General features: G+C 32.1%; 3 protein-coding genes across 8 annotated transcripts in view; 2 read left to right on the top strand and 1 right to left on the bottom strand.

The window, feature by feature from the left end:
- The window catches only part of LOC127739459 (kinesin-like protein KIF15), a 13,412-nt gene extending 7,324 nt beyond the window's left edge, over window positions 1–6,088 (top strand). For all 3 annotated transcript variants that reach the window (XM_052251254.1, XM_052251255.1, XM_052251253.1), the window contains exons 3-4: window positions 2,764–2,807; window positions 4,992–6,088. In XM_052251254.1, coding sequence (XP_052107214.1) covers window positions 2,764–2,807; window positions 4,992–5,903 — 956 coding nt within the window. In that variant the 3' untranslated portion in view covers window positions 5,904–6,088. The remainder of the gene's footprint in view (window positions 1–2,763; window positions 2,808–4,991) is intronic.
- A 14,207-nt stretch (window positions 6,089–20,295) lies between these two features.
- LOC127739436 (nuclear valosin-containing protein-like) lies at window positions 20,296–54,544 on the bottom strand. 4 transcript variants are annotated; one of them, XM_052251202.1, is made up of 24 exons: window positions 54,434–54,544; window positions 51,197–51,270; window positions 50,238–50,287; window positions 49,475–49,577; window positions 47,699–47,768; window positions 46,073–46,471; window positions 41,033–41,096; window positions 39,748–39,812; window positions 38,767–38,901; window positions 38,012–38,113; window positions 36,875–36,992; window positions 34,661–34,802; window positions 34,019–34,156; window positions 33,120–33,373; window positions 32,065–32,148; window positions 30,159–30,277; window positions 29,691–29,795; window positions 28,745–28,807; window positions 27,745–27,867; window positions 26,433–26,532; window positions 24,990–25,096; window positions 24,566–24,642; window positions 22,894–23,041; window positions 20,296–20,541 (listed from the first exon to the last, which is right to left on the bottom strand). In XM_052251202.1, exons 1-24 carry the CDS (start codon window positions 54,479–54,481, stop codon window positions 20,494–20,496), a joined length of 2,736 nt encoding a protein of 911 aa, XP_052107162.1. In that variant the 5' UTR covers window positions 54,482–54,544; the 3' UTR covers window positions 20,296–20,493. The 4 variants fall into 4 exon arrangements, with proteins under 4 accessions (XP_052107162.1, XP_052107164.1, XP_052107163.1 ...); XM_052251204.1 differs by lacking the exons at window positions 47,699–47,768; window positions 49,475–49,577; window positions 50,238–50,287; window positions 51,197–51,270; window positions 54,434–54,544 and adding an exon at window positions 47,570–47,593; XM_052251203.1 differs by lacking the exons at window positions 47,699–47,768; window positions 49,475–49,577; window positions 50,238–50,287; window positions 51,197–51,270; window positions 54,434–54,544 and adding an exon at window positions 47,528–47,555.
- Window positions 54,545–54,779: 235 nt separating this feature from the next.
- On the top strand, window positions 54,780–67,996 carry LOC127698175 (lysocardiolipin acyltransferase 1-like). The gene is made up of 5 exons (XM_052201527.1): window positions 54,780–55,055; window positions 59,630–59,828; window positions 61,821–61,933; window positions 63,934–64,084; window positions 66,860–67,996. The coding sequence occupies exons 1-5, from the start codon at window positions 54,894–54,896 to the stop codon at window positions 67,324–67,326; spliced, it is 1,092 nt and encodes a 363-aa protein (XP_052057487.1). The 5' UTR covers window positions 54,780–54,893; the 3' UTR covers window positions 67,327–67,996.
- The last annotated feature ends 4,093 nt before the right edge of the window (window positions 67,997–72,089 follow it).

Genomic DNA, 72,089 nt, shown 5'->3' with positions numbered 1-72,089 from the left:
GTTGGAATATTCCTTTAAAAGATCAATGTCAATAAATACTGACCAATATCGAAAAAAACCCACTAAAACGATTATATTTGAACTAATGGTACGATTAACTGTCACATTCCTGACCTGTTTAGGAAATTCATATACGAGAGCAGTAGGTTGGTCTGGGTTTTACAACATGTCAAACTTCCCTAATTCATGTAATTAAATCTTGTTGAAATAACAATTGTCTCGTGAACTAAGTAAACTAATATAAGGAAAGAACAAGAAGATTTAACAAAATATAGAAAAAAAACAGTAAGATTGTAATGATAACCATTGTTCATATTTGGCATACCTTCTATAGCCTGGTTAGATCAAATATTACGTTGTATATATTTTTTTCCCAAATACCCGATTCTTCCATTAAAGTGCTGAGAATCCTAATCTGATTAATAAACCTTTAGTCGTATGACCAATTCCTATAGTACAGTATTTTACATGTAATTTGGCATCATTATTCCACCATTAAAGGTTTTATTTTAAAACTATTAATATGATGTTTTACTTTTACAGCTGATAAAGGTAGGATTATTATAAATCAAATGTTATTACATTATGCTAATATGTTATCAACCTAAGTAGAGGTTCTAAGTCTACGACATGCTATGTCCAAAGGCGGTTACAACAACCTCAGAAAAAGGGCAAGATCAAGAGTTAAATATGGATAGAGGTCAAGCACTGAAATTTAAAATATGCCCGTCAGATTAGTAAAAGGACCTAAAGTTGTTTGGATATCCGTTCATCATGTGATTTATAAAATAAAAATAAAGACTTGCATGAAATTTGAGCAATTTGGTCAAAGAAAAATTAGGAAACCAATGGTCTAATCAAAAACATTTGAGAAACTTACTTTGACCATGGTTACAAGATATTGTGGACACATAAGCCGTAGACTTAGATCCTAGACTTTATAGTATGATCCTCATTGTCAATTTTCCTTTCATAATTTCATCTATAATAATGTAGAGATTCATACGTTTAACATTATAATATTCGATAATAAGGGGATCATAAACAAGTATAAACATTAATCTACATAAAGATATTTGATAATTGAATTAAGTAATATAGTTCATATAAGTATATGATAATACAACACATACCACTTTAACACACATTAGAATGAGGCGTCCTAAGAGTATGCATATCTTCATTATTCATTGGATAGAACATAATCTAGTATACATAACTCGTGAGAAAAAAATGAAAACTTTGCAAAAGCGTTGAATGATTATCATTACATCTATGTCTTGCTAACGATTGGCTGAACAAGATAAATCGAGAAAGGTATATCGAAGGCAGCAAACAAAACGGTACATTTACTGCCACTAGGTTTGTACCATTGCTGGTGAACTTACATGTTGATCATCCGTCCTGCGGTCCGTGCTTCGGTTTTGCCGTGAGTTAATTAGTATACTTTTATGTAAATCCTGAGCAAATTTTGAAGATTGCAACTACCGCAGCCAATATCTATATATTTATCTAAAGGTCTAGTCCCTTTTTAATAGCTACTGGTTAAAAAGTTTAAAAAAACACGACACCTCTAATTTACTGTTTTTATTTACATAAGATACATTGAAAATGGTAAAGTCAGTGGATCTTTTTAATAGCATCACTACGGTATGGGCTGGAAACTCGCTCCAATCGTTTTAAGAGACCTAGGGCTGTCAAGCAGATTTGGGCCTATCCCCGAAAATTCTGCTTCCTTCACCAATTACATGATTATTATGAATGTGTACAAATATTTAAATAATGATGTTAAACTCAATCAAACAAAGGGTCATTGAAAACTCCACTGCATAATAACATCAGGTGTTTCTTTTTACACTGTACCCATTATGTATACAAATGTGCATGAACAAATTTGTATAATATAGTTTGTGATTATTATTAACTACTGTCCTCAAAGAGTTATATGGAGTATTACTGAAATTCGCTTCACTAATTGCATGCAAACTATATCTTAGCCGAACTAACTAACTATTTTGTGAGAGAAGTAGAGACATTTCTCCTAAACTTATTTCAAACCGGGCTATTTTCAATATATCTTAAATCTTGGATAAAATTTTAAATACCAAAGATTCATGTGTGTAAACTTAGGGATTCTCAAAGTATTATGTCATATCTTTCAACTCGAAATTATCTATAATGATAAAAGATAACTAACAACTAAAATTTTGATAGATTTCGTCAAATTGTGAGCATTTTTAAACGACAAAAGTTTGACCCTGCAAAGCCATCGGGCACTGTTTTTTAATGAGTGAACAGTATTTATTTGTTAATCCTGCAACAATCCTCATAATTCTGTCACATGTGAAACCCCCACAAGTTTTATGAAAATGCATGATTATAGAAGAAAGGGTAGATTCAGGACACATCAGTATGTGCATTCTGCAGACTGGGAAGAGCAAAATAAACAAATTATATATGTTTGTATCTCTTCTGCCTTTTGAGGTCAGTAACGAGATCCATAAGTTAAAAATAAGTCAAAAGATGCATACGAACATAGACATCATCATTCAACTTTACACTCTCAAATCTAAGCGAAAACTTATCTCTAATAGTTTTCTTATTTTTCATTGCAAAAAGTTACAGCATTATTAGACGTTATGAATTTCCATTTGCTATCTATTTCATCCATTTAATGTTTGAAAACGGAAAAGTTTGTTCTAAAGATGATTTGCTATTCCTTTAGAATCATTATTATATTAACTTTTCTAATCTATATTTCAGATTTACAGTTAGTTCAACCAAAGCGATATATGCTATCTTCAAAAGTTAGTATCTTTCAAAACATGTATGAACATATAAACCCTCTGGGAAGTCTTCAACGATGAATGATAATTAAAAATGCATTGTTGATTAACTCTCTTTTTTCGTTCAATGATTTTCTAACAAATATAATTGACTTTGAATTGAGTAACAATTGTATTTCAGGTAGAATACACAATGTTGTGTTAATGGTAAATATTTGGTTTTCTCTGTTAAATATAAATACAACTAGCATAGACTCTTAGCGATTACTATTGGGATTTTAACTAAAGTAAAGTAAAATATTGAAGTTCTTTAACTTTCAGATAGTGTTGAGTTGCTGTTTCATGGATGCACACCAGCATCTCTTTTTATTTAGATTTACATAATCAAAGTCAATCATACTGACTTTTCTAAGTACAAAATGTTTGTATTAAAAAGTATAGAAAGCCATAGTATAAAATATGTAGATTTCTATTAAAGTCACCAAATAGGATTTCAAAAGATCAACTGATTAATTGTTGATTGTTTATTTTCCTGTAAAATATGCTTCCTGCATAGTCAGGACTAAGCTTTAGAAGAATAGCCAAAACCTTAAATGAGTGCGTTGGGACATTAGTTTTATAAGAATTAAAATATCTTGGACCTGTACAATTTATACTCATTTGGTTCTGGTCAGACAAAAAACATTATCGTCAGAGGCAATCGTTGATTCTGAATGGCCAATTAAAAAAAAATCTTTTATGAAGAAGGCGAAATGTTTTTACATTTTACAAGTTTGATGATTGGGAGACCCTCTAGAAAATTTCCTCATTTGTTGTTAATCGGATGGCAATTATGATGGCATTGGGGACACATAATTCCCATTGAAACTTTATGAAAAATCCCATTTTCATCGTCTACTTTGAAACCGATAAGACAGTGTGAAATAAACTTGGTAGGAATTACGTATGGAAGGTCCTCTACAAACAATCATTGTTTGGTTCAGATCTGACGGAAAACATTGCCGCAAGGTATATAATCTTTGATTCTGATTGACCAATTTTCAAAGTCTTCTTCTCTGAAACTACAAGGCGAAATATACTGACACCTTACAGAATAAACTATTGGGACACTTTCTACAAAAAATCCTCTTATAATGTAGACCAGATAGCAAACAATGTGGCATCGATGGCACAAACTTTCTATTCAAGCTCTGTTTTAAATCACATTTTCATCTTCTCTAAAACCCACTATTTTATGTGAAATAAAGTTATAGGAATATTTTGACAGTCCCCGTTTGGTCCTGATCATGCGAAAAACATGGCTATCAGAGGCAATATTTGAATTCCAATTGTCAAATTTTAAAAATTCGTCCTCTTTAAAACTACAAGGCGAATTGTTTTTTTTTTTAACTTTACAGGATTGATGATTTTGGGACAATCTAAAAATCGTCTTCGTTTAATGTTGGTCGAATGTTAAACATGGCGGCATTAGTAGCACATATTTTCCATTTAAGCTCTATCGAAAGTCGCATTTTCAACTTCTCTGAAACCTGGGACTAATACATTGATTATCTATTAGTCCCAGCTGAAACTAATAAGTAAAATTTAAGCAAAGTTATCAAGGATTATGTACGGAAAGAACTCTACAATGGATTTTCATGTGATTCCGATGAGATGAGAAATGTGACGGCCATTTCCTCTAAAGCCGCAAGTCCAAATTGTTTGAAATTTTACATGATTGATGATATTAAGAAGATCAATTACAAAGGATACAGATTTATCATCTATCTTTTGAACAAACGTTGCGACAGTGGTATTACATATCTACCAGTGTTATCTTGTCTGAAATGGCATTTTCATCTTATAATCTTGAAATTGAAAATTTGTAGTTTTTTGTTCCAATGTGACCATTACCATTTAAGTACCCATTATTGTTCTACTTTTAACATCTCATTCACCAAATAACCCACTTGTTACTATACATGTTGTTAATTTATTTTCAACCAGAGTAATTCATGGTCGTTGGATCCTCTATTTCACTTTTGCCATTGATATAAAAGTGAAATGAGAACACATCGAGTATGCCTCAATTTATGTTTGGGAAGAATATGGTTAAATCTACAAATTGTTTCTTTATTGAATTTCATGAATCAAAATTTCAAATTAACCTATACATCACACGAGTATATGGCTGTTCAAATCAAGACATTTTTATTTTTGTTCTAGGACCGCAGTACAGTTCATAGTAGTCAAGCATCAAAAACAGATCCATTATCCATTCAAGGTGTCAGGATGGCAATCAACACACTATCAAAGGACGCTAAAGCATCTCACCGGGAGTTCAGTGCCATAATCACCAGACAGGAAGAGTTAGAAATACAACTACAGGAAGTAATGGCCTCTCTCGACAATGCTAGAGAGGCTCTGATTAAAGAAAGGCACGAAAAGGTTAGCCTTCAAGAAAAACTACGTCTACGAGATGAAGACTTAGTGGAAATGACTAAGAGATATAGAGAATTACAAAAAGCGATGGTTAAATTAAAAGAAACGAACAATAAATACCATGAAAGGATTCAAAAGCTTCAAATTGAAAACGAAGAGATGCGTAAAATGAACACTGACAAACGTGAACTACAGGAGGAACTAGAAAAACGGAACGAAGAAATCAAATATTTGAAGGATACAATAGAAGCACAAAGTAAAAAAATCTGTGAACAAGAATCTTTAATTAACGATAGACTAGCAGTAATTGACCAGTTAGCCAATGACCACGCTAGATTAGCTGACGGTCAAGTTAAACTTGAAAAAATAATGTCTGGCCAATCAGATAATATAGCAAGACTTGCATCAAATAAAGAACACACTGAAAAGATAATAGATACACAACAGCAACAGATTAATCTACAACAAGCCACGCTAGTCATGATGAAAGAACAACTAGAGAAACTAGAGAATAGGATGAACCAACAGGACAATCAACATAATGTTCTAGCTTTACAACCATCTGAACCAAATAATCGCTCTAGACGTCAGACATCAAATTCTCCTGCTAAACAAGTACATCAAAAGCCATTCATGGCTGCAGGCAAACAAGACACTTCAAAAAGCGCTTACTGGAGAGGTGGCGAAAAAAAGTAGAGAGAATTTTAAATTTTATCGTCTGTCACTGGTAATAGAGAGAGCTTTAGTAATAAGTTATCTCTCTCAATACATACATATATACATAATTACTTATCATCACTGTATAACAAAGCAGTATAATATGTCTTTCATAAAACTATTTTCGTACCTGCCTGTTTGTTTCAATAAACAAAGATATAGCATGCCATGATTTTCATATTCTTGATATTATCTTAAATGTTATATAATACACCATTCTTTTCTCGTATCTCAAGGTATTGATGATTCTTGTTTGCTTAGCGTCTTCAAGCAAAGAAGAAGCCACGTCTATTCAGGACGAAGACAATATATTTTTAATTGATATTGATCTATTTATAGATAAAACCGACGAAAACAATGTTCATTGCTCTTACAACGATGCTACACACAGAAAACTCTTTGCACCAAATATTTTTTTTAACTCAATATGAATTGTATGTTAACTATCATCAAACAATATAACTCGATGAGAAGTAGACTTAAATTAATGTTTCCCTCAAGGGCCATATTCAATGAAATTAAAGTATCACAGCCTCATTTCTGTACTTTGAAGTTGTAACAACATTAACTTGTATTTTTGAACTTGTTACCAAATTAAAAAGTAAAATAACAAAAATACCGAACTCTAAGGAAAATTCAAAACGGAAAGTCCCTTATCAAATGGCAAAATCAAAAGCTTATACACATCAAACGAACGGAAAACAACTGTCGTATTCCTGACTTGGTACAGGCATTTCCTTATGTAGAAAATGGTGGATTAAACCTGGTTTTATAGCTAGCTAAACTTCTCACATGTATGACAGTCGCATAAAATTCCATTATATTGACAACAATGTGTGAACAAAACAAACAGACATAATAGGTAAAAATGTCAAAAATAGGGGTACAGCAGTCAACATTAAGAATGTGTTAAAATTTCCAACACATCAATTTTGAAAGATTTTGGCAAATCCTGAGTATTTATACAAAAACCTGTTGACACAGATATAAGACTCGCCTCCGGCAGAAAATTCAGAAAAAGACCATCTGATGGACAGCAACATTGCTAATTAATTCAAAGTTGCTGGATCATGATATAGAGAGCAGCGCGTCAAAATGATCTTCAAACTGAGATGTACTGATAGTAATGCAACTTGATAGACAATATCATTGTCATTGTCTATCATAAGTAGTTCCTATCAAACTTATTTAAGCAGAAAACTTAACATTGGAAATTGATAATCCATTGAAAGTCATTGGGCCATGGCCTACGGGGGCAGGACCTCGAAATAGTACTGATAGTATTGCAACTTTATATAGAAATATCATTAATCTATCATAAGTAGTTCCTATCAAACTAACATTGAAAATTGGTAATAAATTGAAAGTCGCTGGACCTTAACCTACTTTCGTCGCAGGCGAGATAAAAAGGAACAAGAATGTCATAAGCTTTTCGACATATATTGTATCGGAATTAAAGCTATGCACTAAAATGTACTTTCAGAAGGAAAATTAATTCAAATGCAAAATTGAACAGAGGAAACTATATAAGGTGCATTTTCAGAAGGAGTACATGATAATGTGATATGATTTTATACTAAGCCGACATGCTAAACCGGATTTTTAACATGCTTGTTCAGTTTAAAATCCATATGAATTTCTTACTCTGAACTGATCAGCCTTTACCCTTACTCCTAAATGCCACTTGCTCACACAGGAACTCGGTTAGCGGATATGATTTATTTTTAAATCATTGTCATTTTATTTGTTTTTCGTATTTACTGTCTATTTGACTAAAAGTATTAACGTTGGCGTAAAGTTTTGTTTGTTTACTAGCAATAATGTGCAATATACTATCCATGTCCGTATACAGAAAGATCTTAGGTTTTTAATGTCTTTAATCTAACCATGTCTTGAATCGAACCCACAAACTTCCGCACTAAGGGCGAGCACGCTACCATAAGACCACCAAGCCCAGTTATATTGGTTCTGGATTTTTTTTTCTAAAAAACCCATAACATTTGATATAAAAGCAAAATAGTTATATAACACAATACTTAAGAGTCCTGAATAACCATAAAATTTGTTGATATATTTTTGTTATTGGACACCACTAAGCACATTGCATTTAAGATTACGAGCAAAGACTGGTCGGCTCGTAGTCTGAATAACGTGTCCTGGTAGAGCGACATGTTTTTCTGTTGACTGTTATACGCGAACTAGCGCGTTAACATTCAGAGAGTATATAGTACAAAGTAGGTCTAGTACAAAGCCCTGGTTCATATTCATATCACAGCATCATGTTCTTGTCCTGATATTCAAGCAATATTTGTAATTGGATGTTTAACACTAATCCATCCATCCATCCACCCATCAACGGATATGGAGAAAATAAGAATAACTTAATGAAAAAACTTTCATGAAGATATGTACATTGCCTCGCTTTTTCTTTAAACACTCTAAAAGCGACTTGGATATAGAAATATGGTCACATTGGTCTTCTTCCGACCAGCAGTAAAATCCTTGTCAAATTTAGGCGTTAGTTTGGCTGGTTGGATGTATAAATACGAAGCCACGTCCGGTCAGAATAGGGACGCTAAATACGATGCCTCGTGTAGATATAGTGCCATGCTCTCTGTGCGTCAAAGGGCATTTGCAATAACTCTGAGGGCCGGAAGTGGTCTTTTGCAAGGCAAATTTCTGTCCCTAACCAATAAAGTTGTTTGCATTGGCAGTCACAATTTCCCGCCCTTCACCCCTGATGTCCATCATTGGTCGGGTAGAACTTTGTAAGATGTAACACCAGCAACTCGAGCCTGGTCAAAAAGAACATACTGGAAAGTTATACATATTAAAAAACAAAATAGTTCCTACGCATAGGTGTAAATATAAAATTATGTAGAATAAATTTGGTAATTTAGGTATCAAATAAAAGGTGAAGGACAGGTGATCCTGGTGCGTCTTATTTAAATTTTAGTACACAAACTGGCCTACAATTGAGAGAATGATGTAGCACACATAAGAGAAGTTATCTCAAGAATAAATACGCCAGTAAAATAAAACATTAGAGGATACACCTCAAGCATGGGAAACTTTCTACGGCCTTCACACAGCACTAGAGAGACAAACTCCGTTATTATAATAAAAAAGAAAAGATATGGGGTAATCACGTGCATTGCTGTAGGGATATCCAGAAATTATACTGATTCAAAAATAAAATAGGACATGCACAATCAATATATACCACGACCATTTTGAATCTGCTGTTCAAAACAGATATCTGATTTACAAGTTGGGGATAAGTGGTTCCTACATTCTATGTTAAGATATTGGAAAGACAATCTTCGGTATGGTGGATCTATTAATGACTAAACCAAAGTAATATTCAGTAATGCCTCAAACAAGTCTGGATCTATTAATCACTAAACCAAAGTATTCAGTCGGGGCCTCAAACAAGCATGGATCTATTAAAGACTAAACCAAAGTAATATTCAGTAAGGCCTCAAACAAGCCTGGATCTTTTCATGACTAAACCAAAGTAATCAGTAGGGGCTCAAACAAGCCTGGATGTATTCATGACTAAACAAAAGTAATCAGTAGGGGAGCTCAAACAAGCCTGGATCTTTTCATGGCTAAACCAAAGTAATTAGTAGGGGCTCAAACAAGCCTGGATCTTTTCATGACTAAACCATGGTAATCAGTAGGGGGCTCAAACAAGCCTGGATCTATTAATGACTAAACCAAAGTAATCAGTGGGGAGCTCAAACAAGCCTGGATCTTTTCATGATTAAACCAAAGTGATCAGAAGGGGCTCAAACAAGCCTGGATCTATTCACGATTAAACCAAGGTAATCGGTAGGGGGCTCAATCAAGCCTGGGTCTATTTATGACTAAACCAAAGTAATTAGTAGGGGCAAAAACAAGCCTGGATCTTGTCATGGCTAAACCAAAGTAATCAGGAGTGGGTTAAACAAGCCTGGATATTGTCATTATCAAGCCAAATTAATCAGAAGGGGCCTCAAACAAGCCTGAATCTATTCACGACTAAACTAAAGTAATCAGTAGGGGCTCAAACAAGCCTGGATGTTTTCATGACTAAACAAAAGTAATCAGTAGGGGAGCTCAAACAAGCCTGGATCTTTTCATGGCTATAAACCAAAGTAATTAGTAGGGGGCTCAAACAAGCCTGGATCTTTTCCTGACTAAACCAAAATAAGCAGTAGGGGGCTCAAACAAGCCTGGATCTATTCATGACTAAACCATGGTAATCAGTAGGGGGCTCAAACAAGCCTGGATCTATTAATGACCAAACCAAAGTAATCAGTGGGGAGCTCAAACAAGCATGGATCTATTCACGACTAAACCAAGGTAATCGGTAGGGGGCTCAATCAAGCCTGGGTTTCAATTATTACTAAACTTAAGTTATTAGTAGGGGCAAAAACAAGCCTGGATCTTGTCATGGCTAAACCAAAGTAATCAGGAGTGGGGTAAGCAAGCCTGGATCTTGTCATTATCAAGCCAAATTAATCAGTAGGGAGCTCAAACAAGCCTGGATCTTTTCATGGCTAAACCAAAGTAATTAGAAGGGGGCTCAAACAAGCCTGGATCTTTTCCTGACTAAACCAAAAAAATCAGTAGGGGCTCAAACAAGTCTGGATCTATTCACGACTAAACCATGGTAATCAGTAGGGGGCTCAAACAAGCCTGGATCTATTTATGACTAAACCAAAGTAATCAGTGGGGAGCTCAAACAAGCCTGGATCTTTTCATGATTAAACCAAAGTAATCAGAAGGGGCTCAAACAAGCCTGGATCTATTCACGATTAAACCAAGGTAATCGGTAGGGGGCTCAATCAAGCCTGGGTCTATTTATGACTAAATCAAAGTAATTAGTAGGGGCAAAAACAAGCCTGGATATTGTCATGGCTAAACCAAAGTAATCAGGAGTGTGGTAAACAAGCCTGGATATGGTCATTATCAAGCCAAATTGATCAGAAGGGGGCTCAAACAAGCCTGAATCTATTCACGACTAAACCAAAGTAATCAGTAAGGGGCTTAAACAAGCCTGGGTCTATTCATGACTAAACCAGCAATGAACTATCTCCGAAATTGATAGACCAGAATCAAGATCTGCCTCAAGTGACCATAAAATTCTCAAATGTGTAAATTATACCTTCATAAATTATTCTTGTCATACTTGTTTCACATTAGCCATGTAAAATCAAAGAACAGTTTTATGTTATTTCCTATAGGGTTTTATAGGAACCCAAGTGACATTGTTGCCATCTTGTTTGCAATCAGATGAGTATGAATGTTTTTTTTTTGTTAATCATTTTTCCAAGTTAACATTCATATAACCTTGAAAAGATTTATCATTGCAGTTTCAGATAGATCAATTAGAACCATCATTTTCTCTGATAATCATGTTCTTTAGTCAATGGGCATGAAATAACTTTTTTTGGAGGACCTGGCAAAAAATTTCTGTTGAAAAACCTTATGAAAATTTGCTCTGTTATAAAAGAAATTAAATTAAAAGAGTAAAGTTTTACATAAGACAAAACTCTTCCATATCAAAAACAATACTATAAAAATATCATAGATTTGGTCAAAGCTAAATGTCTACCTCTGTTTTCTTGCACATATATAGATACCGTAAATTCAGAAATTTTTGCAATGTTTTTATTATTGTGAAATTCCAAATCTCCAGAAAAGTACTGCTATTGAATTATTTTCTCCCTATACTCTAATTTACCAACAGCTTTTCTCTATTCAGTGACCTTAACCATGACACCTATCATTTAAAAAATGTCAAAAATAGGGGTACAGCAGTCAACATTAAGAATGTGTTAAAATTTCCAACACATCAATTTTGAAAGATTTTGGCAAATCCTGAGTATTTATACAAAAACCTGTTGACACAGATATAAGACTCGCCTCCGGCAGAAAATTCAGAACAAGACCATCTGATGGACAGCAACATGGCTAATTAATTCAAAGTTGCTGGATCATGATATAGAGAGCAGCGCGTCAAAATGATCTTCAAACTGAGATGTACTGATAGTAATGCAACTTGATAGACAATATCATTGTCATTGTCTATCATAAGTAGTTCCTATCAAACTTATTTAAGCAGAAAACTTAACATTGGAAATTGATAATCCATTGAAAGTCATTGGACCATGGCCTACGGGGGCAGGACCTCGAAATAGTACTGATAGTATTGCAACTTTATATAGAAATATCATTAATCTATCATAAGTAGTTCCTATCAAACTAACATTGAAAATTGGTAATAAATTGAAAGTCGCTGGACCTTAACCTACTTTCGTCGCAGGCGAGATAAAAAGGAACAAGAATGTCATAAGCTTTTCGACATATATTGTATCGGAATTAAAGCTATGCACTAAAATGTACTTTCAGAAGGAAAATTAATTCAAATGCAAAATTGAACAGAGGAAACTATATAACATGCATTTTCAGAAGGAGTACATGATAATGTGATATGATTTTATACTAAGCCGACATGCTAAACCGGATTTTTAACATGCTTGTTCAGTTTAAAATCCATATGAATTTCTTACTCTGAACTGATCAGCCTTTACCCTTACTCCTAAATGCCACTTGCTCACACAGGAACTCGGTTAGCGGATATGATTTATTTTTAAATCATTGTCATTTTATTTGTTTTTCGTATTTACTGTCTATTTGACTAAAAGTATTAACGTTGGCGTAAAGTTTTGTTTGTTTACTAGCAATAATGTGCAATATACTATCCATGTCCGTATACAGAAAGATCTTAGGTTTTTAATGTCTTTAATCTAACCATGTCTTGAATCGAACCCACAAACTTCCGCACTAAGGGCGAGCACGCTACCATAAGACCACCAAGCCCAGTTATATTGGTTCTGGATTTTTTTTTCTAAAAAACCCATAACATTTGATATAAAAGCAAAATAGTTATATAGCACAATACTTAAGAGTCCTGAATAACCATAAAATTTGTTGATATATTTTTGTTATTGGACACCACTAAGCACATTGCATTTAAGATTACGAGCAAAGACTGGTCGGCTCGTAGTCTGAATAACGTGTCCTGGTAGAGCGACATGTTTTTCTGTTGACTGTTATATGCGAACTAGCGCGTTAACATTCAGAGAGTATATAGTACAAAGTAGGTCTAGTACAAAGCCCTGGTTCATATTCATATCACAGCATCATGTTCTTGTCCTGATATTCAAGCAATATTTGTAATTGGATGCTTAACACTAATCCACCCATCCATCCACCCATCAACGGATATGGAGAAAATAAGAATAACTTAATGAAAAAACTTTCATGAAGATATGTACATTGCCTCGCTTTTTCTTTAAACACTCTAAAAGCGACTTGGATATAGAAATATGGTCACATTGGTCTTCTTCCGACCAGCAGTAAAATCCTTGTCAAATTTAGGCGTTAGTTTGGCTGGTTGGATGTATAAATACGAAGCCACGTCCGGTCAGAATAGGGACGCTAAATACGATGCCTCGTGTAGATATAGTGCCATGCTCTCTGTGCGTCAAAGGACATTTGCAATAACTCTGAGGGCCGGAAGTGGTCTTTTGCAAGGCAAATTTCTGTCCCTAACCAATAAAGTTGTTTGCATTGGCAGTCACAATTTCCCGCCCTTCACCCCTGATGTCCATCATTGGTCGGGTAGAACTTTGTAAGATGTAACACCAGCAACTCGAGCCTGGTCAAAAAGAACATACTGGAAAGTAATAAATATTAAAAAACAAAATAGTTCCTACGCATAGGTGTAAATATAAAATTATGTAGAATAAATTTGGTAATTTAGGTATCAAATAAAAGGTGAAGGACAGGTGATCCTGGTGCGTCTTATTTAAATTTTAGTACACAAACTGGCCTACAATTGAGAGAATGATGTAGCACACATAAGAGAAGTTATCTCAAGAATAAATACGCCAGTAAAATAAAACATTAGAGGATACACCTCAAGCATGGGAAACTTTCTACGGCCTTCACACAGCACTAGAGAGACAAACTCCATTATTATAATAAAAAAGAAAAGATATGGGGTAATCACGTGCATTGCTGTAGGGATATCCAGAAATTATACTGATTCAAAAATAAAATAGGACATGCACAATCAATATATACCACGACCATTTTGAATCTGCTGTTCAAAACAGATATCTGATTTACAAGTTGGGGATAAGTGGTTCCTACATTCTATGTTAAGATACTGGAAAGACAATCTTCGGTATGGTGGATCTATTAATGACTAAACCAAAGTAATATTCAGTAATGCCTCAAACAAGTCTGGATCTATTAATGACTAAACCAAAGTAATATTCAGTAAGGCCTCAAACAAGTCTGGATCTATTAATCACTAAACCAAAGTATTCAGTCGGGGCCTCAAACAAGCATGGATCTATTAAAGACTAAACCAAGGTAATATTCAGTAAGGCCTCAAACAAGCCTGGATCTTTTCATGACTAAACCAAAGTAATCAGTAGGGGCTCAAACAAGCCTGGATGTTTTCATGACTAAACAAAAGTAATCAGTAGGGGAGCTCAAACAAGCCTGGATCTTTTCATGGCTAAACCAAAGTAATTAGTAGGGGCTCAAACAAGCCTGGATCTTTTCATGACTAAACCATGGTAATCAGTAGGGGGCTCAAACAAGCCTGGATCTATTAATGACTAAACCAAAGTAATCAGTGGGGAGCTCAAACAAGCCTGGATCTTTTCATGATTAAACCAAAGTAATCAGAAGGGGCTCAAACAAGCCTGGATCTATTCACGATTAAACCAAGGTAATCGGTAGGGGGCTCAATCAAGCCTGGGTCTATTTATGACTAAACCAAAGTAATTAGTAGGGGCAAAAACAAGCCTGGATCTTGTCATGGCTAAACCAAAGTAATCAGGAGTGGGTTAAACAAGCCTGGATATTGTCATTATCAAGCCAAATTAATCAGAAGGGGCCTCAAACAAGCCTGAATCTATTCACGACTAAACTAAAGTAATCAGTAGGGGCTCAAACAAGCCTGGATGTTTTCATGACTAAACAAAAGTAATCAGTAGGGGAGCTCAAACAAGCCTGGATCTTTTCATGGCTATAAACCAAAGTAATTAGTAGGGGGCTCAAACAAGCCTGGATCTTTTCCTGACTAAACCAAAATAAGCAGTAGGGGGCTCAAACAAGCCTGGATCTATTCATGACTAAACCATGGTAATCAGTAGGGGGCTCAAACAAGCCTGGATCTATTAATGACCAAACCAAAGTAATCAGTGGGGAGCTCAAACAAGCATGGATCTATTCACGACTAAACCAAGGTAATCGGTAGGGGCTCAATCAAGCCTGGGTCTATTTATGACTAAACCAAAGTAATTAGTAGGGGCAAAAACAAGCCTGGATCTTGTCATGGCTATACCAAAGTAATCAGGAGTGGGGTAAGCAAGCCTGGATCTTGTCATTATCAAGCCAAATTAATCAGTAGGGAGCTCAAACAAGCCTGGATCTTTTCATGGCTAAACCAAAAAAATCAGTAGGGGCTCAAACAAGTCTGGATCTATTCACGACTAAACCATGGTAATCAGTAGGGGGCTCAAACAAGCCTGGATCTATTAATGACTAAACCAAAGTAATCAGTGGGGAGCTCAAACAAGCCTGGATCTTTTCATGATTAAACCAAAGTAATCAGAAGGGGCTCAAACAAGCCTGGATCTATTCACGACTAAACCAAGGTAATCGGTAGGGGGCTCAATCAAGCCTGGGTCTATTTATGACTAAATCAAAGTAATTAGTAGGGGCAAAAACAAGCCTGGATCTTGTCATGGCTAAACCAAAGTAATCAGGAGTGTGGTAAACAAGCCTGGATCTTGTCATTATCAAGCCAAATTGATCAGAAGGGGGCTCAAACAAGCCTGAATCTATTCACGACTAAACCAAAGTAATCAGTAAGGGGCTTAAACAAGCCTGGGTCTTTTCATGACTAAACCAGCAATGAACTATCTCCGAAATTGATAGACCAGAATCAAGATCTGCCTCAAGTGACCATAAAATTCTCAAATGTGTAAATTATACCTTCATAAATTATTCTTGTCATACTTGTTTCACATTAGCCATGTAAAATCAAAGAACAGTTTTATGTTATTTCCTATAGGGTTTTATAGGAACCCAAGTGACATTGTTGCCATCTTGTTTGCAATCAGATGAGTATGAATGTTTTTTTTTTGTTAATCATTTTTCCAAGTTAACATTCATATAACCTTGAAAAGATTTATCATTGCAGTTTCAGATAGATCAATTAGAACCATCATTTTCTCTGATAATCATGTTCTTTAGACAATGGGCATGAAATAACTTTTTTTGGAGGACCTGGCAAAAAATTTCTGTTGAAAAACCTTATGAAAATTTGCTCTGTTATAAAAGAAATTAAATTAAAAGAGTAAAGTTTTACATATGACAAAACTCTTCCATATCAAAAACAATACTATAAAAATATCATAGATTTGGTCAAAGCTAAATGTCTATCTCTGTTTTCTTGCACATATATAGATACCGTAAATTCAGAAATTTGTGCAATGTTTTTATTATTGTGAAATTCCAAATCTCCAGAAAAGTACTGCTATTGAATTATTTTCTCCCTATACTCTAATTTACCAACAGCTTTTCTCTATTCAGTGACCTTAACCATGACACCTATCATTTAAATTTGGCAATCTTTATCAAAAAATCGTTGTCGAAGAAAAATTATTTATCAACTGTTATGAACAATTTTTTATAAATAAATTGCAATGTATAGAAATTGAAGAAAAAAAACCCAAACAAATAAACATTGCTTTATAACCTTGCTTAGTATACACATGCTCCTTTGTTCTGTGTTGATCATTTATTATAATAGGTAAACTTCTGCACCAAAACCTGAAAGTGAACTAGCAGCCAAAGTTTTTAATCAACAATCATAGAATGAAATAGTTTGGTTTTTTTGTCAAATAATATTCTATGTATTCCTAATAAATGTAAAATCATGCAACATGCACAGAGGACTTAGTTAATTATATATAAATAAAAATAAGAAGATGTGGTATAATTGCAAATGAGACAACTCTCCACCAGAGACCAAATGACAAAACAACTATAGGTCACCTAACAACCTTCAACAATGAGCAAAACACATATTGTATAGAAAGCTATAAATAAATTGCTTCGCCGAGCGCAGCTGGATACGACTGCAGTGGTCCAACACTGAACAGTTGGGGTAAAAATGGACACAATATATGCGCTTGATACAGGTCTGAATTTGGATTGTAATTAAATATTTTACTCATAATAGGTTTCTGAATCTATATTTAATTTTTTGCTTTTGTGCAATACACTATGCTTTTGCGAATTGACCCCCCCCCCCAAAAAAAAAAATTGTTTACCCCCCCCCCCCCCCTCTTTTTTGCAAAAAAAAATATTTGAAGAAATTTTCTTTTTAATTTCTGAAATCTGAAATGAGAAAAAATTGCCCCCCCCCCCCCCAATTTTTGTTTCACCTCCCCTCCCCCCTTTTTCCAAAAAAAAAAATCTTTTTAAATTATCCATTAACCAGGAAACCCTTGTTTTTCTCCCTTTTTTGCCCCTAATTCCTAAACGGTTTGAGCCATAACCCCCAAAGCCAATCCTAACCATCCCTTTGTGGTATGGAAACTTGTGGTATAATTTCAGAGAGATCCATACACCGTTCCACAAGTAATTGTCTGGAAACTAGAAAAATGCTTATTTGGGCCCTTTTTGGCCCCTAATTCCTAAACTGTTAGGACTATAACCCCCAAAATCAATCCCAACCTTCCTTTTGTGGTTATAAACCTTGTGTTTAAATGTCATAGATTTCTATTTACATTTACTAAAGTTATTTTCCTGAAACCAAATGTCTTTGGACGACGCTGACGACGACAACGTGATACCAATATATGACCGCAAAATTTTTTGCAGTCATGTAAAAACCGAAATAATAAATGTTAAACAATTCAAACAAAAAACTAAAGGCCTGATTTATATACAAAACAATTAACAGAAAACAAAAATGATACACAGTGACAAACGACAACCACTGAACCACAGGCTCCTGACTTACGTGGTTAGCGGACACCAAACCTTCCTCCTAACCTGGGACAGTGGTGTTGCAGTACATCATAAGAACAAACTGACAAAAAATAAAAAACACAAAAGACACAAAGTACAGATCTAAGAGTACTTGCAGTTACTGAAAGCTACTTCAAAGATAATTACAACTTTAAAAAAAAATCATGTATCTACAACTAAAATATCAATCAGTACACATCCAACATCCAATGGATTTAGTGTTAAGATCAGGGTTTCCAAAATTATTTTTAGCCAGCCGGACATTTTATATATTATCCCGATTTTAATCCCTTAAGACTAAATAAACAAAAGGCAATTATGGTAATCAGTTGCCAAGTTGGCCATCCCAATGATTGATATTTAAAAAAAACGATATTAAACTTTCTTTGATTCAAATTCGAAGTTCTGACGTAAACTGTTAAATTGGCAGTGCATCATCCGAAGTGTGCAACATCAGCGTACTTATATCTGCCTTAGACTCTTTATTTGTGCAAAATAATGTTGTCAAAAACTTTACTTTCGTTTTTAAATCTGAAACCGATTGTTATCTTGACAATGGTAAAACATGGACCAGAGACGGATACGTAAATTCCATATACGTTTGCAAAGCATGAATGAGTGAAAGTAGCTCATTCTACGTTATTTCTTCAAGAAAATATTCGAAATAAACGTGGATAAAGGTATCAATGACAATTTAAGCATTTTTTTTAAGAAATTAGGATGCATAATTAAATTTCACATCTGCGCACATGCACATGCGCACACGTGTACTAGTTCAAACAGAGACATGTCTCTGGTTCAAACAACGTGGTTATGACGATTTTTCATTTTCACCTCTTTAATTTTTTCATCAAATCTTATTTGTAAATGTATTTCTGATAATTTAAATCTTTTTGACTGAATTAATTAGATGCAAACAGGTGAAATGTAAGAAAATAACTTTGAATAGACCGATCAATGTCCGGTTCAAAATAGTTTACCTGTCACCTGAACAGGTAAATTTCAGCTGTTCGACAACTAATTAGCCTTGATTAAAATGAGAAGGTATTAAAGTAGGGGTTGTTTTGATAGTACTTAATGATCATGTCACTTTTATGACCGGAAATGTGTGGCTGTTAAAGGAAAAGGTTGGGTCAAAAAGATCGCGAATTATGTTAAAATGACCGTCTCTTAAGAAAGCCTTGAAATCTAAAAAGTAGATGACCGTTTCGTGCTTTGCCCAGCGGGACTTTTACCAGACATTATACAAATGTCCGGAATATATGACCGTTTTGGAAGCCTTGGTTAAGATGTCAATAACAGTCGTAGAAAAACATGACCTTGTGCAATGCTAAAATATAGGTATAGGTATCAAAAGATTGTAGGATTGTGAATGCACATATGTATATAACATTAATATTTAGTTGGGTTTTTAATTCATTGATAACAAAATCGATATTTTTACTGATAAAAACTATATTCAAAGATCTAAATACAGTGTTGAAATTTCAACCGTTTAGAATAAGTTTATTTAAAGGAACGATAAGTTAACCAGAATGCACCTAAATATATGGGTTTGGTGAAAATCATCACCGTAAATATTAGGATATGCTATCCCGTCTATAATAAGTTTTCTACAGATACAGTCAAATTCCAAACCAAGTCTTTGCATTTATGAAAGAATTCAGTTTTAAACAATTTGTTGTTACAAAATCCTTGATTTAATAGTTTACCAGTAATACATAGATTACATAAATTGAAATCCAAAACATCACTACAGACACTGGCATAGTTAACGTGTTGGGATATATAAATATATATACATCAATGTCCAAAAAGGGAAAATTAACAATAGGGAACAAATAATCATCCCTTTTGTCAAAATGTTTGTGTAGAGTAGGATAGTAAGGATAGTTATTGCTGTTTATATTTGATATTTAGAGAATTCTTGATTATTTAACGAAAAAATATCATCCAGATAACAGTAAATGTTGTTGAATTTATCAATTAAATGGAATTTAGACAGGTCTTCATTGAGTTTTGCCATAAACTGTTATGACACAAGTCTGATATCAAAGGGGTGCAATTGGTACCCATAGGAATACCTACAACCTGTCCATAAAATTAATTGCCGAAATGTACATAAATGTTGTCAAGCAGAAAATTTACAGCTTTAATCATTTCATCACAGTACCAGTAAATATATCTAGCATATTTATCTTTACCAATGCATGCATTGGTCAATAATTTCCTTTACATTAAAATCACAAGAAATTCATTATGGCTTTAAACATTTATTTTTCTAGTAGCATCATCCTGTTATTTTATGCATCAAGATTAAAATTGGTCCTGGGATTGTTAACCTTGTTAAAGACCATATTGCACAATTTTCTTTTCACTGGCCAATATGAAGGGCTCTGTAAACTTCTTAGGGCTTTTAATTTACACAGTATTTAAGATTTAATTTTATTTGATATCATCCATTCTGTAACTGTTCCTTTAACTTTGCATACTTTAGTTGTTCCTGAAAATACAAAACATTTAATTAATGAAAAACAATGTTCTGTTTCACAATAATTATATTGTTTTACTCTATCTAACATGAGTTCACACAATATGTCGCCTGTTGCAATACTCAAATTATTTAGATGTAATTGAACTCTGAAACTGGGGTCAAGGTCATAAAAAATCCATCAGATGCAAACATAATCCTAAAGTCTAAAACCTGACAACTGGCCTTGCGGTCATAAAACTTTCGAGCACGATAATTGTACTCAGACTGAGAAATCAACCAATCAAAATACAGGATTTGCTGTTTCGAGCACAAATTTTGTACTCACAGTACTTAGTAAAGTTTTATAACTGAGGGCCCTGGGGTGTAAAAATGAGGCTGAGACCATGTTATATACTGTATGCTAGATTAATAAAAACTGGTAAGAACAAAGCCATACACCAAATATTGACGACATTCCATATATAGCCACATGTGCTTGTACAAAGTTTTATAAGTGGTGGTCTGTAGTTATATCTAAATGTTTTTGTTTTTAGGGGAACTTAGTATTGATGGCTAATATTTGACAGTCTCAGTTAAATACATTAACACCTTCTCTTTGTCTTTGTATGTATTTGGTTGTAATAGCTTTATAAATCTCATGTTAATTGTTATATACAATATATGTACATTCTCGGAAAAAATAAAATGTATTTGTACAAACTTTAGAAACAGGGTGAAAAGCGAGGCTTGCAGAGCTTTTCTTCTATTTTGTAGCGAGTACAAATACATTTTACATTTCCGACTATGTACATATATTGTTTTTATCCTGCAGTTTACACCAGCACTTGAAGCTAAATCATTTTCTCTTAACACAGACCGTGAAGAAGACCTCAAAATAAACTGTTACAAAAAGAAATATCCACATTACCACTTGCTCAACATGGAAGCGGGGTAACAGGAAACTTTATTTGTACAAGTACAAATAAAGCAAAAATTTATTTATGTACCTGTTATTTGTACAATAAGTTGGCTGATTGCAAGATAAAACTATTTATAAGTTTTTCACTCTATATATAAAGTGCACTTGCTTACTTACTATTGAATATACTCTAATAAGTCAATATTAAGTTATGTAATTATATCAACATTTCTGATCAAAGTTAAATTAATTTGAAACTAAATTAAGATCCAACGTTTTGTTTAAATAATGCATTATACAAAGATATATATCTCAATTTTTTTAAAGCATTGAAAATACCAAGACTATAGTTTTAAGATGAATTATTATTGTTAGAAATCATTTGGCTTAGGTATGATTATTAAAAATAGCTTTTAAAAATTTTTGATGACATGTACCCTTAAATATCTACAAATTTTAGGTAAACAAAATTATCCAGTACCCTTGAACTATGAAATCCTACTTCACTCATTTAAGGCATAAAAAATCAGGTCATTTGAGGTCGTAAAAATCAACCTTACTCGAAAGTAAATAGAACCAACCAAAAAAGATCAGGTTACAGTTATTGAGTGCTGGGTATTGGGTTTCATCAAAGATTTTCACAATCTGTGTTTGCTGCTTCTATGCCAAGCGTGCAGCATTTAGAAGGTTGAGCAGACTTGTTAAACGGGAGTCAAGAGTAAGGTGTACAGAAAGGGTGACATGTCTTCCTACAGACAGTTACCTTGTGAACTAGCATGTTATGAATCTGATTCAACATGTCAGTTTAGTACAAAGCAGACTATTACTTACTTCTATGTCATTTGGCCTCTGGTGGAGAGGCAATCCTACCACATCTTCTTATTTTAGAATATTCATATTTCAGTTTAAAATGTTTTCATCCTGAATATGCATGTAGTATTTGCTGCTGGACTCAGCAGCCATCAATCAATCCACCTATACGTACAACTTTTGGCAGATGAAATGCCAAGTACCCATTATGATAGCATTTATCTCAAGGGTTTCAACCACACAAGCTGTTTTCAGTTTTGTCTTATCTTTGAATTCATTCCAAAAAAATAATTTTGTTGTGATTCTACTCAAACCAGTGCTAGGGGCCATCTTGATCTTACAGTTTTTGCTCCATATTGAAGGCCTCATGTGTTTTAATATTGTATCCTGAATTGATACACTTTAGCAATTCATTTCGATCAAATGACACAACATTATTTTCATTTTGGGGGATAAATATCGAAATACCATATGGTCCTTTAGATTGTGAATTGATAAATTGCTGGAGGTTATAGTTGGTTTTTTTCTTGTTTTTTTTAAGCAAAATAAAAACTTGGTGGCTCTGAAAATTTTACCTTCTCTAGACTGGTATTCTTTGTAAATATCTGATCATTAAAATTTTATGTTCTTTTTGTATTGTTAAAGAAACTTACTTTTTGTGACACAGAGGGTCTGACTCTTGTGAATGCTGTATTGAAATGCTCCTTGTTTACTTCTATTATACTTGTATCCTGACTAGATATCATAACTTTTAAAGCAGACATTGAAGCTTCTCTAACTAAGGCTGCAAGATCTGCTCCACTGAAAAAGATAGTGTTAATTAAGTAAATTCATAACAGAATTCAGCATCATTCACAATATTTTCTAAACAGATTTATACCATTGCCTTAAACCAATTTACTTTTAGTACTCTGACATACATTTTTTTTTATCATAAAAATACTATGCTATTACACATTATAGTCAAATAAAGTACTACTTGTGCTATAAGTCATCAACTTTACAAAATGCAAATAAGATTTGTAACCCATAGTTATAAAACCATTATAACTGCATACCAAAAATTACGACAAAAATCTGCAAGCACAGCAATTTCTTTGAAATCATATGGACAAATACTACTGTCAAGAAATATTCAAGATCCAAGACCAGTAGACCAGAGGAAGTAAAACGCCACAAAACAAAACTCTATCTGAGGTTCCTTATCATTAAACTACATTCAATGTCTCCAAGCTAAGCAATTCTATTAAGCACAGTTTTTACAAAATTTTACAGGTTCAAGGGCAGTAATTTTGACCAAAAAAATCAGAGCAAAATTAAGGAAGTGAATTATGGATATGTTACCTATCAGTATCCAGTTATATGCATGAACAAAAAATAAGTTCAAAATTTACATACATGACAGACAAAGTCTGGTCAATTGTTATATATTTCAAAAAGATGGGAGGACAGAGTGTTTAATTATATTGCTTGGCCATTAATTGGAAGGAGAATAACAATGAGGAATTTAGAATATCTAGGCACATGAGTAATTGGGCTAATAAAGGTTTGAATACATAACTCAAGAACGAAGTCTGTAATGGACAGGAACGTTACATGTGGAAAATTTTCTTCATTGAAGTTGCATGCAGTAAACATTGGAGATAGGAACTGTACCCTTTGTTATGATATTGTAACTATCATATTTATTTAGTTGGCCTAATTTGTTTTGTGTGGCCTGAGAATGTTTACATTATATATTTTTTACATTGTGTTACAACTATGCAGTTTAGAAATCACTGGAACAATCATAGATACTCGTGGAATGATTAGAACTTTCCATTTCACTTAAACAATGTTTCCAGAATTATCATAACAAAAGATGCGTAATTTAAACATCTACAGTTATCTAGAAGTTTCCGTTACAAGTATATATATGCAGACCCTAAAGTTAGATGTAGACATAGACATCGATAGACATTAATATTCTTAGCAGTTGGATTGACATTTTTATTTACAAACTACATCATACTAGATCGTGACCTATTGGACGTAATATTCTGCGTGGATTCCCGAGAAGATTTCCGGATAAAAAAAAGATAAAAGATTGGACTCATATTTTGACAGTTAAGTTGACATTTCTATTTGTGTAATACTTCTTGTAAACTAGTGTATAATATATCTTTGTTAAATTTTATTATTGATTTGTGTCTTTTGTTGGCTACAATTAAAAGTCGATTTTTCTGGTCGTAACACCTTGAAGATTAAAATCCTTGTTTCAAAGTCCCTTTCACCACATATTTCTGCTCTTTACAGGGTTAAAATTGCAGACATGTTAATACTTACGTAAAACAATTACATCTTTCATCTTTAGCTAAGGATTCTAAATCTACATCCGTTGAAAGTTTGGGTCTTGTTCCATTCTGAATACAAAAAATATAAAATTCAATTAAAGCTTATTTGATACTTTTTTTAAAGGAATTAGTTTCCTAAGATTTGTAAAATCCCAGTACTAGCAAATACAAGTACAATGGAAACTATTCCATATCAATTTGTACTTAATCTGTTAATATTTCTTGAGGTATTTGATCATTTCATTATAAACAGAAAATTTTAAACTTTTGATCAAAGCTTGTGTTACTACACACATTATTTTATAAGTATGGACATGATTTATCTTTTTGCCACTGATATAATAAATAAGCTAAGCCATAGGGTGTGTAGATTTTTGTATTATCCTTAGGATGAGTTGAAGAAAGGAAAAAAATACCTTTGTAATGGTTCTGAGTATATCTAATCTGTCATCAGGACAAGGCAATCCTACATACAATGTCTTATCTAACCTGCCTGGCCTTAAAATGGCTGGGTCTATTATATCTGCAATCAGACAAAATTACATTTCATGTTATTAAAATATTTAGAAACTAAATAAAAGAGCATTACACAATACATAAAACTGTTGATACAGAGATATTTCTGTCCTGTTTTGCACCAAATTGCCATGTAACTGCATTCCTTTGTTAGTGATTATAAAACTCATCCCATGAGAAAACTTTACACTGAACATTACAATGACTTCAAATTTGGTGGAATATGACTAAAGAGTTAAAATGAGATGCATGTATTCAGATGGTCATTCAAAAGTGTTATAAATATCAATAGTCTATCATGTATTCAAATGCTCATACAAAAGCATTACAAATATCAATTGTCTGTCATAAGTTTCCATCAAAAGGCTGTATAATTAGAAAAAAAATGAATAAAGTAAAAATTCAACACAAGACTAAGAGGAATACATCCTAATATGCTGCTTCTAGCTAAGATGCATGATATGCCTTGTTTGGATCTAGAATTTTGATAACATCGACAATTTTGTTTAGATTTATAAATATATCATTAACAAGAGTTCACACATTGAAATGTCGCCTGCTTTACTGACCATTGATTTCATGTTGATAGTCCTGAAAGAAGATGAGGTCAAGGTCAGATAAACCAAGCCAGAAATACATCATTCCATACACCAAATAAAGTTGACCTATTGCTTATAGTATACAAGAAACAGACCAAACCATGAAAACTTTATATTGACCAATGAACAATGAAAATGAGGTCAAGGTCAGATGAAACCTGCCAGACAGACATGTACACCTTACAATCATTCCATGCTTTAAATTGAGTTGACCCATTACATATAGTATCTAAGAAACAAACTTAACCAGGAAAACTTAATATTGACCAATGAACCATGAAAATGAGGTCAAGGTCAGATGATAACTGCCAGACAGATAATACACCTTACAATCATTCCATACACCATATATAGTTGACCTATTGCATACAGTATAAGAACAGACCAAAACACAAAAACTTATCTTTAACCACTGAACCATGAAAATGAGGTCAAGGTCAGATGACACCTGCCAATTGGACATGTACACCTTACAATCATTCCATGCACCAAATAAAGTAGACCTATTACTTATAGTATCTGAGATGTGGACTTGACCACAAAAACTTAACCTTGATCACTGATCCATGAAGAAATTAGGCTAACATATTTAGCCACACTTTCTGTTAGAAAAGCGTAGGACATTCAAGCACATGCATTCCATAAAAAGGAATTTAAAATTTAACAAAAATCTTAAATAAGTATTCTGCCTCATACTGGGGTTTTAATATGACACTTATTAGGGAAATTAAAACTATATCATACCAGGTCTATTAGTAGCACCCATTATAAATACACTCTTCCTCTCCTCTAATCCATCCATTTCTGTTAACAGCTGGTTTACAACTCTAACACTTGATCCACCCTGTAACACACCAGAATAAACAAAGTGATTACCTGACAAACAGAAAGTACAGGCAACAATATTGGGGGAATGAACTCTTAAACTGAGTCCACTCACTGGTCAAATATAATCTGTAAGGCTTGAATGATGATGTAAATATATTTAATTCACATACAAACATTTTCAACCTATTATGTATAGTTTTTAAGCTACCAGTATGCCAGTATCTCTATCTACACTCAGATGACTAAAAGCTTTTTGTTTTATCATCATAGAATTTTAATGAGGTCAAAACTTTTTTTAAACACTATAAATACTTATAAAGTTTCATACAAATATTCATAATAGATATAGGAAGATGTGGTATGAGTGCCAATGAGACAACTCTCCATCCAAGTTAATATTTATAAAAGTAAACCTTTATAGGTCAAGGTACAGCCTTCAACACGGAGCATTGGCTCACACCGAGCAGCAAGCTATAAAGGGCCCCAAAAAATTACTAGTGTAAAACCATTCAAACGGAAAAACCAACGGTCTAATCTATATAAAAACGAGAAACGAGAAACATGTATGAACTACATAAACAGACGACAACTACTGTAATCAGATTCCTGACTTAGGACAGGTGCAAACATTTGCAGCGGGATTAAACGTTTTAATGGTACCAAGCCTTCTCCCTTTTCTGAAACAATAGTATAACATCACAACATAGGAAAATACACTATAAAATATCAATTGGAAGGCTGAACTCAATCAAAAAACATAAATTAACACACAATGAACCCTTTTTAAAACATTACAAATACTTATTAAGTTTCATACAAATACTCATAATCTTTTTTGAACATTATAAATACTTATAAGTTTCATATCTATACTTCATAAGTCCTATTCATACTGATATTAGTACTGCTTATATTTACCATACATCCTATGAAATATGTGGTTATCTCTATTCTTATTATGATTTTCACATCTTAAACAAATAACAGTCAATTTAAAATGTTAAAGATAAAAGCATATGGTAGTAAAAAAAATATTTTCACATTTGTTAAAACATGCCCCTCCTATGATGTGCTCCTCCCATGGTGGTTCAGGAACTTTATCAGAATTAAAAAAACGTTTTCTCATATCATTTGTTTTTGTAAATCAAATTTATTTAACGATATAATTATTCTATTAAAACTTTAACAATTTAGTAAAAGTCAGATGATTACAGCATAACTAGTATACCTCTCCAGAGTCAGACCTTCTTGGACATAAAGCATCTAATTCATCAAAGAATATGACACATGGTGATGAATTCCTGGCCCTCTGGAATACCTGTCTGACTGCTCTCTCACTTTCTCCTACATACTATGTTCATATACAAATATTGTTACAAATTCATATTTTGGTATAATAAAATATATGGTGAAATTACAAACTTCATAAAAAAAAATATTTGAAGTAATATTATTTTATGAATTTAAAATTTTTAGAAATATTATACATTTAGTTCCCTTTTCTGAAGGAGATATGAAGATTTGTTCACCCAAGAAAATTCATAGGGTGGACAAATCTTAAAATCTCCCTAAGCAAAGGGAAATGAATGTTTAATTCCACTGCCTACACTTTTTTTTAACTTTTTGAACATAAATTATTAATTAACATAAAATGTTTCTTATCCGGTTACTTTTATAACTTAACACGACATAAACATTGATAAGCAATAACGATCAAAATTATTATATACGCCTGAAACAATTTTAAACACAATGACTATACTATCACTATTTAAAAAAAAAAAACGTTCAAAGCGTTATGTACATTAACAGTGCGTAAAGTCACATGAGGTAGTCCCTATCTTCAGAGGGGAATATGAAGTTTTGTTGAATGTCAGGTGGGATCGTCTCAACCAATCACATGTTGATTTTACTATCAATATTTACATACAGTGGAATAATATTGATTCATGTAAACCACACTATAACTAGGTACTTGAATTGTGTAATGAAATCAGCAAACAACACTTTGAAGTTATTTTTGTGCATTCCTTGTTTAAATATACTGCTTAAAATTATGTCATTTACAGTTACGATAGATAATTTACAACAGGTCACTCATCTTGCTATAATATAAATCCTTTCATTTTTAATTGCATTTTCTAATGCAATCCTTAACAAGATTGTTATTTTTATACTTTTAAATATATTAAAAGCTAGAGTAGAGTATAAATGAAGCCTTTACTTACCATGTTTAATAACTCAGGTCCCTTCACTGATATAAAGTTGATTCCAGATTCATTTGCTACTGCCTGAAATCAAACAAACATGTTGTATTTTATAGAAACATTTGTACTGTTACATGTATAAAAGTTACAGCTACAACAGTACATAAACTAAATACAGTAAAAACTTGTCTATAAACAAATCCTGCATAAAACAGAAACTAGTGTAAACTGAAAACTTGTGTAAGGATATGCAGTGAATATTCTTTTGTAATGTATCCTGTGTAAACCCAACAAAATCTTCAGTCCAAAAAAAGTCATGTGATTACTTCCCTTGAAAGATAATAAATCTTTAAATTCTACCTAAACGATATCTTTTTTGAAAGAAAAAAATTTCAATAAGAAAAATTAATACGACAATTTTTTTTCTTTAAAATAATACAAAGAAATGGTTTCCTTTTGAACCCTTTCACCTTATCTGAGTTTTTACACTTCAAGACAACAAACTAATGCACATTTCATTAAAAAAAGATATATTTTGTGTCAAAATCGGAAGTGATTGTTTTTGTCATTTTAAAGGAATGTGTAGAATTTTGCATCTGGAAGTGCAGGATTGCAGATAACATGAAATTTTAAAAGGGTTAGTGAAATTCTATTATTACCCAGCATTTCAGTAGTTCACGATGCCCAGGTTTAAAAAAAAATAAAATGATAAATTTAGCATAAACATTCAAATTTTCCTTATTTGTAGGCTACACCAATTGTATACTTGATTTTTAGCATTCCACTTGACCTTTCTTGAGCAAAAGTCAGAGATCTGTATCAAAAGTTTTTTCATTTGTCTGTCAGTGACTCAGATACAAATAGGTATCTTTTTTTGTGAGGTCAAAGGACATCCCCTCACCCCTGAATTTAGGCTTAACCTCAAGCAGGATAAACTTTTAACTTAAACAGTGAAATAAAGATTTACCTTTGCCAGTAAAGTTTTTCCACATCCAGGTGGTCCTGCCAACAGTATTCCCTGAGCTTTAGATAAACCTAGATCTTTAAATGCTTCTGGATGTCTAACTGGTGCCTTGTCAAGTATAATTTACAATATAATAGCTATCAGGCATGGACAATCATTTTCAAAAATGTATCAATCTTTCAAAATTTAAAATAATTCTTTTTTATCAATGTCACTCAAGAAGTCAATTGACACTGGCCAAACACAACTTTGTAGCCATGTAATGACAAGTCTTTATTTAAAGCATCTATATAGTTGAATATACTATCTAAAGAATCTATGTAATAATATTTTATAGTTGCCATAAACCTATGATGAGATACAAATAACTGATGAATCTGATATTGAAAATAAAATTCTATATGTCACATTAATTTCTTCATTGACCCTGAAAATGATTTTACAATCAAAACTGACAACAATGATTCATACCAAAATAGCTAATTGTAGATCTTCTCTAACAGCATGAAGAGCACCTATATCATCCCATGTAACATCTGGTATTGTAGCAAATCCTTCTCTTTTGGCAGAAGGCTGCACATGTTTTAAAGCTTCCTAAAACAATTAAAAATTTACATAATTAAGGTCATTGTGACCTACATTTGAATCTATGCAACTTTTGATTATTTCTCACATTTAATATAAAAATATGGAGATGTGGTAATATTTCCATTTAGACAGTGTTATTTATAAAGCCTATATTATACATCTTTAAAGTGGTATATCCATATTTGACACATGCTCATCATATTGCAAACCTCATTTCTAGAAGGTCTACCATTACAGTAAACATGTACACAAGACTGATGATCTGCTCCTATTCATTATTCTCATACATAATCATATTTTTACACAATAATGATTCCTCATTCATCTTCATCTTTTTATATAATACTTATTACTGTAAATTCAGAAATTATTGCAATTTTTGTCGAATGGAAGAAAGTACGAAATTAATAATTGTGATTTAAGGAAAATCTGCATACAGATATATGCATCAGATATCAGAATTTGAGTTCTTATTATGGTGCGACTTAACAAGTCACATTATTCGCATTAATAAAAACCTTGCAATAATTTCTGAATTTACAGTGATTCACATCAAGGGTTCCAAAACGGTCATATATGCCGGACATTTGTACAATGTCTGGTAAAAGTCCGCCTGGGCAAAGCGTGAAACGGTCAACTACTTTTTAGTTTTCAAGGCTTTAAGAGACGGTCATTTAACATAATTCGCGATCTTTTTGACCCAACGTTTTGCCTTTAACAGCCACACATTTCCGGTCATAAAAGTGACATGATCATTAAGTACTATCAAAACAACCCCTACTTTAATACCTTCTCATTTTAATCAAGGCTAATTAGTTGTCAAACAGCTGAAATTTACCTGTTCAGGTGACAGGTAAACTATTTTGAACCGGACATTTATCGGTCTATTCAAAGTTATGTTCTTACATTTCAGCGGTTTGCATCTAATTAATATAGTCAAAAAGATTTAAATTATCAGAAATACGTTTACAAATATGATTTGATGAAAAAATTAAAAAGGTGAAAATGAAAAATCGTCATAACCACGTTGTTTGAACCTAGAGACATGTCTCTGTTTGAACTAGTACACGTGTGCGCATGTGTGCATGTGCGCAGGTGTGAAATTTAATTATGCATCCTAATTTCTTCAAAAAATGCTTAAATTGTCATTGATACCTTTATCTCACGTTTATTTCGAATATTTTCTAGAAGAAATAACGTAGAAAGAGCTACTTCCACTCATTCACGCTTTGCAAACGTACACGGAATTTACGTATCCGTCTCTGGTCCATATTTGACCATTGTCAAGATAACATCCAGTATAAAAACAAAAGTAAATGTTATTTTGCACAAATAAAGAGTCTAAGGCAGATATACATACGCTGATGTTGCACACTTCGAATGATGCACTGCCAATTTAACAGTTTACGTCAGAACTTCGAATTTGAATCAAAGAAAATTTAATATCGTTTTTTTTAATGTCAATCATTGGGATGGCCAACTCGGCAACTGATTACCATAATTGCCTTTTGTTTATTTAGTCTTAAGGGAATAAAATTGGGATAATAAATAAAATGTCCGGCTGGCTAAAAATAATTTTGGAAGCCCTGATTCACATATTCATATTTTAATTTTTTTTTTATATAATACTGATTATTTTACTTGGCTCCTCATACATATTCATATTTTTACAGAATACTGTATATTTTCCTTGCCTACTCATATATATTCATATTTGTTATGTAAGACTAATTATTTCACTTTCCTCATCATACATATTCATATTTTTACAGAATACTGATTATTTCACTTGCCTCAAAATCTTGCAGATTTATATTCAAAGTCTGTAACTGTTCATTGGTTAATGGTGGGAATTCTTTAAGCCATGATAATGCTTAAAAATGATAATAAAAAATGTTATGTTTATGTATGATTGCTTAATCATGTTAATGTCAAGCAGCAAATATGAAATGCATTTTCCGGATGATATCATGATTATTTTCAATGAAAATACCCTGCTTTGTATTAGTCTCACTAGGGTAAGATTTTTAACCTCTTTCTCACAAGGTATTAGTCTGCAGGAAGACATGTCGTCCTATCCCATCACATTATTCTGACTTCAAGTCAACCAACCAGTCTTGCTCCTACTCCTTAATGGTGTGTGCTAAATAGCCAATAATTTCTTAGTCAAATTGGTCCTTTTTTTTTAAGAATTTTCTCATAACTCTTGGAATTTATAATTTAAATGCTTCTCTGTATTAATTCTGCTGACCTGAAAATGTTAGCACACAATTATGATTTTATATAATCATTAATTTAATATCAGTGAACAAGAGGCTACAATTGCCTATCATCCTGAACATGCAAGAAATATTTGCCACTGGATGTTAAGCAAAAACAATCAATCAATCAAATGGCCTGTATTGCTCACCTGGCATCTGCAAAATTTGACTAATGTTTCTCACAGAAAAACCTCCCTAGTCTTAGTAGTACATTTACCAAAATAAAACTGTTGAAACATACATGTGGCAAGTACATTATACATGTATATCATTGTAACCATTTCAGCCATAAAAATAAAGGATATTTGTAAAATTGTTTAGAACCCTAATTGTAAGAATGTTTTTTTTTCAGACCAGAACCTATGTGATATGCCAAACACAAGCTCATTTTGTGGAAAAAAGACTGCCAACAGAAAACTTTTATTTTAAAGATTTTATTATGTCTTATGACTGTAATTATGTAATAAGTTATATAATGTAAAGAAATCAAATAGGATTGTAACTATTCCCTGCACGATAACACCTGTACAGAGGGATGATATTAGAGTAGAACATATTGGTGTACTAAAAACTATCATCTTACCATCTATAAGTGTTAATGACTTGAAATTTACATCTTTAGCTTTATCTTCTATACAAATGCTGCTTGTTTCTGTTTCCATATCTTCAGGAGTATCAGATACCCTATGGTCACTTGCTGATTTACCATTAACTGTACTATTGACTGTATCACCACCAGTTTGGTCAGTTGAGATAACAGGAACTACTGATATAGCTGAATCTGTTTTAAGTTCGACAGGATTTGTTAATAGGCTTTTCTGCAAGTCACTGAACACCCTATATTAAAACAAAGGTCATTTACATTTATAAATTTTACCTTTCCACCAAATTGGTTTGACAACCTTATGTAATAATTAAAACAGTAATAGTATAGGATAGCATGTGATTTCACAGATCATGAGTTTAATAACATTGAGCTTGTTTTATTTCAGTAACTGCAGATTTAAGGGCGATTACAATGCAATATTTCATATAATCTACAATTCCAAGGGACATAACTCCTTCAAGAATAGTTAATCAGCACTGATTTTCTATCATGTCTGAGACATTGCTGATAAAAACCTTTGATATGAATTTCATAAAAATCTGGCAAGAACTGTTCACAGTAGAGTGTTTACAAGACTAGGTGGACACATAGATGGATGTCCAGTATTTCTGCACTCACTCCACCTTTCCACTGGATAAAAAGTTATAAGTTATGTGTGGGCCTAAACAGTACTCTTATTTTCACCCTCAACTTGTTAAAGCAAATTAAAAAGCTGTTTAATAAAAAATAACTTCCAATTTTTGAAAGCTTCTTCATGTATAATACTTAAATAATTGAACATCAAAGAAAAAAAAATCATCCATTAAAGCTAAAAATTATTTCAAGGCACCATATGTATAAGAAATTAAAGTCTAAACAGATCCTCCTTTACTTACCTATTAACAGCAACCATGGCAGCTTCCCTTGTCAGAGATGTCAAGTCAGCTCCAACATAACCTGGAGTATTTCTAGCTAGAAATTTATAATCAAAATTTTCTACCAGTTTTAAATTTCTGCACAATACTCTTAAAATCCTGTTAAAACAGAAATATACTGTTAAAATTTGTTCAGACATAAATTATACAGGAAATCTTTAATTTCCTTATCAAATTACAACTGAGAGTACCACTACTGGCAAAGATTTTCAACTACTGATTAGTCAATGATTAAATGTGTACTAGTATTTTTTCTTGATTTACATGTTTTTTTTCATTGAAGGATACCAAGTAGAAATTAAACAATGTCAATGTAGTTCTAGATTTCCTTTTACTTTCAATATAAAAATAAGAAGATGTGGTATGATTGCCAATGAGACAACTCACCACATGTATGAGTCTGCTGCATTGCCCATTCACCAGTCATACAGGTAACTGTAAATATCTTCCTTTCATTGTTTAATTGTCAACGACAGTGATTCAAATTTAGATTTACATGATTTAAATATCTTTCAGCAGATTACTAATGTATGTAAAGCCATCAGATTAAGCTGCTTAGAGAATGCCTGTTGAGACTCTAGCAAACTGTAAACAATCTGTTACCTTTCTCTAGATGATTCATCAGGAATACCGAGACAGATTTCTTTATCAAATCTCCCAGCTCTTCGTAAAGCAGGATCTAATGAATCAGGTCTGTTAGTAGCTCCTATCACTAATACATGCAAGTCTGTCTTAGAACTCAAATCTGAAAACAGAAAAATCTGTATTAGAACTCAAATCTGAAAACAGAAAAATCTGTATTAGAACTCAAATATGATAACATGAAAATCTCCTTAAAATCAATTATCAAAATAATTATGTGTGTTAAGTTATATTGTGAATGGTGTATTTCCTATAAAAGTAAAAGGAATGTTTAAAATATTAATGTTGTTCTAACAATTGCTGTGTAAATGTGTTAAGTGATGTCAGCCAAAATATTTTTAAATAGAAAGAGTCAAGGTGAGGAAATTAACAGATGCATTCCTGTCAACTGACGCATATTTTGCTGGTGTAAACCGTGAATTTACCAGCTCACCCAAGATTTTTTAATACGAGTCCGGGTCATCAAATAACCCGTGAATTCATCAAATCACGAACTTTCCATGGTTCCTACAAGGGAACGATTTCGGACAATTATATTTTCCATTATGGCAATCAAAATCTGCCATTTGTTACCGACGTGCCAGGAAGTAGTAACAACCAACAATGGCCAGGTTGGAAGAGAAGCCTTGCAAAGTGGTAGGAACCATGGGAAGTTCGTCCATATAGACACCAAGCCTTTATAACAATGTCATGTATCATATAACAGTAAAACGAACTCAAGTTACATTGTAAACAAACTTTATTTTTCTATATTTATCTTATCTATTTATAACTCTTTATTGCTACTTTCACTTTTCATTGTTTCTCTCACCTTGACAACACACATTGTGACGTCAAATTCAAGATACCAGTTTTGGTACTTCAATAAATAATTTCTGTATGTAAATTGTCCTGATGACGCCTGCCTTGCAGGCGAAACATGTAGACCATAGTAAATAAAGTTGCAGACCATTTGAAGTGTTGTTGTCAATTTTTATTATTATTTAAGTGTTGCATTCATTTGCATTATTTGACAACCCTGCATACCAAGGTATCCACTTCATGGACTCTACTGAAAGGATTCACACAGGCGTTGGTTCACCAGACGGAGTTTAATTTAACCTAATGGTATAACCCAAATTTGGGCTTCTACCTTGTGGTATATGGTGTCCATTGAAATAAAAGTACATGGTAGTCATGCAGTCTTGATGTTTTGGCTTATTATTTGCCAAAATATCAAGTCTAAAAATGGTTTTACATTACATGGTAGTCATGCAGTCTTGATCTTTGGCTTATGATTTGATGAAATATCAAGTCTAATAATTAGGTTAAACGTTTTCAGAGGTTGAAAGGTATGCAGGTGTCTATGTCCAAGTTTTGCCTTAGTGAACTGTAAATTCAGAAATAATTGTGATATTATTAGTTACATAGTGTGCTAGTGACCTAATACGATATATATGGGGTCAGTAAATTCCATATGGGGTGAGGGGGAAGCGCTCACCCCATATATATCGTATTAGGTCACAAACACACTGTGTAATGAATTTATCTTACCGACTATCTTAACATGTGGTATTTAGACTAGTGGCCTATCAAAATGATCAAGTCTTCAATATTAAGAACCTACTTCTATTGGTCTATACAAAAACAAATGCCAACAATAACAACTTGTTAGCTTTAAATGTGTATTATGAATTTATTTTAATCGTTCATCATCAATTTCTTTGTCTGTTGAAACCTTTTAGATTTTTCCTTAACACTGTGTTGTTTTTACAAACACTCAAAATAATCATATCCTTTTAGAGGGTTTAAACATACACAAAGGCTACAGACATAATATTTGTGACCTTGACCATACCACTTGACTTCCCAACTTATCTGGTACTTACCTTTTTGAATTTGGAACAATATAAGGTATAATAATCAAAATCATTTCTACGTTCAAAATTTAGCTTTTCAAAAAATATTTCTATTTTGACAAAAAGACTAATCTAATACTTTTAATTCACAGCTAGACATTCAAACCATGTTCAAACACTGCCTGTCGAAAATAAAACTTATACACAGTACCACTTTCATCTTTCAAAGATTTAAATATTTTTGCATATGTAATAAATGAATTTCTGTATTTTTAAATAAAGTTAGAAACATTCAATGTAGCTGTTGCAACTCCAAAAATCATTCAATAACATTTACCATCCATACAAGACAGTAACTGAGCCACAATCCTTCTTTCCATGTCTTTAGAAGCAGTTTCTCTCTTTGGTGTTATGGCATCTATCTCATCTATAAACAACACACATGGTGCAGCAGCCTGTGTGTAAATAATACATAGAAGAAGCTGAAGATGTGAAAATATCAATCAAAAACCAATAGACAAATGGACACTTAAGTTAAGCTCGTACTGATCCTGGTTAGCTAAAAGGAAAATCTGGAAATTATGAATTTTACTGCCAATAGTGATAATTCAAAAATTTCTATGTTATCATAACTGCTTGAAATTTTGGTAAAATATATGAATTTTCATGTGTATTTCTTCCTATGCAATCAGATAGAGAGATTCACTTCACAATTTAAAATTTGTAATGAAATTTTAAGAAATGAACAAAAATCTATTTATCTATTGAGATTTAAGAATATTGCAACTCATGAGCTCACAGAGAGAGTATTTGTTTCCATTGCATATTTAAATTTTATTTTGCATTAAATCACTTGGTTAGATTGCACAGTAATGCTGCTGATGCCAATTTACTGGTTTACTGCACAAACGATATAACCCTAATGGGGTTTAAATCATTTTAAACATTTAGCTGAGCACTGATTAAAAGGTGTCCACCAAAGGGAGAAAACAAATTGCTCCTATACATTTTCTTAACATACTATATCAAATAAATCTTTAGCCTCCTATAAATATTTGATACATACCACTGCACTATCAAATAAATCTTTAGCCTCCTATAAATATTCCATACATACCACTGCACTATCAAATAAATCTTTAGCCTCCTATAAATATTCCATACATACCACTGCACTATCAAAAAAATCTTTAGCCTCCTATAAATATTCCATACATACCACTGCACTATCAAATAAATCTTTAGCCTCCTATAAATATTCCATACATACCACTGCACTATCAAATAAATCTTTAGCCTCCTATAAATATTCCATACATACCACTGCACTATCAAATAAATCTTTAGCCTCCTATAAATATTCCATACATACCACTGCACTATCAAATAAATCTTTAGCCTCCTATAAATATTCCATACATACCACTGCACTATCAAATAAATCTTTAGCCTCCTATAAATATTTGATACATACCACTGCACTATCAAATAAATCTCGTATTTTCTCTTCAGAATCACCAGATACTCCAGACACTATTTCTGTTGCTGCTATCTTGATAAATGAAAGACTCAATTCCTACAAAAAATAAGAATTGACATGTTTTCATGTAGATTATACAGTGAAAAGCCTAATTGCAAATCTTATTACAATAGATAGTATGTGACTGAAACTACTGTTCAAATGAAAGTATATGTGATACACTACATTACATCTTTTGATGACATAATTTTAGTATGTACCTTCTTTACTTTTCATGACACATCATCAAATTAATAGTCTCATATATAACCTGAATATGAAATGTAGGTTAATGTAGGAAATAATAGTCCACGGTCATTCCACACAATTTGGAAAGCAGGAACAAAATCTGCTTGCCACTGCAGGGAGCTGGCCAAGGTAGCCACAGCTATCGGTTAAATACTCCCCTTAAGAAAACAAAACTAGAGGTACTGTGAGCAAAGCTCATGAATGATATCCCCACCCTATGATTGCTTAGGGAAACCACAAGCATTATTTGCTTCAAAAAGAAAATAGAATGTGCCAAATTGTATCATATGATGAACATTTTGTTTAACAGGGATATAGGAGCTGCAGATATAAAAAGGTTATAGATAAAAGTTTGTCCATGAAAGTAGATGTAACTATCCAAATTGTGTATGCTTGCTAAATATCATTTCTGTACGATTTTCTTGCTTTTTTTCCTTAAAATATATATCAATCCAACTTACCCCAGCAATGGCATGAGCTAAGAGTGTTTTACCACATCCTGGAGGACCATGTAATAAAAATCCACGAGGTGGAGTTACTCCCAGTTGTTGATATATCTCTGGGTGTCTCATGTGTACCAACAATTTACATATTTCCTGTAAAAATGTCGAATACTTTATCATGTAATTGAAATCAACTGATTTTTTTTACCTTAAAACTGATGTATGCTTCTTTTTACACAACTTTGGTTATATTTTTGGTATATTTTCTATATTTGAGGATTTTTTGAGGTACTTTTTTTTTTGCTTTAAAATCAACAATCAAAATTCAAATAGTTATAAAAGCGGAATATGGAAATAATATTTCGCCATTAGCAGTCAGTTTGGTTCAATTTCGTCAAAATAAGCTAAAAACATTGCTGATGTATTATTGGCTTGCAAGTCAATAATTCAACGCATTTGAATCCGTATTCATTCAACCTTCCATTTGACCTTTAGTGGAGATGGGTTGTGCATGTGTTTAGCATGCCATGTGGTTCATTCATTTAAACAAAAAGAGTGTCAACATTGAAAAGTGAAACTAGGGAAACACCAGGAATAACCATTTCCTTGACTGATCAAGCCCACAAAAAATCATTCTAATACAGGTAAAATGGTGATATACATAAATTATTAATCTTTAACATGAAATCAAACAGACCTAGAAAAATTGTCATTATTCCATTGCATGCGTGAATTTGTTTATTTATATCTATATTTATGTTTTAACAGTTATATGACCTTTGGCAGTCTTTGAAGGTCATCTTGATGGTTAATTAGTCTAAAAGACGCACAAAATTCTGGTACATTATAAGGAGTCTGTGTATTGTTAATTGTTTCTCTTGGACTTTTTGTCATTTGAAAATGTACCTTTAAGTATGTTATAAATCAAATATGAGAATTTAGGTCAAATAGGTGAACATGAATTTGACAGCTAATGCCCTTTAAAATTTTTAACCTTACCACAAGTTTGTCATCATTGCCTCCAATATCAGCAAATGTAACTGTAGATTTCTGTACATCTGGACCTGTGAACAATAAAATGTGTTCATGATGTCTGCCTTTATAGGAAATAAAATGTTTTCCCATTACATATGTCCATCATGAGAGAAGTAGTAAAGAAAACAAAATGAATGGCTACTTGGCATCTTTTAGTCTATTAAGGTCAGTCACAGAAATGGTCCAAAATATAGAATTTATTGGTGTGTATATACTATTTTTTAAAATATTTGAATTAATCCCTGACAATATTTATTTGTTTATTTGTTTGATGTGGTTAAATGTCTCTCTTTGAACTTAAACATTGTCATGGAGGTTAGTATGATTAGAGCTATTTTCCTAATGCTTGTAGTTTAGAGATTTGGTTGGCTTGCTTTCTTTGTTTGTAAAATGTTTGCTCAAACATTGTAATTAAGATAGATATCTGCAATCAATAGATAGGCAGGGCTTCATCTTGTATACTTTATACTTAAATGTTGTTGATTGCAGATGTCAATCTTAATTACAATGCTTGAGCAAACATTTTTACCATCAAAGCAAGCAAACCAACCAAACCTTTAAACTACAAGCATTAGGAAAATAGTTCTAATGGAAAAATCCTGGAGTGCCAAAGGTAAACTAATGACCTTCAGGTAGTAATTCACAAACTTTTATTTAAATCTAAACCTGTATAATTGAATTTATCATGAACAACTACCTTTTAAATCACCAAAATGATAGCAGTGTCTTTTCTCGTTATCTAATAAAAAGTGATTTTAAAAGACAGAATTCAGTAGCCCCAACTGTAAAGTCCATAAAATATTATGAATTTTTATCATTTTAAGGTTGAAAGATATCATAAATTTGTTTTTTTCTAAACAAATTATAAAAATTGAGAGTTGGAAATATCTAGCTATTGCAAAAAAAATTAAAATATTTATAGGAAATATATGTCAATCATATATACAAACACTAGTAAATTGTCAGGTGAATTCTACGATGGGTTCAATAATTGAAAATTTACCAAAATTCATGTACTTTTACCAAAATCATTAAGGCCTTTCGACTATGTCACAAAAACATTTATTGTTATATCATTTCTCCTCAACTACCTGTTTTTAATTATATATTTATCAACTTAAATACAGACAGAAATGAAACTCTTCAATAAAAAGAAAATATAACATAAGGGCGTTATGTGTTTTAAATGATTAGCTTAAATTCAATGCAAGTATAATTTCAATCAAATCTTGCACACCATGGGGCTTACCTTTTTTCTCCTTTTCTTCATTGTCCTGTCTTTTCCTTTTCTTTTTGGGTGTGGCACTTGATTTCTGAAATTTTATAAATAAGTATAATTAAAATCTTCCTTAAAACAGTATAAATATTAATTCAACTTGTTGGAAGAATTATGGTATAATTTTGGAAAAATGTACTAAAACTAGTCTTATATGACATCTTCATAAATTCTATTTTGTGTTGTTCTCTACCTTTCTTTTTGACATTCATTATAATGTTCCATAAAATAAGATAAGGTTTTAAATTAGATTTGATGGATTTCAAATCCAAATCATCTCTAAAAAAAAGAAGACAAAACAAGCCAAATACAGTATTTACATGAATGTTGATATTTGTTGTGATTCTAACTTTTAATCACCATCTTAGCAAGTGGTATTAAAAAAAAAAAGACAGAATCTTGGTTAGATATAAAATAAATGAGTATGGAAAAAACTGTTATTTATTCATCTAATATATTTTTATATGGTTGTTTTTAAAATGTTTTTGTACAAACATCTGATATTTAGTTGAAATTAATTTGATGTAGCTCACATTTATAATGAATTGAATTAATCAGATTCACACTTTACAACTAGAGGCTCTCAAGAGCCTGTGTCGCTCACCTGTATCTTCTCAAGCTTTGGAAATCATGTAAAATAAGGTTAAAATCATAATTAATAGTATTAGATATTAGATATTATAATGATATCTAAGATAATAACAAAAAACTGCAAAATTATTGTAAAATTACTAACTCAGGGGCAGCAACCCAACAACGGATTGTCGGATTCGTCTGAAAATTTCAAGGCAGATAAATCTAAATCTGATGAACATTTTTGCCACCTGTCAGATTTGCTTTAAATGCTTTAGTTTCAGAGATATAAACCAAAAACTGCATTTTACCCCTATGCTCTATTTTTAACCAAGTCGGCCATGATGGTTGGAAGGCGGGGTCATCGGACAAATTTTTCAAACAAGATACCCTAATAATGATAATGGCCAAGTATGGTTAAATTTGTCTCAGTAGTTTCAGAGAAAAACATTTTTGTAAAAGATTACAAAAATTTACAAAAAATTGTTAAAAATTGACTGTTAAGGACAATAACTCCTAAAGGGGTCGACTGACAATTTTGGTCATGGCAACTTATTTGTAGATCTTACTTTGCTGAACATTATTGCTGTTTACAGTTTATCTCTATCTATAATAATATTCAAGATAATAACCAATAAAATGCTTCGCTGGGCGCAGCTTGATACGACCGCAGAGGTCGAACCCTGAACAGTTGGGGCAAGTATGGACACAACATTCAAGCTTGATACAGCTCTGAATTTGGATTGTGATTAAATATTTGACACAGCATAGGTTTCTGACACAGAAAGAATGTGGTCTAAGAACTTCAATTTTTTTAATTTACCTATTATGGTCCAATGTCCAAAATCAAAATACATGGTTAGATTCAGCATATCAAAGAACCCCATATATTCAATTTTTGTTGAAATCAAACAAAGTTTAATTTTGGACCCCAACTTGGACAAACTTGAAAACTGGTCCCATAATCAAAAATCTAAACACATGTTTAGATTCAGCATATCAAAGTACCCCAAGAATTCAATTTTTGTTAAAATCAAACTAAGTTTAATTTTGGACCCTTTGGACCTTAATGTAGACCAATTTAAAAAACGGGACCCAAAATTAAAAATCTAAATACACGGTTAGATTTGGCATATCAAAGAACCCCAATAATTCAATTTTTGATGAAATCAAACAAAGTTTAATTTTGGACCCTTTTGACCTCAATATGAACCAATTTGATAGCAGGTCCACAAAATAAAAAATCTAAATACATGGTAAGATTCAGCATATCAAAGAACCCCATATATTCAATTTTTGTTGAAATCAAACAAAGTTTAATTTTGGACCCCAATTTGGACCAACTTGAAAACTGGGCCAAAAATCTAAAATCTAAATACATGTTTAGATTCAGCATATCAAAGAACCCCATATATTCAATTTTTGTTGAAATCAAACAAAGTTTAATTTTGGACCCCAACTTGGACCAACTTGAAAACTGGTCCCATAATCAAAAATCTAAACACATGTTTAGATTCAGCATATCAAAGAACCCCAAAAATTCAATTTTTGTTAAAATCAAACTAAGTTTAATTTTGGACCCTTTGGACCTTAATGTAGACCTATTTAAAAAACGGGACCCAAAATTAAAAATCTAAATACACGGTTAGATTTGGCATATCAAAGAACCCCAATAATTAAATTTTTGATGAAATCAAACAAAGTTTAATTTTGGACCCTTTTGACCTCAATATGAACCAATTTGATAGCGGGCCCACAAATAAAAAATCTAAATACATGGTAAGATTCAGCATATCAAAGAACCCCATATATTCAATTTTTGTTGAAATCAAACAAAGTTTAATTTTGGACCCCAACTTGGACCAACTTGAAAACTGGGCCCATAATCAAAAATCTAAACACATGTTTAGATTCAGCATATCAAAGAACCCCAAGAATTCAATTTTTGTTAAAATCAAACTAAGTTTAATTTTGGACCCTTTGGACCTTAATGTAGACCAATTTAAAAACAGGACCCAAAATTTAAAATCTAAATACACGGTTAGATTTGGCATATCAAAGAACCCCAATAATTCAATTTTTGATGAAATCAAACAAAGTTTAATTTTGGACCCTTTTGACCTCAATATGAACCAATTTGATAGCGGGTCCACAAATAAAAAATCTAAGTACATGGTTAGATTCAGCATATCAAAGAACCCCAAGACTTCAATTTTTGATGAAATCAAACAAAGTTTAAATTTGGACCCTTTTGACCTCAATGTGGACAAAGTTGATAACGGGGCCCAAAAATCAAAAATCTAAATACATGGTTAGATTCAGCATATCAAAGAACCCCATATATTTAATTTTTGTTGAAATCAAACAAAGTTTAATTTTGGACCCCGATTTGGACCAACTTGAAAACTGGGCCCATAATCAAAAATCTAAATACATGTTTAGATTCAGCATATCAAAGTACCCTAAAAATTCAATTTTTGTTAAAATCAAACTAAGTTTAATTTTGGACCCTTTTGACCTTAATGTAGACCAATTTGAAAACGGAACCAAAAATTAAGAATCTAAATACACGGTTAGATTCGGCATATCAAAGAACCCCAATAATTCAATTTTTGATGAAATCAAACAAAGTTAAATTTTGGACCCTTTGGACCTCAATGTGGACCAATTTAAAAACGGGGCCCAAAATCCAAAAACTTAATACACGGTTAGATTCAGCATATTAAAGAACCCCAAGAATTCAAGAATAAAACCCCATTGAAATTGATCAAGAAATAAGCAATTTATACGAAGTATCTTCTTTTGCACAATACTGTGCAATTGAATATTTCTTGCTATTGTGCAATACTGTACAATTGACAATTTCTTGCTATTGCGCAATATTGTGCTATTGGATATTTCTTGCTATTGCGCAATACTGTGCAATTGAAGATTTCTTGCTATTGCGCAATACTGTGCAATTGAAGATTTCTTGCAATTGTGCAATACTGTGCAATTGAAAATTTCTTGCTATTGCACAATACTAATTATATAATAATTTACACATCCTGTTTGGTGTGTATCTCCTACCATATCATTATTATTTGCTTTTAAATATTAATCAGAAATAACCAACTTAAAATGGAAAATTTTAAAAGAAAAAAAAAAGGAAAAAAAGAAAAAAAAAGAAAAAAAAAAATTCCCCCCCCCCAAATTTTTTGAACCCCCTTATGATTCATCACCCCCAAACTCAATCCCAGCCTTCCCTTTGTTGTATGGTACCTTGCAGTACAATTTCAGAGAGATCCATACACTTGAACACAAGTTATTGTCTGGAAACTAGAAAAATGCTTATTTTTGGCCCCTTTTTGGCCCCCAATTCCTAAACGTTTCGGGCAATTACCCCCAAACTCAATTCCAGCTTTCCCTTTGTGATATGGAACCTTGTAGTACAATTTCAGAAATATCCAAACACTTACACACAAGTTATTGTCATGAAACTAAAAAAATGCTTGTTTTTTGCCCCGTTTTTGGCCCCTAATTCCTAAAATTTTGAGGCAATTACCCCCAAAATCAATTACAGCCTTCCCTTTGTGATATGGAACCTTGTGGTACAATGTCAGAGAGATCCATACACTTACACACAAGTTATTGTCTGGAAGTTACAAAAATGCTTATTTTTGGCCCCTTTTTGGCCCCTAATTCCTTAACTGTTGGTACCATAACCCCCAAAATCAATCCCCACCTTCCTTTCGTGGTATTGAACCTTATGGTAAAATTTCATGGAGATCCATTCACTTAAACTAAAGTTAGAGTGCGAAAACCAATGTGTCTTCGGACGACGCCGGACGACGCCAGACGACGACGACGACGACGACGACGACGACGACGACGACGCCAACGTCATACCAATATACGACCAAAAAATTTTCAATTTTTGCGGTCGTATAAAAACTGCAAAATTTCCTTAAAATTACCAATTCAGGGGCAGCAACCCAACAACAGGTTGTCAGATTTGTCTGAAAATTTCAGGGCAGATAGATCTTGACCTGATAATCAGTTTTACCTATGTCAGATTTACTCTAAATGCTTTGGTTTCAGAGATATAAGCCAAAATCTACATTTTACCCCTATGTTCTATTTTTAGCCATGGCGGCCATCTTGGTTGGTTGGCTGGGTCATCGGACACATTTTTTAAACTAGGTACCCCAGTGGTTTCAGAGGAGAAGATTTTTGTAAAAAGCTAACGACGACGACGACGGACGCCAAGTGATGAGAAAAGCTCACTTGGCCCTTCGGGCCAGGTGAGCTAATAATACATAGATTTGCTTTCCATCTCATACTGATCAGATTTCTATTATGTTCTTATTCATGCAGATCTTTCAGCCACTTGAAAATGTTATTTGCAATGCTATTACAATAATAGGTTCAAAAGATGTTCTTATCAAGTTGCTGTTATACCTTTAATGATCTTTTGTTTCCAATGGATTCATTAACAATAGAGCTGGGTCTACTCTGTCTGTCAGATTCCTGTGCTAAATCTACACTAACTACAGAGCCTGGTCTACTCTGTCTGTCTGGTTCCTGTGCTAGATCTACACTATCGTCACAAAAGTCACCATCGTCACCAATGACAACAACATCTGATTTACTGTCTGTTTTTTCTCCCAAATTATCAAGCAATATGTCAGAATTCTTAGTTGAGTTATTAGATGTACTTTGTAAATGTTCTGGCCTGTCTCCTGTTTTGTCTATAAGGAACAGTTTAGTTGTAGATTTCTGGTTATGATCAGCTGTTCTGTTAGGTGTTGATGTTTTCTTATACATATTTGTCATCATATTATTAATAGAGTTCTTATCCTGAATAAAAAGAATTTTTCTTAATATGATCATTGCATATAATTTTATATAAAGTTAAGGATATATTTCTATCTAGGATCTAGGTGAGTTTTGTCAACTATAGTAAAAGTGGCTCTTACTGTAATAAGTCTATGTAATAAAAACAATTGAGCAAACTGTAAACAATCCACCTTCTTCAAATCAAAATCTTTTTAGGTATGTCAGGAAAACAAATACTAGATCATCTAGTGTTAAATTAGTAGGATGTTCAATTCATTGATTGCAGTTGATATGATTGCCATGAGACTTATGATTCCATTGTCTTTTATCAACAATATTAATGATATCAAAAGAGGAAGTTTTAGATGTGTTCCCTTGTCCCAAGATATTGTCATTTAGACCAAGGGGATATGCTGTCTGAAATCTTTCAAAGAATTTGGTGAGGTGATCAACCAAACTAATTTGGTATGAAGCCTTGTCCCTTATTATAACCTACAGGATTTTAACAAAAACAACAGGATGAGTGTCACTGGTGGGACAGGAATAGCTCAATACTTTTCATTTAATAATCACTATAAGTAGAATAAGATTTTTTGGTAGAACTGAAAGGAATCCACAGATTTAACTCATTAATCTGATATATCTCTGTTACATGGAATAAATTTTAACATAAATGACCGTTCCACTAACTTCAATAGTTCTCAATATATATCTTGAAACTGAAAATGATTTTAGACCTTGTGTTCATTAGACAAGTTAAGATTCAGGATTTTCAGTATCTTACCTCATAACGTACATATGATCTGTTATCTTAAGAACATCCTATCTCATTCTGAACATATGAGCTGTTATCTTAACAAATGTCTTACCTCGTACTGTACATGAGCTGTTATCTTAATAACATCAGACCTCATACCATACATATGAGCTGTTATCTGAAGAATATTTTTCCTCATACTGTACATATCAGCTCTGATCTGAAGATCATCTTACCTCATACTGCACATATGAGCTGTTATCTTAATAACATTTGACCTCATACTGTACATATGAGCTGTTATCTTAATAACATCTGACCTCATACTGTACATATGAGCTGTTATCTGAGGAACAACTTACCTCATACTGTACATATGAGCTGTTATCTGAAGAACATCTTATCTCATACTACTGTACATATGAGCTGTTATCTGAAGAACATCTTACCTCATACTGGACATATGAGCTGTTATCTGTAGAACATCTTACCTCATACTGTACATATGAGCTGTTATCGGAGGAAAAACTGGCTGAATCACTCTCAGAATCTATAGCCTCACTAGAAAATAGAAATATTGAGATGATATATAATAAAACTATGAAATAACCATAACTAAAAAAAACCATGACAGATACCATAACTAAATAAAACCATGACAGATACCATAACTAAATAAAACCATGACAGATACCATAACTAAATAAAACCATGACAGATACCATAACTAAATAAAACCATGACAGATACCATAACTGTGTACAAGTATCAGTTTGATTTATATTTTGAATTGTTATGACATATACTTTTTCATTTCATTTTGTTTTATTCTAGTACAAGAATATCTGATTTAAATCAATATTAAAAAAAACAATTCAAGCTGTTTTATACAATATCCCAGCCTTTTAAATTAGATTTTCATCACATAACTTATATTTGGGTACTGTACTAAATTGCTGGACCATTTTGACTAACTTAGAAGGATGAAAAATAATGCTGAAATAGTCCAAATTTGTTATTCATTAAAAATCAAGAAAACCTATTTAAAACTATGATTAACAAGACCAATACTAAGTTTTGGACCTGCATCACACAGTGCTGCTTCAAAGAAAAAACCTGCAATGCCATAAAGATTTGAAAATTGTCACATGTAAGAATTTTGTCACTCTTAATAAATGCAACCAATCAAATTTCATAACTAGATAAGCTGGATTAACAATCTCAATTCATCTACAATACACTAGCAGAAGTAGACAATGACATGTGAAGAGAATAAAAGTATTCAAAGTACATACCTGTTATCTTTTAATAATTTTCTATCATGTGAAATATCATATTTCAACAATTTGGCAAAATAAATTACATTTAGGTGATACAAACATCTGCCTAAAGCAAAATGGTGTCCATTGGAAACCATGTCCCATTCTGGTTCAAAATCCTTATTTGGCAAATATTTTTAAAGTTCCAATCATAATGAACATGTGTACTAAGTTTCAAGTTTATGAGACCACAACTTCATGAGATACTCACTTTAACCAAAACTTATACCCAATAAAGGACAGACTACTGTAGATTCATTTATTTTCGTGGATTGAGGAAAACTTGCATTATCGTGGAAATTTGATTTCATGGTTTTTCCAAAGTCTGCATAAATTCCTTTGGAAAATTTATAATTCATTGGGCATTGGAATTCTTGGTTCCTGGGTAACCATGAAATCCACGAAAATTGGTATCCAACGAATAATAATGAATCCACAGTATCAGAGGGTCTACAGACAGGTGCACACACAGGGCATTGGTCCCAAATTGCACACACAGGGCATTGGTCCAAAATTGCACACGCAGGGCATCGGTCCCAAATACAAAGTTTGAATAAAGTTGAAACAGAACTGTCAGAGTTACAGGTGACACATTATGGATACCCTCTATAGCATTTACTGACAAAAATGACCAAAGTCTATAAATGGGAAATCTTAAATAAAATCATTTAATTCTATCCAAAATAGGAGGTTCACTTCTTTATTCTGTACGTGATCATCCTCTGAATGATGTTGAGAGAAAACTGTTGAAAAGAGTTACAGATGACACAAATTAGGTAACCTCTATAGCATTAACAGAGGAAAACGACTATATGAGAAACCTCAAATTGTCAATACAAGGCCTAGGGTAGACAGTCATTGTACATTGTCAAGCAATACAATTCATAAACTGCAAAATGGAAACTGTACAGGAACTTAGTTCATATAAATAAACAAATGATTTCATACATGTCGTTCTTCTTCTGTCTCTTTTTCAGGTATTTTGTTTCAAGATCATCAATATGATTCATTTGACCTCTGTCTTTCTCTTCTTGCAATATTATACCATAGGCTGAAAACAAATCATGATACTGTATTATCTAAAACCAAACAATAACAAAAGCTTATTAATTAATGTAGTAGTATTTCATTTACCAAAAAGGAAGACCTACAATAATATTACAGATCTCCAGAGGTAATAACTTTCAAAGCACATCAGGTTTTTTGTTTTTATAAAAAAGAAGATGTGGTATGATTGCTAATGAGACAACTCTCCACAAGAGACCAAATGACACAGAAATTAACAACTATAGGTCACCCGTACGACCTTCAACAATGGGTAAAGCCCATACCGCACAGTCAGCTATAAAAGGCCCCGAAATGACAAATGTAAAACAATTCAAAGGAGAAAACTAACAGCCTAATTTATGTACAAAATAATGAATAATTCTTATTTTTAATTCAACTTAGATTTCTGGTTTTCTTCATAAAATAGGTGTACAAATAAGGATAAAAACTATATAATACCTAAATCTGTATTAAGCATTTCTTAATCTTAAAGGTCAGTGTGAATATACTGTAAACAATGTAGATGGCAAATTTGTAGATTTAATTCTCCAATGAAATTCTCTCATGAATTGTGATTTCAAATACATTTGAACTTGAATTCTCTGATCTAAAATCTGCCTTTTCTTTGTGCAGAAGATTATATAGTGTTTAAAACATACTATACCTTTGCCTACCAATTTCACAAATACATTCTTTTTTCTTCTGGCATATTCGCTATATAATGAGAAACATAGAAGTTCTTATTACACAAATATTAACTTTAAACTTCACATCTTGTGTTACACTCAATTACAAAACTATATCACAAAGAAAAGTATCAGAAAACAGATGAGAAGGTGGCAGATTAAAGATTTCAGGCAATAGCAATACAATATCAAAATATTTTTTGTTTTGATCAATATTCACATATTTTAACAAAATTATATGATTTTCACATTTGGCACAAGTTTGATGTACATGTATACCAGTTTACAATATTGCTATACAACTAAAAATGTTTTAAAACATATCTTTTGATTAATTCCCTTTAAACAAGGCCAGCTAGGAAAATTTTGTTTTCACACAATGACTATTACATATTTTTTTAAAGAAATGAAGAAGAAAAAAGAGAAGCAATATACTTAAATAATTGTCTTTATGTCTTCATGTGACAATTTTTTCCAATTCAATATCAAATGAGTTGTCTGACTTGCCAAGTTGGTGTACAACTTATACTACAGGGGTGTTTAACATCATTAACAAATCAAATAAGGTCCCTTACAGACAAGTTTTCATATGTGACACTTTTTTCATACTTTTGAAAGATATAATTACATATCAAATGGAGTCATCTTTAGTTTCTTTTCTTGTTTCATTAAATTCATTTTAATATCAAGTGTAAATATTTTTTGCACTTGAAGACATATCTCACAAAGTGTCCATATTGGCCCGAAAAATTCTATGATATTAACTTCATTAATAATACTTCACATTTAACGACAAAATTTGTAAAAATATCTAACAAATACAAAATCAAATAAAACCAGGCAGTCTTTCTAAAATCTTGTAATTTAAAATAGTATAGTATACTTTAGAAAGTGAAGTATCTTATGAAGTTCTTGAAATTCAATATCCTTAAATTACCTGTATTTTCTCTGTAGTTCCTCTGAAAGATATACAACACTTGTAAATGTTCCTGATTTCTTTGACTGAAGAAACTAAATTAAAAAACAGATATTTCTTTAAAAACATGTGTGTCAGAATTTACATAAAATATTCAAATATCAAAAATCACTTTACTAAAACATTATACATACAAAGCACTGAATATTTCTCAATAGGGCCATACTTATCTGGGACTATATTCTCATTCTTCTTCATGATTTAAAATTTGGGAGAAATTAAACTTTCTATTTCTGTTTATTATCTTATTTGTACTTTTTGTTTGGATTAAATCAAAGAAAGAGAGCTTCTTGAAATGCAAACCTATAGTCCCATTCAGCTTTGCAAGAAGACTAATCAAAGTGATAGACAATACTGGTGGAAAATTGGAAGAGTAGTTGAAATAATTTCAAATCATATTTTGGATTATGGTATCATCATGGAATATGGGAAATAAAACAAGAGTGCACATGCTGAAATGTCTCGCCTGCTTTACTGACTATTGATTTTATGTTGAAAGTCTTAAAGATAAGTATCACATAACTTAAAATTTTTTAATATCCATGACAATGATGTAAAGGTTTGATAAATCCCGTCAGAGAGACTAGTACACCTTACAATTATTCCATTCACCAAATATAGTTGACCTAATGCTTATATTATTTGAAAAACAGACCAAAACACAAAAACTTAACATTGACCAATGAACCATGAAATTGAGGTCAAGGTCAGATTATACCTGCCAGAAAGACATGTACACCTTACAATCATTCCATACACCAAATATTTTTGATATAATGCTTATATTATTTGAAAAACAGACCAAAACACAAAAACTTAACATTGAATAATGAACCATGAAAATGAGGTCAAGGTCTAATGAAACCTGCCAGACTGACATCTACATGTACCCTTACAATTATTCCCTACACCAAATATAGTTGACCTATTGCTTATAGTACTTGAAAAACAGAACAAAACACAAAAACTTAATATTGAACAATGAACCATGAAAATGAGGTCAAGGTCTAATGAAACCTGCCAGACTGACATCTAACCCTTACAATTATTCAATACACCAAATATAGTTGACCTATTGCTTATAGTACTTGAAAAACAGAACAAAACACAAAAACTTAACATTGACCAATGACAGACCTAGGGTCAATTACATGCCAAAGTAATTAATTACATTTCAATTACATTGATTTTTAAATGTAATTAATTACATTACATTGATTTTCAAATTAATTAATTACATTACAATTACATTGCCCATGCAATTAATTACATTTCAATTACTTTATCCAATGATATGTAAGAGCTATATCATTTAGAATAAAATCATAAAAATGACAACAGGCTAGAATATAATGAAACTTTTTATATATATATATATATATACATGCACTTTTCAACAGTGAAAACATTCCAACAAGATTTTTGTTATATAGATCCAAATTAATATATTTTTTATTCTTAAAAAAATTTTGTTAAAATTTCACGTTTCTACAAAACATGTTAACCTAGATTTTAAATGTTTTGTTATGTACCTCATGTGAAATTTTAAGTAACTTTAAAGCTTGTATTATTTACAGAAGAGTAATGGTAGCATTTTCCAGACTTGTCTTTTGACAAGTATATTGGACTCCCTTCTTGTATGTTTTGACTGCTGTATTTGAAATTTTTGTAGAAAGTGTTTAAATGATATCCATCTGTACAGATTTTAACATATAAATATGATGATTTAAAAAAACATTGCCATTTGGCATTATAATCAAGGGACAAACTTGTACTTAATAATTAGTTAAAGTGAAAGGAATAACCTGAGGCTAAGATTATTGTTAATTGTTAGAACAACATATTGCATGTAAATAAATTGGTATTGTTTTTAATTTTTAGATTTTTTATGTAAACATGTGAAAAAATTAATGAAATAAATACAAATAAAGATTACTAATATTATACATGCTATGATGATAAATTAAATTTCAAGGAATGCTATATTTTTTTCATCATGATAAATGTTTAAAACGTATTTAAAAAAAATCAAAGTACCAAGTGCATACTAAAAGTAGGAAAAAATAAAATTTACCAGTTGCATAAGAAAAGCCAAAAAAGTTCAAAATTTCCATGCAATTATTTAAATGTAATTCAAAGTAATTGAAAAGTAATTCATAATTTCATGGCAAAAAGGCAATGTAATTCATTACTTTCAATTACATGTAATTGAAAATATGCTCAATTACACATTACATTGAATTACTTTCAAAATTGTAATTAATTACAGCTAATTACAATTACATTTTTAATTACCCCAGGTCTGACCAATGAACCATGAAAATGAGGTCAAGGTCAGATGAAACCTGCCAGACTGACATGTTCCCCTTACAATCATTCCATACACCACATATAGATAACCTACTGCTTATAAAATCTGAGGAACAGACCTAATCATGAAACTTTAACAAGAAGACGGTATAATATACGGATGACCTACATAAAAGGCCTGCTATGTAAGATTCCGACAACAGAAATAGGCGTGTTACATGTATACACCATTTCGTAGATAATTTAATGTAGATTTATGACATAACAAGTTTCAATAAAATAGACATGTAGTATGGAAACTTGTGGTATAATTTCAGAGAGATTCATACACTTTAACACAAGTTATTGTCTGGAAACTACAAAAATGCTTATTTGGGCCCCTAATTCCTAAACAGTTTGGACCATAACCCCCAAAATCAATCCCAACCTTCCTATAGTGGTTATAAACCTTGTGTTAAAATTTTATTGATTTCTATTTACTTATACTAAAGTTATTATCCGGAAACCATCTGTTTTCCGCCGACGAGTACAACGTGATACCAATATACGACCAAAACATTTTTTAATTTTTGAGGTCATATAAAAATTGTTAATAAGTCAATATTTCTGGACAACACATTATTTTAATCTTTTTACTTAAAATACTGAAAACAGGATATATATTCAACATATTTAACATGGGTGTCAAAATAACTACATCGGGTGCCGTTTTAACCAGGTGACGATTTGACTATATCCCGGGTGCCGATTTGACCAGGTGCCGATTTAACCAGGTACCGATTTGACTAGAATTCTATGTCCCTTGAGGGTCCATGATTGGTTAATAAAATCTTTAATCGTGTGATATTGGGGATCTTTGATTAAGAAAAGTTGCTGTCCAAACATTACTTCGCGTATCCTTGGAATCAAACGTGGATCTGATATATAACTTGACATATTAAAGCAAATCGCCGTTTGTTTCTCTTCTCACAGAGGCTCTCTCACATGGCCAAGGTAAACAGGAAGTACAATAGTTACCTCACCAAATGAGGTAAAAAAAAAATACGGACCAACTTGTTTCAAATAATACTACAAAACAGATAATATAAATATGGAATAAATAATGAAGTAATAGAATAGCTCCTTTAAAGATATTGTTCCATAACTCGAAAACAATAGAAATTATTTCCTATCAAAATTTATTTTACGACATATTTTTTGCCCAAAATTCCCGGAACCTATCTGACTTCACCATATGGTCTGTGTTGAGATTATAGCCAGGCGACGAGATGCAGAATATTATCATGTTTTTGCAAAAAAAATAACACAAATCAAAATTTGACGTATTTTCTGCACACTCAACAAAACTATGAAGTGGGAGGGGATCATTTTTACTTTTCTTTTAATTTATAGCAGCTCGTTTGGGTGCATTTTCTTCCTCACGCCCCTCATTCCATTTGTTTACTTTCAACCACGTTTGGGAAGATGGTTAATGGATCAGATGATATGGTTATGGCAGCTGTATGCTGTGGTAGGTGATATATAAGTACAGTGCTGTGTGATGCACCTAAGACTTTGAGGAAATGTAGCTTGAGCCATCATTTTTTTTATTAAATGCTATACATCTTGTCACTATGTGTTTCCATTAAAATTTACTAGCCATCACAGTAGTTACCCGTAAAATTTTTAGGTCATAAGACGCAACAAGACAAAAGTGATTCTTGTTTGACTGTCAGACATCAATAGTTTCAAGTGTTCACTATTGCAAAATCTCTGGTCAAGTATCGCCCATTTCGAAATTATAAGCTAAAAGGTCTATTAATTCTGGTGCTATTTAAAACTCTCTGATTTTAGATTCTCAGAACACTTAAGTTTTTATCTGTATCTCAATCGAATCCTGGTCCGTTTTCACAAAATCACGTTCGCAACTTAGGTCTGTCTCACCCTTTTTATTGGTTTTGTTTTGAAATTTTTTTTAATATAGTGTATTGCTATATATAAATAAGTTTTTTTTTATTTTTTCAAACTAAAGTGACATTCTAAAACTTAAACAGATTTAATTCCTACTTCATGCACTTAAACTGTACACAATCATTCTAAATTCTAATCATGAAATATTTCATTTAAAAAACAGCACTAAAATGTTTAGAGTAACTACTTCATAAAATTTAAAAGAGCACTAATATATTGTAATGGTGGTCACTTTGTTTACTTGTTAATTATACTATTTATTTGGGGAAATTGGTAAATGTTAGTATTATTTATAGTTCCGTAACTCTTTCTTCCGAGACCGGCCATGTAATTATTCTTGACGGGACTTCCTGCCTCTTGCACGTGCCTGACATCCAGCCTGGCTGGGCTCGTTGTCCCTAGGAACTATAAGTATGACGTCACTCATCGGGTTCAGGGCAGTCTACACTTAGGATTTGAAATGAGCAGACGCTCATACCGTTTGGCTTGCAAATATGGAACTTTACAATGACAAGTAGACTAGCCACCACCGTATATTTTATTATTCTTGTATGTAACTTATATTCAACCATAACGTATGTCTCTTAATAAACATCTTTATGTTAACGTGGTTTTATAGTTTGTCCAATATCCCAGAACTTGGGTAGACAACGGGGAAGAAAAGGAAGCCAGAAACTCCACTCCCAATACAATATATTAAAAAAAAATCAACCAGAAATATCACATTATACACCATTCACACACCAATACTATCTAATATGCACTTATATAAACAGTTTAAAAGAATTAATGTATTAAATTCAAATAACAGTCACAATGTTTAGAGGAACTACTTTCATAAAATTTAAAAGAGCATTAAAATATTTAAAAAAAAAACCTGAAACATCACATTATACACCATCAAGTTCAAAGTCTACTGTGGCGGGAAAATCGTCAACTGGTTTGTCTGATGGTCCATACAATCTTCATCAAATCCCCCAAAAAAGAATATTTCAATTTGAAATTTCTGAAGTTTATTAATGAAAATATAAATATTCTGATTTGTACATCTAAAAAATGTCTAATAATTTAATAAAAATAGGGTGCGAACAGACCCAGGGGGTGAATGTGTATTGGGAGCGAACGGACCCGATACCATCTCAATCCAGGCATTTTTATGATTTTTTTTAAGATTTGGTTTTTGACTCCCTTCAAAAATGTCAAATCTTTACTATGAAATCTAAAACAAATTTAGTTCCATCGAGTGGAGTAAAATATATCAAGCCTGAATGAAATTGTTGATCTGGTTTCCATATCACAAAGGGAATGCTGGGGTTGATCTTGGGGGTAATTGCCTCAAAATTTTAGGAATAAGGGGCCAAAAAAGGGGCAAAAAACAAGCATTTTTCTAGTTTCATGATGATAACTTGTGTGTAAGTGTATGGATCTTTCTGAAATTGAACTACAAGGTTCCATATCACAAGAGGAAAGCTGGAATTGAGTTTGGGGGTAATTGCCCAAAACATTTAGGAATAAGGGGCCAAAAAGGGGCCAAAAATAGCATTTTTCTAGTTTCCAGACAATAACTTGTGTTCAAGTGTATGGATCTCTCTGAAATTGTACTGCAAGGTACCATACCACAAAGGGAAGGCTGGGATTGATTTTGGGGGTAATTGCCTCAAAATTTAAGGAATTAGGGGCCAAAAAAGGGAAAAAACAATCATTTTTCTAGTTTCATGACAATAACTTGTGTGTAAGTGTATGGATCTTTCTGAAATTGTACTACAAGGTTCCATATCACAAAGGGAAAGCTGGAATTGAGTTTGGGGGTAATTGCCCAAAACGTTTAGGAAAAAGGGGCCAAAAATAAGCATTTTTCTAGTTTCCAGACAATAACTTGTGTTCAAGTGTATGGATCTCTCTGAAATTGTACCACAAGGTACCATACCACAAAGGGAAGGCTGGGATTGATTTTGGGGGTAATTGCCTCAAAATTTTAGGAATCAGGGGCCAAAAAAGGGGCAAAAAACAAGCATTTTTCTAGTTTCAGGACAATAACTTGTGTGTAAGTGTATGGATCTTTATGAAATTGTACTACAAGGTTCCATATCACAAAGGGAAAGCTGGGTTTAAGTTTGGGGGTAATTGCCCTAAACGTTTAAGAATTTGGGGCCAAAAAGGGGCCAAAAAACAAGCATTTTTCTAGTTTCAATAATTTGTGTTCAAGTGTATGGATCTCTCTGAAATTGTACTGCAGGTACCATACCACAAAGGGAAGGCTGGGATTGAGTTTGGGGGTGATGAATCATAAGGGGGTTCCAAAAATTTTGGGGGGGGATTTCTTTTCTTTAAAATTTTCCATTTTAAATGGGTTATTTCTGATTTATATATAAAAGCAAATAATAATGATATGGTTTGAATAGGTGAATTAAAAATTTTTAAGTTCTTAGACCACATTCATTCTGTGTCAGAAACCTGTGCTGTGTCAAATATTTAATCACAATCCAAATTCAGTGCTGTATCAAGCTTGAATGTTGTGTCCATACTTGCCCCAACTGTTCAGGGTTCGACCTCTGCGGTCGTATCAAGCTGCGCCCAGCGGAGTATTTTATTTGTTATTATTTTGAATATTATTATAGATATATATAAACTGTAAGCAGCAATAATGTTCAGCAAAGTAAGATCTACAAAAAAGTGAATATGACCATAATTGTCAATTGACCCCTTAAGGAGTTATTGCCCTTTAAAGACAATTTTACACAATTTGTTCATCAAGTTTACTAACATTTAAAAATCTTCTCCTCTGAAACTACTGGGCCAATTAATTACCTTCAAACTTTAACTAAATGTTCCTTAGGGTATCTTGTTTATAAATTGTATCCGAAGTTTGTATCCATCGACAAACATGGCGCCATGGCTAAAAATAGAACATAAGGGTCGAATGCAGTTTTTGGCTTATATCTCAAAAACTAAATCTTTTAGAGCAAATGTGACATGGGGTAAAATTGTTTAATTGGTCAAGATCTATCAGCCCTGAAATTATCAGACGAATGGAACAACCCATTGTTGTGTTGCTGCCACCGAATTGGTAGTTTTAACAAAATTTTGCAGTTTTTTGTTATTATTTTGAATATTATTATAGATATATATAAACTGTAAGCAGCAATAATGTTCAGCAAAGTAAGATCTACAAAAAAGTTAATATGACCAAAATTGTCAATTGACCCCTTGAGGAGTTATTGCCCTTTAAAGAATTTTACACAATTTGTTCATCAAGTTTGCTAACATTTAAAAATTTTCTCCTCTGAAATACAGGTGAGCGTTTCAGGCTCTTGAGAGCCTCTTGTTTTTATTGTTGGGCATTGGCTAGTATTTACCATCAAATCCACAGTTGACATTTGGTCACAAAGGAGTGAGCCGTTGACTTGCTGAAATCCATAGATGAGTGAATAACACAATAGAATAGAAAATGAAACAAGACCTATCTTGTACCTCAAAACTCCATTTTAATTTCAATTTCAATTGTCGCACAGCGAAATTGACATAGCATTTGCACATACATGTAGCTTAATAAGATACATATTGATTTACATGTGAGGTAAACTGTAACAGCCATAAATATGTACATGTATGTAATTTTGCGTTCAATATAGATATATCAAGAATTTTATCACACTGTTTTTACAAAGTAAAAGCAGCACAACATGTTAGAATTTGTTTTACTTGTCAGCCACAAGTTATGTCACATTACTTATTATTTTTTCACCTCCTGTTTTGTTCCAATTTTTACTGTCCCATAAATTATTACCATATGTCTATGCATGATTTAAAACAGTACGTGCATGTACATGTATGCAAAGAACAGATTATTAAGCTCCTGTAGAGCTGAAATGGTGATTTGGATAATATGGCCATGAAAAACCTTCAGTAACACAGCAATGATAAAACTTCCTGTCATATGTGAGAATTTGAGAAAGTTTTGAAAAAAATTACAGTAGAGTACTTTAAATTGTTTCCCTTTATATGCAGAAGAAATGATCTCCTACACATCTGAAACTGACCAAACTGCAAAACAATGTAGTGGTTATAGTATTATTTTAATTCAGTTTATTTACATTGTATAAGTCATGTAAATATTTGATTTGTATATTTCAGTTTCTTTATGAGAAAATTTGTGGTGTGAAAGCAGTGATCACAGGAGATGTTGTTTATGATGATGAATGTGAACTTATCATAATGAATCACAGGACAAGATTTGATTGGCTGTTTGTTTTTTCCTATCAGATCAGATGTGGGTCTCTCAGACATTTTAAAATCAGCCTGAAGGAAATTCTTAAAAATGTTCCAGGTCCAGGTTTGTATTAACGATATTATTGTAAGAACAAACCATCAGATGTAATATACATCATGTGAACATTTTTTTTGGGGGGGGAGAGTTTACGTTTAATTGTAGAGTCAATTTATGATTCTAATTTTACTAAAAAATAAAAATCATTGTTCCAAAAGAGAATTTAAAAAAACAACTTGCTTCTATCGAAAGTTAGAGATGAAAAACGTAAACTTACAAAAAAAAATTAGTTCCTGGATGTAATTTAAAAACTAAATTTTAGGTGGTAAAAAATGTTAAGTAAGAATTTAAACCATTTAACTCACCTAGAACACATTTTAGATGAATGGTAATGCTTTATAATCTTGATAATTTCTGTGACATGGTACATTCTGTTTAGGTAGTGATTTACCTTGACATTTTTCGGGTATTACAGCGGAACTTCATGTATATTACCTGTATATGCCAAGGTATCGTCCCATGACGTCTCACATATATACAGGTTTATATTTATATTGGCGTTCAATACCTATTTATGATAATAAGGTTTTATGACATTCACAATTCTGCATGTTCTGTATATCAAATTCCTATTTTATTTTCAGACCGAATGAGGCTATGTAATTTTTGAAGGAAACATAATGACTATCAAAATAACTTAGGTGTTTTTTTAAGTATTAAATTATCGAAATTTAAAAAATACTGCTTGTCCATTAAGTACTGTAGCGGATATTAAAGAGTATTCTATGAATTTCAAAAAGAATTTTGTTCCTGAATGTAATTAAAAAAAATTTTAGTTGAGTGATATAAGTTGAGAAAAATAAAAATAGTCAGAATTTAAATCATTCCCTCACCCAGTCCCTCTTAAATCGATAATGGTCATGCTTCACAATCGTGAGAATTTCTTTGACATGGTACATTCTGTATAGGTAGTGATTTACCTGGACATTTCCGGATATTACAGAGCTACATGTATATTACCTGTAGATTGTAAGGTGCCGTCCTATGAGGTCTTACGTATACAGGTTCACGTTTATAATGGCGTTCAATACCTTTTTCTGATATAACAAGATTTTATGACATTCACACTTCTGAATGTTCTGTATACCAAATTCATATTTTATTTTCAGACCGTATGAGAATATGTTTATTTTCAAGGAAACATGTTGAGTATCAAATTAATTTCGGTGTTGTTTTTTTGATTGGTACTAAATCACGGAAATTTTAAAATACTACTGCATTTCTGCTATTAAGGAGTAGTCTTGTCTGTTTAGAGGGTGAATAATGTGTCCTACTGAAGAATAGGAATGACCAGTCTTGCAAAGGTACAAGATATAAAGGACTGAAAAATCCAATTCCTCCAGTCTGTCTAAAATACAAATCACAAACGTTTTCTTGCACTGAATAATATATGATTAACACGTTTCAGCTGAACTTAAAACATTTATAATTACACCCACCTTTACAGTTTTATTTCCTATTTATATCTGGGACTATCATACTTGGTATAACAGTCCCAGTTTATATTCGAGACCTGAGAGTATTAGTCATCGGCACGTGTATGATTACGTTAAAATATGATTAAAGACCAAGACTTTAAATGATTGTACTTTAAATCCCGCCATGCAATAACAGGAGTTATCGTCATGTACTACAGGAAGTAGTCAATAAAAAGATTATTAATTATTGATTTTCTTCTTTATTACTGCACATATAGCGATAAAACTTTGTGAATATGTATTTTATGTTATAATGAACATATTTAAACTATAAGTAAAAAATCATGAATTTTCCCTTTAACTTACAGTTTATTAACAGAATGAAGTTATTTGTTATACATGTTATAAGTGTTCATCAGTAAAATATCTGCCTTCATTGGGTTTGAAATTTTGTAACATCAAATAACCTTCAACATGTTCATTGGGTTTGAAATTTTGTTACATGGTTAATTGGAATGGCCTTCAGATAAAAAAAAAAGTGGATTGAAGGATAATTTGAAACTGTTTTTTTTTTTTGCAGGATGGGCCATGCAGTGTGCAGGATATCTTTTTCTTCACAGAAATTGGGAACATGATAAAAGTACAATATCAAAATGTTTTATGTACTTTAAAAAGTTAAACTACAAACCTCAGGTAAGTTGATATCTTCATCAAGGTACTTATTAGTTCTTACCTTTAGCAAAGTCATGAAAGTACAAAGGTACAATTGGGGCTTATTTGGCCCTGTTGATTAACAATTAATTGCTAAAATAGACTAGTTTCATGATTAATAACATTAGGGCTAAACTAATTTGGAGCACAAGATAATTTTTTATACGACCACTTTTTGCGGTCGTATATTGGTATCAAGTCGTCGTTGACATTTGGTTTACGGACAATAACTTTAGTATTAGTAAATGGAAAATTATGAAATTTAAACACAAGGTTTATAACCACAAAAGGAAGGTTTGGATTGATTTTGGGGGTTATGGTCCCAACAGTTTAGGAATTGGGGGCCAAAAAGGGGCCTAAATAAGCATTTTTCTAGTTTCATGACAATAACTTGTGGAACAGTGTATGGATCTCTCTGAAATTATACCACAAGTTTCCATATCACAAAGGGATGGTTAGGATTGGCTTTGGAGGGTTATGGCTGAAACCGTTTAGAATTAGGGGCAAAAAAGATTATGACCATATCTTCAGGGAAAGAATTTTTTTTTGGAAAAGGGGGGTTAAAAAAAACAGCATAGTGTATTACACAAAAGCAAAAAATTGAATATGAATTCAAATCATATAACCAATTCTAAGTTCTTTGACTACAGTTATTCTGTGTCAGAAACCTATTATGTGTCAAATATTGAATTACAATCCAAATTCAGACCTGTATCAAGCGCGAATATTGTGTCCATTTATGCCCCAACTGTTCAGGGTTGGACCTCTGCGGTCGTATCCAGCTGTGCTCGGCGAAGCAATTTATTTGCCAGTAGATAGATCAATATTAAATACTTTTTTTTTCAAATACTAATAGCAATAGGTCAGCTATATTTGGTGTATGGAATTATTGTAAAGTGTACAAATCTGTCTTGCAGGTATCATCAGACCTTGACCTCATTTTCATGGTTCATTGGTCAATGTAAAGTTTTTGTGTTTTGGTCTGTTTTTCAAGTACTATAAGCAATAGGTCAACTATAATTGGTGTATGGAATGATTGTAAGGTGTACAAGTCTGTCTGGTAGGTATCATCTGACCTTGACCTCATTTTTATGGTTCATTGGTCAATGTTAAGTTTTTGTGTTTTGGTCTGTTTTCCAATTAGCATATGCAATAGGTCACCTATATTTGGTATATACAAAAATTGTAAGGTGTATTGTCTGCCTGACACGATTTATCTGGACTAGACCTCATTGTCATAGATCTTTAAGAATGTTAAGTTTCTGTAATGATTTTAGTAAAACCTTTATCTTTAAGACTTTCAACATAAAATCAATAGTCAGTAAAGCAGGGCAGACATTTCAGCGTATGCACTCTTGTTATAGATTCTGTTGTTTCCTGAAGGATCATATCTAATATTTGTCATGTTTTATAAATTCTACAGTTTCTATAAGCCAGTCTAAGACGGAATGTATTATGGTTTACCGTTGTCAGTCTCTCAAAACCTCGTCAAAACTTCGGACAATAACTCAAAAAAGCTTTCACAAATTTTCATGAAACTTTTGTGAATTTTTTTATCCATTGACGTAAGCTCCCTTTCGATTTTTATAAATTTCTGATATGACATTGCAGCATTATGGAACTTTATTCAGTGAAAAATCATCGAAAACTGTCCATTTTTCACAATTTTATTCGTTCAAAAATCATGTTGTGAACAGGATAGAAATGTATAGATGAAAAATCAAGGCCTCAAACTTAGTTAAACTTGAGGTAGTCTTAATAGTACCAAATTATTCATGTTTTATGTCAATGGGTACCACTATGTTTGCATGTCTTTTTTTTGGGGGGGGGGGCTATTTGAGCAGTGCTCACAGTATTTCCAGTTGATTATATAAATTCATTTCAAGCATAAAGACAAGATCACAGGGGGACGGGCGTATCATGTGCTCATGGTGCAGCTCTGTATTTAAAGGTTTGTATCTGACATTTGCCATATTTTATAGATTCTACTGTTTCCTGAAGGCACAGATTTAACACCATGGACTAAAGCTAAGAGTGATAAATTTGCCCAAGATAATGGTGTTGAGCCTTACGAGTATGTTTTACATCCAAGAACCAGAGGATTTAAATATTTTGTGGAACAGATGAGAGATGGTAATAAACAAAATATATTTTTAAAAGTATTCAGTTATTCAGGTCTTTTATGAAATCAATTAGTCTACATTATTAACTTTTTTACAAAATACTTTTCAAAAACAAATCCAAAAGTTGTTGGTCAAATCATAAAGAAGGTATTTATTCGTATTTACACATTCGTAGTAAGTTTAACATGGCACTCTTTTGGTATTTCTCACTTTTTCATCTTTCATTACATGGCTTAATTAATATGTAACCACACAAACCAAAATATACAGAAATTTATTTTTACACATATATTGGTGTGAAATATTTTTTTAATTCATGCAGAACATAATAATTTTTTTACAAATCACTTAAATATTCTGTCAAAATGATCTCATGTCTGCAAAATTTATATTGAATTTTATTTCTGCAAGAAGAAAGCACAAATTTTTGTGAAAAGCAGTTAATGACTGTGTAATAGAAAATGACAGATATTGTTGTATTTTACCTAGTGAAAATAGGTATAGAAAAAACTAGGGGACTTACTTAACATTACTAGATCCTGGGGTTATCTTAACTAATACTTTTAACTATAAAGAAATATATGGAAAGGTTGATGCATATTTATAGGTATATATAAGATTGTTCATAAATTAAATGTGTAGTTTTTATAATCAGATGCAAATTGTGAGAACTATTCTACATTTTTTTTGCAAACAAAGAATAATTATGTTAAAAAGCAATTGCTAAATTCAATGTTTAAAAAAAAAACCAATAAATTTGACATACTTTTTATTTCTTGTTTTTTTCGTTTGTCTGTAATTTTTGTTACATATTTATCTGACAGCTTCTGTATGTAGGAATGATTTGGTATTTGATCTGGAGCATCATAATGGGTTGTTATACTATGTACATAATTTTAAGATCTTATGAGCATTCACTTACTGTTTGAAATACTTTGAATTCTTACGATGCTGCCTGAGAATGGAATTTTTTGTTACACAATTCTCAACTCCTGAGTTAAGGAATGATTTGATTTTTTATCAGAAACTTCATAATGATGAGTTGAATTGTGTAAGGGATTTTTAGATCTGCCAGGGATGGGCAAAGCATGTTAAGTTATTAAGAAGAAAAGAATGTGAATATTGAAAAGTGAAACAAGGCAGTCACTGGGCAGATCCCTTTCGTTGACTGATTCTGCCCATAAAAAATCATTCAAAATACATATACCGTTAAAATGATGATTTACATATTTTTTTTATTTATGAAATGAAATCAACTAGACCTAGAAAAATCGTCATTATACAATTGCATGTGCTTGTCTGTGTACTTATATTTATGTTAACATTAGGTCCTATGGAATTCTTCAGAGATCATCTTGATGATTAATTAGATGGTGTCTATTCTAAAATACACATGAAATGTTGATACATTATAAAGAGTCTATGCATTGTAAACTGTTTCTTTAGGACTTAGTTCTTTAGTATGTTATAAACATGATAAATGAAATATGAGATTTTGAATCAAATCGGTAAACATGAATTTAGCAGCTATGCCCCTTTAAAGCACATTTTGTACTTGTCTTAGGTCAGGATAATAGTGGAGTAAATGGCAGATGTTGTTCTTGTCTTAGGTCAGGATAACAGCTGCGTTAGCAGCACAGTTTGTACTTTCTTAGGTCATGATAACAGTTGAGTTTATGTCACAGTTTGTACTGGTCTTATGTCAGGATCACAACTGAGTAAGCAGCACATTTTGTACTGGTACTTGTCTTAGGTCAGGATAACAGCCGAGTAAGCAGCACATTTTGTACTGGTCGTATATCAGAATAATAGTGGAGTAAATGGCAGATGTTTTTCTTGTCTTGGGTCAGGATAACTGCTGAGTAAGCAGCACATTTTGTACTTCTCTTAGGTCAGGATAACCGTTGAGTTAATGCCACAGTTTGTACTGGTCTTATGTCAGGATTACAACTGAGAAAGCTCAGGATCACAACTGAGTAAGCATCATATTTTGTACTGGTACTTATCTTAGGTCAGGATAACAGCTGAGTAAGCAGCATATTTTGTACTTGTCCAAGGTCAGGATAGCAGCTGAGTAAGCAGCACATTTTTACCGGTACTTGTCTTAGGTCAGGATAACAGCTGAGTAAGCAGCACATTTTGTACTGGTCTTATATCAGAATAATAGTGGAGTAAATGGCAGATGTTTTTCTTGTCTTGGGTCAGGATAACAGCTGAGTAAGCAGCACATTTTGTACTTCTCTTAGGTCAGTATAACCGTTGAGTTAATGCCACAGTTTGTACTGGTCTTATGTCAGGATCACAACTGAGTAAGCAGCACATTTTGTACCGGTACTTGCCTAAGGTCAGGATAACAGCTGAGTAAGCAGCACATTTTGTACTTGTCTTAGGTCAGGATAGCAGCTGAGTAAGCAGCACATTTTGTACTGGTACTTGTCTTCGGTAAGGATAACAGCTGAGTAAGCAGCACATTTTTCTACTGGTCTTATATCAGGATAACAACTGAGTTAGCAGCACATTTTGTACCGGTACTTGTCATATGTCTCGATAACAACTGAGTTAATGTCACAGTTTTTACTTGTCTTAGGTCAGGATAACAGTTGAGTTTATATCACAGTTTTTACTTGTCCTGATGTCTTATGTCAGAATAGCTGTTGGTTAATCTGCATATTTCCATATATTATGAATAAAAATGTTCTTATTTTAAATGTAAGATTTATATTCTTTAACAGTACAGTATAAAATTTTTCACTGTAGTCAATCAATTTTTCATTATTTTTTGTAGTTAACCTGTTTGATTCAATAATAGATGTCACAGTTGGATACCCTGTAAATATACCACAAAATGAGTCTGACATTCTGAAGGGAAACTTTCCAAAAGAAGTTCATTTCTATATCAAACGACACAAAGCTCTTGACATTCCATCCAGTGAAGAAAATGTTGACATTTGGTGTCAAAAAGTTTGGAAAGAAAAAGAAGAACGGTTGAAAAAATTCTATCAAGATAAGAAATTTGATGTAAAAGATAACAAAATCAAACTTAAGGATGAAAGTGAAATCCAATCTCTTTTCAAGTTTGCAAATATATTTTGGAGTATATTTCAGATAAGTACTTTTATACTTCTGATTTATGCTCCAATTATACGCTGGTTTGCACTTTTATCTATAAGTATATTTGTATTTATCAGTAAATTTGGTGGAATTCAAGTTTTATTAGATTGCGAATTAGAAAATGCAAAGCACTATATGTAAGTTTTAAATTTTTGAAGTAAAAATGCACGATATTTATTAGTATGGTAAAATACCAGTTTTTCAAAACTCATAGGGTAGCTAATAATTTAAAATATTAATATTATGGTGGTAAAATTTAAAAAAAAAAAAAATCTTCACCATTGCACACAATTTTTTATACTTATTCACACTTTGTCTTGAATTATTTTTTCAAACTAAGGGTACCGTAGAATACAAAAAGTTTGAAGAAAAAATTGTTCTTTTAATTATGTTAGTCATGTATGTTTAAATTTTCATTACACAATATCACTTAAAGTGGTGCTTGAAGTCAGTAAACTGTTATATGAGAGAAGACAAAATATTGTAAAGATGTTAGTTTAGATTTAAATATTTTGCAGGATTTTGAAAGATTTTAAAAAAGTGTAAAAATGTTATTATTATGAATGGAGTTTTCCTCAAGTTTCTTCACCTATGCATATCTTGAATAATTATATAAAAAAAAAATTGTTTTAGAATGATCATAATAATTATGTCGAAATATATAAAATATGGGCAGATATGAAAATTGTTATGATTTTATCTTTATTAAGGTAGCACAATACAAAGATTTTATACTTCCAATTCCCCAGTTTTAAAATGCTGTAACTTTCTTTATAATGCTTGAAAATTTATAAAAGTGGTATTTATGGATAGCTAACAGATTACTCTTTCAAATTAATGCAATGTTAGTATTATACAACAATTATGTAATCAATTATAATGTTAACTGTGTCTACAAAATTTTATAAGAAATTTCCACCTTCAATTGAAATTAGCTTCTTCATGGTAACCCCTAAAGGGTTGATTTTATTATATGTTGTTCCTAGAGCCATTATCTACAAAAGGGTGTCTCAGATTTCGGATAGAATGTATAGATAAAATTTTACACCTAATCAAACATTATCTGCTTTTATGTGGTAAGGATGTTTACACTAATTACAGATTTATGAGAGAATGGAATACCACAGCGATAATTTGAGACACCCTTTTGTAGCTCCTGCTGTGTTGATTAAGATTTCGTTAAAATTTCCTGTATAGTTATAAAGATAAAAGAGCTAAATTCATTCAAGTGAACTGACCAAGATTTTGCCATTAATTGAATTGATTACATAATGATTGCATAACAAAAATATTGCATTCATTTAAAAGATTAATCTTTTATCTATCTATATATACCTCTTTTATTAATTTATATGCATTTTTAAAAAAGTAGCAGCATTTTAAAGGTTGGAGATTGGAAGTAAAAAAATCTTTGTATTGTGCTACCTTAATACAGTAAATCTTGAAATGAAGAAAAATTCATAAAACATTGTGCAAATTCAAACTTCTTTAATCAAAATAATGATAGTTATGATATAGTTGTATATATTGCAATTGCTATGGTAAATATTTTGCAGTTGTTACTAATTGTATACAATTATGAAAGAGGCCATAGAATTTATTTATTTTATATGAAGTGGTCTATTCAGAAATCTTGATAAATGGTGAAAAAAATAAAATGTAACTCAAATATAATTTAATAGTCCAGATGAATGCAATTTACAATGTCTATTTCTACAAACTCATAGATTCATTGAACTATTTTTTTCATTCCCTTTGTCTTTGAAAATATGATAATAAGCTTTTACTGTACCTAATGTTTTAGCAATTGGAGAGTTTATCAGTTGCTGGTTTCTTGTTTGCATATGTTGGAGTGTTCTTGATGTAATTGTGTATCTTTTTGATAGTGATTTATTTATCTAGTGTAAATGAATTTGTCAAATGATTTAGTCAAGTTATTTTTTCATAATATAGATTTAATCCTTATGGGTGTAAACTCTTATTTTATCAGTCATTACTTTTGTTAAATTTGAGTTTTGTATATGAATAATATTAAGAATCTAGAATTGTCTTTAAAACCTTACACAAAACTTGAAGATGTGTTTTTAAAAAAAAGTCCTGTATAAGTACCCTAAAGACAAGCACATAGACAAAAAGCTAGTTGACAATAAATATATATCAGTCATATTATATTCTTTCTATCACTACATTTTTTTTGTATGATACTTTTCAACAGCAGTTAGGTTACTATATAAAATTTGCATTGAAGTTCATTTCATAAAAAAATGATGTAATATATCAATGACATTTCAATACTTTAGCCCTCTTGTTGAGGGCAGTACATGTCCACATTTTTTGGGTCACCATGATTAACATTTTACTGTGACCCAATTCATGGGTAATTTGCTCAGAAAACCTCAGTATTATTCAGTATATAATAGAAAAATTTATTTAGTATGGACTATGGTTACATATTTATATAGGGCATTCTTTAAAGGAGTAGGGCCAAGCCCCTGTATTTGTTTCACTCTCAAGGGCAAAATCTAAAAGTTGTCAAATCTTACTGGCAGTTAAATATTAAAGGGGCATTAGCTACGAGATATAAAGAAGATTCAGATACGATTTTTTTTGTTCAGTCATAAATGAAAGTGATATAATGAAATAATAATTCGCTTTTAGCAGCCAATTTAGTTCAATTTTGTCAAAATAAGCTATCAAACATCGCTGATGAATTATTCACTTGCAAGTGAATAATTCGACCTCAATGAATCCATATTCATGTGACCTTCAATTTAACCCTTTAGCTGGAGATGGGTTACACATGTATTCAGTTATTAAAAGGAAAAGAATGTCAACATTGAAAGTGAAACAAGGTTGACTGAATCGATCCACAAAACAATCATTCTTATACAGGTAAAAACGATGATAAACATACTTTTTAATCTACAATATGAAATCAAACAGACCTAGAAAAATCCAATTGCAGGCGTGGTCGCTATCTGTTTATATTTATATTTATGTTTATATTGGTTTATATGACTGTTGGCAGTCTTTGGAGGTCATCTTGATTGTTAATTAGATGACGTCTAGACAAAAATACACATAAAATATTGATACATATCACCGAGTCCTTGCATTGTTAATTGTTTATTTTAGACTTTTTGTAATTTGGATATACGTTTCAGAATGTTATAAATCAAATATGAAAATTTGAGTCAAATCGGTGATCATGAATTTAACAGCTAATTAATACTCCAAATTTGCCAAAATCTCTCAAAATTGCAGTTTTGGGTAATCTGCATACCTTTTTAATTAGATGACTTGTTTAGAAATAAGCTCTAATGTTGTAAAAACCTTAAAATACACCACAGGGGGTCTCTTCCTATATGAAGTTGTACACAGACATTCTGCTGGAAAGGGTTCCTTTTTTGATATGTCAAATATATCATTGGGGTGCAATTTCACCATGGTAAAATATCAATGGATCAATTGGGTTGGTAATTTTCATTGTTTAAATACTGTTTTATACTTTTAAATCAAATTGATATGTCAAAAGTTGCATTTGTGATAACTGAAAAATATATGAATGGGTTACGATTTTGCCATCAAATATATTTATGGGTTGTGACTTCAACAAGACTTCAATATATGAATGAGGGGGGATGGGGGGGGGGGGGGGGGGGGGATGCTTTTGAAATCCCAGCTGCATGTCTGAATCTAAAAGCCTATGTTGAGACCTCCCCAATGAAGTTCACACATTGGGCTGTAAAAGAAGTGTAAATAAAGATTGAAAGACTTTTTGAAAATGGTCCTGATGTGAAAAAAATTCAGGGGAAATTCATTGGCCTAACTCCTTTCTCTCACTTTTGTGTGTATAACAGTATCAACAGTGAGAGTGTATTTTCAAACCAATATGTTCATTTAAAACAGGCATATAATTTTCATTTTGGAATTATTGACCTTTTGACTTTAAGTACAGAAGCCTATAAAATGCATTTTTTACACGTTTACAAGCACAAAGGCTTTATTATCGCACCTTGTTATGTTAACATAAAAGTTTAAAATGATAAAAAGTGACAGTAAATTGGTGGGAAATATTGCATTCAGCGGGTTTCTTCAGTTCAGATCCTGTTCTTTGTTCCAGATGAATGTTTTTAAATGGACTAAAAGTGTCCTGTTACTCCTGTAGTCTATGATTTGTTTCTGATAATTGACAGAAATACTACATTTAAACTAAAAATGAGTTGTTTGTATAATGCAAAATAATAACCAAAGAAAAAAAACATAAGTTTTAAAAAACACAGTCCCAATCCAGTTGCATTAGAAAATTGCATAAAAACTTGAATTTCTAAATAGGCAGTATCCAATTTTATTAATTTGCTAAGAATGCTGTTTTGAAGATTTTTTACTCAATAGCCATGAAGATTGGTATTCCCAGCACAGAATTCATGGAAGATTTCGGAGGGAATATAATTGTTTATGAATATTGTAATACAATTTCTTTATAATATCTTTATGTTTGTAGAAAGAGCCTGAGAGTTGCACACATGTTCAGGAAGAAAGTTCTAAGTTTGAATTTGGATAACCCCATTCTACAAATATTCTTTTTTTTTCCAAAAAAGCTTTAACTTAAATAGCATAATTGACATAGTTTATACTTATGTTCACATTGATATAAGAAGATGTGGTATGAGTGCCAATGAGACAACTCTCCATCCAAGTCACAATTTATAAAAGTAAACTATCATAGGTCAAAGTATGGTCTTCAACATGGAGCCTTAGCTCACACCGAAGAGCAAGCTATAAAGGGCCCCAAAAATAACTAGTGTAAAACCATTCAAACGGGAAAACCAACGGTCTAATCTATATAAAAAACGAGAAACAAGAAACACTTATGAACCACATCAACAAACGACAACTACTGA

This window comes from Mytilus californianus, unplaced genomic scaffold (genome assembly GCF_021869535.1).
Source record: "Mytilus californianus isolate M0D057914Y unplaced genomic scaffold, xbMytCali1.0.p SCAF_4, whole genome shotgun sequence".
Classification (NCBI taxonomy): Eukaryota; Metazoa; Mollusca; class Bivalvia; order Mytilida; family Mytilidae; genus Mytilus; species Mytilus californianus.
The sequence above is the reverse complement of the archived record's forward strand: the minus strand, read 5'-3'. Positions and strand labels throughout refer to the sequence as shown.

Coding starts and splice junctions, on each gene's coding strand:
- LOC127739436 (XM_052251202.1), bottom strand. CDS start 54,481: ATGTCAAGTTATATATCAGATCCACGTTTGATTCCAAGGATACGCGAA. Junction 38,902..39,747: donor GCAATGATGACAAACTTGTG/GTAAGGTTAAAA, acceptor ACATTTTTACAG/GAAATATGTAAATTGTTGGT. Junction 30,278..32,064: donor TCTGCAAGATTTTGAGGCAA/GTGAAATAATCA, acceptor TGTTTTAGGAAG/CTTTAAAACATGTGCAGCCT.
- LOC127698175 (XM_052201527.1), top strand. CDS start 54,894: ATGAAGTGGGAGGGGATCATTTTTACTTTTCTTTTAATTTATAGCAGC. Junction 61,934..63,933: donor AGTTAAACTACAAACCTCAG/GTAAGTTGATAT, acceptor CATATTTTATAG/ATTCTACTGTTTCCTGAAGG. Junction 64,085..66,859: donor TGTGGAACAGATGAGAGATG/GTAATAAACAAA, acceptor TATTTTTTGTAG/TTAACCTGTTTGATTCAATA.